We start from the raw sequence: 60,948 nt of genomic DNA, 5'->3' as shown, positions 1-60,948 counted from the left end.
CCTCTCTAGAAAACTCCAGGGAGGAAACAGGCCCAGAAAAGGCAAGGAGAAGCCTCCGTAGGGCCTCTCTAGGAAACTCCTGGGAGGAAACAGGGCCAGAAAAGGCAGGGAGAAGCCTCCATAGGGCCTCTCTAGAAAACTCCAGGGAGGAAACAGGCCCAGAAAAGGCAAGGAGAAGCCTCCGTAGGGCCTCTCTAGGAAACTCCTGGGAGGAAACAGGGCCAGAAAAGGCAAGGAGAAGCCTCCGTAGGGCCTCTCTAGGAAACTCCTGGGAGGAAACAGGGCCAGAAAAGGCAGGGAGAAGCCTCCATAGGGCCTCTCTAGGAATCTCCTAGGAGGATACAGGGCCTCCACCCTCCCTGTAGTTTCCCCAACCGCACACATTACAATGTTCCCTCGATTTTCGCGGGTCTGAACTTTGCGAATAGCCTATACCTCGGTTTTTCAAAAAATATTAATTAAAAAATACTTCACGGTTTTTTTCCTATACTATGGTTTTTCCCACCCGATGATGTCATACGTCATCGCCAAACTAATATTTTTTGCAAATAAATAACCAAAAAAATAATTATTGTTAATAAATAATTATGTTTATAAATATCAGGATCTCTAAGTGTCTTATTCAATGGTGATAATGGTGAGTAAATGGTTGTGAAGGGAATGGGAAATGGTAATTTAGAGCAGTGTTTCCCAACCTTGGCAACTTGAAGATATCTGGACTTCAACTCCCAGAATTCTCCAGCCAGCCTTCGCTGGCTAGGGAATTCTGGGAGTTGAAGTCCAGATATCTTCAAGTTGCCAAGGTTGGAAAACACTGATTTAGAGGTTTAAAGTGTTAAGGGAAGGCTTGTGATACTATTCATAGCCAAAAATGGTGTATTTACTTCCGCATCTCTACTTCGTGGAAATTCAACTTTTGCGGGCATTCGCATAACGCATCCCCTGCGAAAATCAAGGGGACACTGTATTTGCTTTTACATTGATTCCTATGGGAAAAATCGCTTCTTCTTACAAACTTTTCTACTTAAGAACCTGGTCACGGAACAAATTAAGTTTGTAAGTAGAGGGACCACTGTATGTTTTATTGCATGGTGGAGAAAAATATAAAAAATTATACACCCCACCCGTAAATAATAACAAACCCGGTCACTGTACAGCTCGCATTGCACCGTACAACATGAAAGCGAACCCGTAGCAAACTAATTCAGAACCCACTTTTTGTTTTACACCTTGGCAACCATCCCTAACCCTTGTGAATGGAGAAAACAGAGGTGATTATAACCCACAGCGATCTCTCTGCATGGGGTTTTGCACCTGTGACTTTATGCTCCAGTTTTCCCACCATCACAAAACGCTTCCTGGCTGGTCCTCTTTTGTCTCTATCCCTCTCCCAAGAAGAGCGTGCAGGAAGGAACTCAGAAAATTCTCTCTCTCTCTCTCTCTCTCTCTGTGTAGTGGGGGGGGTTTTGGTCGCTAGCCAGAGAACGTACAACATGCATATCAGGACATTAAAAGGAGGGGACTTGGACCTGAGGACCACATCAGCCGTGGACCTCCGTAGCAGACGGACCAAAGATGGAAAGCAGCTTTTGGAAGACCTGGCTGGCGGTTGGAGTTCTTTCAGCCTTTGGATGCTCCTCACTACCAAATAGCAAACCTTTGACCTATGAGAAGGCTGTGGACCTTGCAGTGGCCATCTACAATAGCAAAGCAGGAGAAGACTGTGTCTACCGGCTTCTGGAAGCTCTTGCTCAGCCTGAATGGGTAGGTATTCCTCAGTTCAAGTCCGCTGTGGGGTTGTTTAGAGCAGTGATGGTGAACCTATGGCACGGGTGCCACAGGTGGCACGCAGAGCAGTATCTGCTGGCACGCAAGCTGTTGCCCTAGCTCACCACCAATTTGCATGTGTATACCAGCCAAATGATTTTTTGGCTTTTGCAGAGGCTCTGGGAGGGCATTTTTGGCTTCCAGAGAGTCTCTGGGGGGATGGAGGAGGGAGTTTTTACCCTGCAACAGCTCTATGGAAGCCTTTGGAGCCTGGGGAGGTTGAAACATGAGTCTACTCAACCCGCCAGAAGTTGGAAACAGGCCATTTCTGGCCTCCAGAGGGCCCCCAGGCGATGGAGGAAAACTATTTTCGCCCTCCCAGACATTGAATTATGGGAGTGGGCGCTCACGCATGCTCGATAGTGCATGTGCACGCTCTTTTGGCACCCAAGAGAAAAGAGGTTTGCCATCACTGTTTAGAGTCTTTTGTAGAGAAGATCCATCCCTGATGGGCAGCAGTTCTGAGAATGACGGGGAGGTAGTGAGAAAAATCCATCCATCCTTTAGAACAGAATAGAGTAGAGTAGAGTAGAATAAATTGGGAATAGAATTGAATACAACTTCAGCAACAGAGTAATCAACACCTGGAATGCACTACCTGACTCTGGGGTTTCTACTCCTAACCCCAAAACTTTAACCTTGGACTATCTATAGTTGACCTCTCCCCCTTTCTAAGAGGTCTGTAAGGGGCGTGCATAAGCGCACCACTGTGTCCTATTGTCTTCTTTTGTTACTTTTTATCATTACTTATCTAATGTTTTATTTGTACAAATTACCACCCTATAATTGTTTGACAAATATATAAACACAAATAAATAAATAGGTAAGTAAGTAAGTAAATAAGTAAGTAAGTAAGTAAGTAAGTAAGTAAGTAAGTAAGTAAGTAAGTAAGTAAGTAGAGTGGAACAGAACAGAAGAGGACAGAATTCTTTATTGGCCAAGTGTGATTGGACACACAAGGAATTTGTCTTTGGTGCAGATGCTCTCAGTGTACATAAAAGAAAAAGAGATATTTGTCAAGAATCACGAGGTACAACAATTAGTGATTGTCATAGGGTAGAAATAAGCAATCAAAAAACCAATATGAATAAAAATCTTAAAAATACAAGCAGCAAGTTACAGTCATACAGTCATATGTGGGAAGAAATGGGTGATAGGAATGATGAGATAACTAGTAGAAATAGTAGTGTAGACTTAGTAAATAGTTTGACAATGTTGAGGGGATTATTTGTTTAGCAGAGTGATAGGAAAAACTGCTCTTGTGTCCAGTTGTCTTGGTGTGCAGTGCTCTGTAGCGACATTTTGAGGGTAGGAGTTGAAACAGTTTGTGTCCAGGATGCGAGGGGTCAGTAGATATTTTCACCGCCTTCTTTTTGACTCGTGCAGTCTACAGGTCCTCAAGGGAAGGCAAGTTGGCAGCCATTGTTTTTTTCTGCAGTTCTGATTCTCCTTGCATGGAGTTCTTCAAGAGCTTTCCTCTGTGGCCAGTAAGGACGATGGACATGGAGTCCAGACCTTGTGGAACCTCTCATGGATTCTGCTCTCTAGCCTCCTCTGCTGGCTACGTCGAGTCATTCAGAAAGCATCTCAATGTAAAGTGGGAGAAAGTGTAGGCGCCCTTCAAACTCACCCTCTGCTTGTTTCAGGATCCTGTTTCCGAAAACCATCAAGTGCTGAACTTCACCATCAGGGAGACCATGTGCCTGTTGGAAGATGTGGTTTTCTTTGACGGGTGTGATTTCAAAGAAAATGGGGTGAGTGATCGGTGCTAGTTGATCTATAATAACAATAATTAATATACTCGCACTTAACAACGAACTAAAGGGTCACCATCAGTGAACTGTTGGACAATATTACTCGGTTTGTAATGTAGATGGTTGAGTGGTTCAGGGTGGGGAATTTGTAGTGGGTGGGACATTTTATTCTATTTTTTATTCTATTTTATTCTATTTTTAAATTTTATGTATGGTGGGACTGGTCTCTGGGTGTCACACGACTTTCATTGCTAATGACAATTCATTGTTTTCACAATGGCAATAAATTTTTTATTGTTTGTTTGTTTGTTTGTTTATTTATTCGATTTTTATGCCGTTCTTCTCCATAGATTCAGGGCGGCTTACAACATGTTAGCAATAGCACTTTTTAAACAGAGCCAGCCTATGGCCCCCACAATCCAGGTCCTCATCTGACCCCCCCTCAAAAGGATGGAAGGCTGAGTCAACCTTGAGCCGGTGATGAGATTTGAACCGCTGACCTTCAGATCTACAGTCAGCTTCAGTGGCCTGCAGTACAGCACTCTACCTGCTGCACCACCCCAGCTCTATATTAATAATAATAATAATATTAATAATAATAATAATATTAATAATAATAATAATATTAATAATAATAATAATAATAATAATAATAATAATAATAATAATAATAATTTATTAGACTTGTATGCCGCCCCTCTCCGAAGACTCAGGGCAGCTCACAACAGCAATAAAACTGTACAATACAAATCTAATATTTAAAACTATAACTAAAAACCCACTGTCTTAAAAAACAATCAATACGATACAGTCACAACCACACATAACCCTTAATGGTCAGAGAAGGGGATACATTAATAACATGGTAGATACCACTGCCATAAAATGTATAAATATATAAATATTTAATATTTATAAATATAATAAACATAGTAAATATTTAAATATAAATAAATATTAATATAAATATTAATACCATTTTATAAGGCCTTGGTAAGGCCACCCTTGGAATACTGCATTCAGTTTTGGTTGCCACGATGTTGAGACTCTAGAAAGCGTGCAGAGAAGAGCAACAAAGAGGACTAGGGGACTGGAGGCTAAAACAAATGAAGAACGGTTGCAGGAACTGGACATGGCTAGTTTAATGAAAAGAAGGAGCAGGGGAGACAGAATAGCAGTCTTCCAGTATCTCAGGGGTTGCCACAAAGAAGATGGAGTCAACCTATTCTCAAAAGCACCTGATGGTAGGACAAAAAGCAACAGGTGGAAACTAAATAAGGAGAGAAGCAACTTAAAACTAAGGAAAAATTTCCTGACAGTTAGAACAATTAACCAGTGGAACAGTCTGCCACTAGAAGTCATAAATGCTCCAACACTGGAAGTTTCTAAGAAGATGTTGGATAACCAGTGAAGGGCTACCAAAATTTTTACTACCACACTGTGGCCGTGACTTATGTATTTTTTTTCAACATCTTTCAGTGCAAATTGTCTGCTCTGGGGTGGAGCTCTATTTTCGCTACCCCACTGTGTTGCCCCCCCCCCCCCCGTCCGGGCAGTAGCCCACCCCTGTGGATAGCCATCTCTCTGAAGTAGTGTAAGCCTAAGCAGGGGGTTGGACTAGAAGACCTCCAAGGTCCCTTGCAACTCTGTTATTGTTGTTATTATTATTAGATGGAGACAGGGCTAATGGGACCTCTGTAGGGCCTCCCTGTGGCAGAGCTGAAACTGGTTCTCCATCCCGACTGGTGAAGAAAGAGCCTGTTTCCCTCCCCCCCCTTGTCCTGAGGGACATTCTCGCTGGAAGCTTCCAGAAGCCCCAAAGTACAAAAAAACCCCACCCAATAGATAAATTGGAAATTTGAAAAATGTACTTCTGGTTTGCCCGTTGTGCTGTTTTTGGCACTCCGGAAGGTTCAGTGATGCTTCCTGAAGCCCTGGACTGCAAAAAACAGCACAACGGGCAAATCAGAACTGCATTTTCCAAACTTCTGGTTTGCCTGGGGCATTTTTTTGCACCTCGGGGCTTCTGGAAGCTTCCCTGAACTCTCTGATGTGCAAAAAACAACACAACAGGCAACCCGGAAGTGCATTTTCTGAACTACCGGTTTGTCTTTTGGGTGTGTTTTTGCACCCCGGGGCTTCGGGAAGCTTCCCTGAACCCTCCGATGTGCAAAAAACAACACAAAAGCAACCTGGAAGTGCGTTTTCTGAACTTTTTGGTTTGCCCATTCAGCCGTTTTTTTTCACATCCCAGGCTTCAATGAGGCCTGTGTGCATGCGTTGGGATGGGAGGGTTGTGCATATGCGTGGGGGGGGGGTTGTACATGGGAAACAGCTTGAATCTCGGTGGTGTTTTTTCTGCAGGATCCAGCCTGGCTTGGCTCTCCAGGTCCAGAGGTTTGGTCCTGGTGATGGATTGGATCCGGCAACATTATCTTGGGACAGGCAGATCTGCTTTCACCCACGACTTTCCCCCCTCTTCTGCAGGTGTCCAAGCAATGCGCTGGCTACTACTTCTTCGACGAGAGTCCCCCGGTGATTGTTCTCTCCTGTGGAGTTGTGGGCGAAATGAAGGAGGAGAGAAGAGGAGAAGTGGAGAAGGAGGAAGAGGGAGAGAAGGAGGGGTACCAGGCCAAGACCGAGGAGGAGGAGGAAGGGGATGAGAAGGAGGAGGGGGATAAGGTAAGAACTCTGGGTGATGGACCACCTGCAAGGCAAAAGAGACCCCATCTCAGCTGAGGTTGTACCTTGGCCACTTCTTTTAGAGAGGAGATTCCACAAGTGCAAAGTTGTGCACATCGGGGCAAAGAACGACCAACTGATGATCTTGGGATTTGGGTGGACACCTCAATGAAGATGTCAACCCAGTGCGGAGCAGCAGCAAAAAAAGCAAATTCCATGCTTGGCAGGATTAGGAAGGGAATCGAAAATAACTCAGTACGTGTTGTATTGCCTCTGTACAAATCGATGGTGAGACCATATTTGAAGTACTGTGTACAGTTCTGGTCACAGCACCTCAAGAAGGATATAATGGAACTGGAAAAGGTGCAAAAAAGGGCAACAAGAATGATCAAGGAAATGGAGCCCCTCCCTTATGAAACCAGGTTGCAATGCCTTGGTCTCTTCAGCCTTGAAAGAAGGCGTTTGAGGGGTGACTTGATTGAAGGGTATAAAATCATGCACAGGATAGAAAAGAGAGGAGGGAGGGACGGGAAGAAGGACTGTGGGGTCCTTGGTCCTCCCTGAGCTGGGTTCTTGCAGACGTTTCGTGACCCTACTAGGAAACATCATCAGTGCTAGAAGGATGATTTGAAGAGTGGAGGACAAGCAGGAGCGGAAAGAGGAGGAGGAAGATACCTTGGGAAGGATCCTTATTATTCTCCAACCTGGGTGGTCTTCTTGCAGGCGTTTCGTGACTCAACTAGGGAATGTCATCAGTGCTACAAGGGAAGGGACATTTGCGGAGACGAGGAAGGAGGAAGAGGAAGAGAAGGAGAAATAATAAGAGCAGGAGAAGGTTAGAAGGTGGTGTGATTGCTGGGGCCCCACCTCCAAATCTGGAAGGAGGCTCTATGCTGCAGGTTTTAGAGAGGAATTTCCACTTATAGCAGGTATCTTGGTTCCTCCTGAACCTATAACCTGCCCACTGCTGCGATATTAAACACAGACACTGTTGACTTAAGCATGATTAAGTCAAGTCTGGAAAGCCATAAAAATTTCTCTTCCTGTTTCCTTCAGGACTCTGTGGAGTTCTCTTAAGGTTAATTTTGAGAACTAAAACCCAGGTCTTTGTGGGAAGTCCCTTGAGGGAATAACTGGATTAAAGGTGCATTTTTTGAAGAGCGTGGGTGGGAAAGAGAGAGGCTGGTTGTTTTGCAAGATTGTCTCCTGTGTCCCAGAAATGGGCAGAATTTCCTTCTTCTAGAAGACCCCCAACCCTTTTCAAAAACTGCTATTTTTTGTCTGTGTTTCTCAAATCACATCAGCAATGTAGAAACACAGAAACATAGAAGATTCACAGTAGAAAAAGACCTCATGGTCCATCTAGTCTGCCCTTATACTATTTCCTGTATTTTATCTTACTGGGTCTATGTTTATCCCAGGCATGTTTAAATTCAGTTACTGTAGATTGACCAACCACGTCTGTTGGAAGTTTGTTCCAAGCATCTTCTACTACTCTTTCAGTAAAATACTATTTTCTCATGTTGCTTCTGATCTTTCCCCCAACTGACCTCAGATTGTGCCCCCTTGTTCTTGTGTTCACTTTCCTATTAAAAACACTTCCCTCCTGAACCTTATTTAACCCTTTGACATATTTAAATGTTTCGATCGTGTCCCCCCTTTCTCTTCTGTCCTCCAGACTATACAGATTGAGTTCATTAAGTCTTTCCTGACAAGTTTTATGCTTAAGACCTTCCACCATTCTTGTAGCCCATCTTTGGACCCATTCAATTTGATCCATATTTTTTTGAAGGTGAGGTCTCCAGAACTGAACACAGTATATTCCAAATATGGTCTCACCAGCACTCTATACAGCGGGATCACAATCTCCCTCTTCCTGCTTGTTATACCTCTAGCTATGCAGCCAAGCATTCTACTTGCTTTCCCTACCACCTGACTGCATGGTTCACGACCCCTAAATCCTTCTCTTCTGAAGTTTTTGCTAACACAGAACTGCCAATACAATGCTCAGATTGAGGATTCCTTTTCCCCAAGTGCATTATTTTACATTTTGAAACATTAAAAGCATGTTAAAAGCATCAAAACATTAAAAGCATCAAAAACATGACATGTTTCCATGGGGTGGGTGGGGGGTGGGGCGACCTGCAGTCATTGCTAGGGTTTGCGCAATCCAGATAGAACCAGGTAAATACCACCACTAGTGGTATTGGTGGTGATGTTGTCTATCCTCCACTTTTCTAGCTTACCCAGAAATTGGTTGTGGTTTACTTTATCAAATGCCTTACTGAAGTCTAAATATGCTATGTCCACAGCATTTTGCTGGTCTACTAATTTAGATACTTTGTCATAGAATGAACTAAGATTGGTTTGACATGATCTGTTTTTAACAAACTCATACTGGCTAATAGTTATAACTTTATTTGTTTCTAGAGGTTCACAGATCTATTCTTTGATTATTTTTTCCTCAGTATCTTCCCAGGAACTGATGTTAGGCCTGATTGGTCTGTTGTTCACCCCTCTTTTGAAGATGGGAAGCATATATGCTCTTTTCCAAAAATTCTGGGATTCTTGAAAGATATGGTACATAATTCCGATAAAGTCCACCTTTAGAACATTAGAACACCTCTAAAGTCTCTTCTAATTGTGTAATTCTATATTCTGTACAGATTGTCTTCAATTTACAACAGTTTATTATTATTATTATTATTATTATTATTATTATTATTATTATTATTATTTAGATTTGTATGCCGCCCTTCTCTTTTTTTAAAAAAGTATATTTTTATTGATTTTTTAACAAGGTTAATATACACTCAATATAAAACAGTGCATAGTGCAAAAAAAATGCCCACCACCCCGACACACACACATACCCCACCACCATATCGAGGGTGTTTCTTATATAATCCACTATAAGCCAAGAGCAAATTGTCTATTTACATATTATAGAGTGATTCCAATTTATTTCTTGTAGCTTGGTCTCGGATTCTACTCGTCATATATCTTCTTACTTTTTCCCACCGTCCCATCAGTTGTTTCAATTCAGTTTCATTATCCAAATTTATCCTTTTATCCATCATTTCAAATTGAATATGGTCCACCATGTACCTATACCAATTTTGCATTGTCCACTTTGTCGCATCCTTCCAACCCAAGACTATGACCGCCTGAGCGCTTTCTATTGCTGCTTGTTTTAGTCCTCTAAATTCTCCCATCGCATTGCTTTTAACTAATACTGCCATTTCCTTAGTAATTATCCATCGTGTATTTAACATTCTTTTTATGTCCTCTTGCACTTTTTGCCACAATTCCTGCACTATAGGGCATTCCCAAATCGTATGCATAAGCACCCCTTTATCTTGACAGCCATGCCAACAATTACCCCTAACCTTCTGTTGAAAGTGTGCAAGTTGAACGGGTGTGTAATACCACTTATGTAATATTTTCCTTCTCATTTCCCTAACTCTTGTATTCTTAGTTTTCCTTAAAAAAAAGTATGCCCCCCTTCTCAAAAGACCCGGGACTGTTCACAGTTAAAGAGGGCACTGGAAAATGTGACTCATGACCGTTTTTCAATTATAACTAGTAGCAGGTTGACGCCATCACAACGGTAGTGAAAATTGACCTGGGTGTGCAGCTCCATGTCTCTGGCGTGCGTGCATGTCTACGTGAGATTTTTGCTTCCACGCATGCGCAGGAAGAAAAATCTTGTGAGAGGACACGCGTGCGCATGAGATTTCAGCACCTTTTTTGCTTCTGCGCATGCGGAAATCAAGTTATTCATCTACCAAACGCAGCGATTCACTCATCCACGTTCACAAGGACAGCCGTGAAATGGGGACAAAGCTCACTTATCAAAATGTCTCGATTAACAGCAGAAATGTTGAGGTCGTTAAATCAAGGACTATTCTGCATCAGGGGTGGGTTCCAGTAGTGGCCCTCCGATGATGCAATTTTGGTGCAATAGCCCCGGTGTTGTCTGTCTTTCTTTCTTTCTTTCTTTCTTTCTTTCTTTCTTTCTTTCTTTCTTTCCTTCTTCCTTCCTTCCTTCCTTCCTTCATTTATTTATTTATTTATTGGATTTGTATGCCGCCCCTTTCCGCAGACTCGGGGCGGCTAACAACAACAATAAAACAGCATATAATAATAATCCAATACTAAAAAACCCTTTATTATAAAACCAAACATACGTACAGACATACCATTCATAAAATTGTAAAGGCCTAGGGGGAAAGAGTATCTCAATTCCCCCATGCCTGGTGGCAGAGGTGGGTTTTAAGCAGCTTACGAAAGGCAAGGAGGGTGGGGGCAATTCTAATCTCTGGGACGAGTTGGTTCCAGAGGGCCGGAGCCGCCACAGGGAAGGCTCTTCCCCTGGGTCCCGCCAAGCAACATTGTTTAGTTGATGGGACCCGGAGAAGACCCACTCTGTGGGACCTTACTGGTCGCTGGGATTCGTGCAGCAGAAGGTGGTCCCGGAGATAATCTGGTCCGGTGCCATGAAGGGCTTTATAGGTCACAACCAACACTTTGAATTGTGACCGGAAACTGATCGGCAACCAATGCAGAGTGTGGAGTGTTGGTGTGACATGGGCATACTTAGGGAAGCCCATGATTGCTCTTGCAGCTGCATTCTGCACGATATGAAGTTTCCGAACACTCTTCAAAGGTAGCCCCATGTAGAGAGTGTTACAGTAGTCGAGCATCGAGGTGATGAGGGCATGAGTGACTGTGAGCAATGACTCCCTGTCCAAATAGGGCCGCAACTGGTGCACCAGGCAAACTTGGGCAAACGCCCCCCTTGTCTTTGTTGGTCTGTGTGCACCGCAATCTTTTCCCCCCAATTTTTGACAATTTTTTGGCTCTCTGAGCATGCGCAGAAGCAAACTCGCACTAGGGAATGCGTGTGCGAAACACTGGTAGGAAAGATAAGAGGAACCTGCCCCTGTTTTGAATGTATCTTGCGTTTTGTCCTGACTGTTGGGGAACCATCCTTGACCAACGTTGGCCTTTCTCTTCCTGTCTAGGATCAGCCCAAACGGGCAAAGAGATTCCTCAAAGTTTTCAAAAAGCTCAAGAAAGGCTTTAAGAAGCTGTTGAAGAAAAAGAAGACCGTTGCTGGATACATCACGTCCTAAGAGAAGATTCAGAAAGATCCCGGCTCAGATCTCCGATGATTGGTGATCTCTCTCCAAATTTGCCCCTCTTCGACCTGCATTTGGGAACCGTGGAGAATGTCAATCAGAGACGAGTGTTGTGAAATGATTGCGTAAATTCAAAGCTGTAATAGAATTAAAGTCTGAATCGAGGTGGGAAAGGGAAAGATTGCAACATGCAGAAGAATATTTCCGTTTGGGAAATAGCGAAGAAGATAAATTGCAAAAAATGTTTTTAAGGCAGCTTTTCTCGAGAAAAAGGTTAAATAAATGCTGAAACAAGACAGAGTAAGGCTGTTTCTTGCAAAATAAGATGAGAAGTGGGTTTCTACAACACTTGTGGGAATTCCAACCTGATTTCCCTGGGTGAAATTTGGGGTTTCCAGTTTTCTCGTCCAACATATTCTTCTTTATCTCCCTTATGTTTATCTGTATTTTATTTCCTTCATTATATTTAATCTCAAGGTTCATTTTCCTTAGCCTTCCTCCTTTCCTTTTCTCCTCTTCTGTTTAAATTATGATTTTGATTCTCATTCTGATTTATTCTTTTTTTTAAAAAATGAAGTTTTATTTATAGACATATATACATATAATATACAAAACAAAGACACTTAAAAACATTGGGTGTTTGTGTAGCAAATTTGTATAGCAATTCTTGCTGTGCCCAAACTCTATTATGCACCTACTTTTACATATTTATTATAAGCCAGTTTTAAAACAATAATAATACTTTTCAGAACCAATCTTATATTTATTTTCCCATTAACCCATTTATCTCATTTTGATTTATTCTGATTTATTTTTAATTTTGCTTATTTTAACTTTAACAACTTTAGCTTTAAAACTTTAACATAACTTTAACTTTAAAACTTTAACATAACTTTAACTTTAAAACTTTACTTTAGTTTTTATTTATTTTTATTAAATGGATTATTTGGAGAATTCCCCCCCCCCCCCCTGTTTTCAAGCAGCCCTTGGCATCTCTCGCTGGATGAAATAAGGAGGAGAAAACAGCTAATTCACAAGTTGTTCTCGACCACAATTTCCATTGCTAAGTAAGACACCACTAAGTTTTGCCCTATTCGATGTCCTTTCTTGCCCTCGTTGTTAAATAAATCACTGCGATTGTTAGGTTAATTATACAGTTGTTAAGTGAATTTGGCTTCCTCTGTTAGGTCTCAAAAGGGGATTGTGGGACCCTGGACACTTCAACGGTCATAAATATGAATCAACTGCCAAACTCCTGAATTTTGATCATGTGTTCATAGGGATTCTGCCAATGGTCGTAAGTGTGAAAAATGGTCATAAGCCATTTTCTTTTGCAATGTCATAACTTAGAACAGCCACTAAATCAATGGTCATAAGTCAAGGACTGCCTGTGTTGACTTGTTTTATGTCCGAATGCAGAGGTGATGAAAAACAGCAAATTTTCTAAGGAAACATGAAACCACGAATCCCCAGCTACCATCCACAATATCTTACCTGTGGCCTTGCCCACGTCAAATATGATTGATGGATTGATTAATATGTTTTAGGATTATATTCCCACAAACCATTGTTGAATCTTAACCAACACCTGGATAGAGTTTCTCTTTGTGGTTTGTTCCGTTTAATCTTTTAATACGGCCACCTGTTTTGCCACTCTGCGCAAACATCCAGTTTACAAAACCAGCAATCATCACAATGCCAAGGATAACAACAGCCACAACGCAGAAGCTCTCAACTCACAACCTCCTTTTTTTTTACATTTAAAAAACAACAACTGGAAGACCATTTATGAACTTTGGGCCAATCACCAGGAGACGGTGAGTCCTAGTCCCGTTTTAGGCATGAAAGGCAGCTGGGTGACTACGGGCCAATCACCTGGAGACAGTGAGTTCTAGTCCCGCCTTAGGCATGAAAGGCAGCTGGGTGACTATGGGCCAATCACCAGGAGACGGTGAGTTCTAGTCCCGCCTTAGGCATGAAAGGCAGCTGGGTGACTTTGGGCCAATCACTAGGAGACGGTGAGTTCTAGTCCCGCCTTAGGCATGAAAGGCAGCTGGGTGACTACGGGCCAATCACCTGGAGACAGTGAGTTCTAGTCCCGCCTTAGGCATGAAAGGCAGCTGGGTGACTATGGGCCAATCACCAGGAGACGGTGAGTCCTAGTCCCGTCTTAGGCGTGAAAGGCAGCTGGGTGACTATGGGCCAATCACCTGGAGATGGTGAGTTCTAGTCCCGCCTTAGGCATGAAAGGCAGCTGGGTGACTTTGGGCCAATCACTAGGAGACGGTGAGTTCTAGTCCCGCCTCAGGCATGAAAGGCAGCTGGGTGACCCTGGGCCCGTCCTTCTTTCTCAGTCCAACTCACATCGCAGGCTGTAGTTTTGGGGAAAATAGGAAGAAGATGGAATATTAGCTGCCCTGGATGATTTATAAAAACAATAAAGGCAAACTATAAACGAGTGGAACAAAGAAATACATAACAAAACCAGGCGATATCGTGAGACACAGATTCAAGAGTTCCCCTTTTGGGTTTTGAGGCCCTCCTCAGAGTCATATAACTCAATGTTCCCCATTGTGCTTCTCACCTCACACCGGCTGAGTTCCCTCTTTTGGGAGGACTTTCCCCACAAAGTTCAGGTGACTCAGCGCGTCCTTCTCCTCTCTGGGGTTGGCCCCATCACAGCCGTCCTTCCAAGGGTCTTACGACAACCCACAACTTTTAGGCCTTGCACAACCAGTGTCCTTTCCACAACCCTTTGATGCCACACGTGACAATGCTTGATAGTGGGTAAACATCTCTCTTCTCTTTTTGGTGTAATTTTTTTAAAAAATTCTCCAACTTAAAAAACATACAAACGTATATCATCTATACTTAACAATATTATAAACAGTTAAAGAATCTATTATATTAAAATATTGAGAATTAATAAAACAACCTATTTCAATTTATCAAAAATTACTCCGTCTGACTAAGAAGAAAAACAATAACAATTATATATATATAAAAACTAGAATATATTTTCAACGGCTATTTTTAATCTTAAAAAACCCGTGACATATTACACAGTTTTATCAGTCCTGTTCTTATATCTTAAATTCTATTTAAATGTGTGTCACATACTGTAATTATCCAGTGTTACCTTCCTTTTCTTTTTGTCAACTGGATTCCTACAATCATTTTTTACATTTCTCCGAGTCTTATTTTTCTTTAATTTTCATTGTAAGTCTATTCATTTCTGCACGATCCATAATCTTCCTTAATATTTCTCTTTCTTTTGGATTTCTATTCAACTTCCAATTTTGTGTATATTCAATTCTGGCAAAAATATCTCTCTTCTATCTCTTTCTTTCTTTCCTTTCTTAGAAACATAGAAACATAGAAGACTGACGACAAAAAAAGACCTCCTGGTCCATCTAGTCTGCCCTTATACTATTTTCTGTATTTTATCTTAGGATGGATATATGTTTATCCCAGGCATGTTTAAATTCAGTTCCTGTTGATTTATCTACCATGTCTGCTGGAAGTTTGTTCCAAGGATCTACTACTCTTTCAGTAAAATAATATTTTCTCATGTTGCTTTTGATCTTCCCCCCAACTAACTTCAGATTGTGTCCCCTTGTTCTTGTGTTCACTTTCCTTTCTTTCTTTGTTTCTTTGTTTCTTTCTTTCTTTCTTTCCTTCCTTCTTTCTTTCCTTCTTTCTTTCCTTTGTTTCTTTCTTTCTTTCCATCCTTTATTTGTTTGTTTCTTTCTTTCTTTCCTTTCTTTTTTTTCTTTCTTTCCTTTCTTTTCTTTCTTTCTTTCTTTCCCTTTCTCTCTCACTGTCTCTTGATCTGTCTACCCACACTTTCTATCAACCATCATCACTCTGTTCCTCCCTTGTCTGTCTGTCCGTCCGTCCATCCATCCACCCATCCACCCATCCATCCATCACAGACACTCTTTGACCTTGAACAGTTCACTTAGTGACTCATCGAAAGTTAAGGCACTGAAAAAGTGACTTAGCACCGTTTTTCGCACTTAACGACCGTTGGCAGAATCCCCGTAGTCATGTCATCAAAATTCATAGGTTTGCTCACTGATCCATATTTATGATGATGGCTGTGTCCTCCTTTCTGACCTCCTGATAAGCCAAAGTCAAGATTGTCTTTACAACCCTGTGACTGACTAAGCAACAGCAGCAATGGCCAGAACAAGAATGGTTGAAAAATTTATTTATTTATTTATTCGATTTTTATGCCGCTTTTTTCCTTAGACTCAGGTCGGCTCACAACATGTTAGCAATAGCACTTTTTAACAGAGCCAGCCTATGGCCCCCACAATCCAGGTTCTCATTTGACCCACCTTGGAAGGATGGAAGGCCGGGTCAACCTTGAGCCGGTGGTGAGATTTGAACCGTTGACCTGCAGATCTACAGTAAGCTTTAGCGGTCTTCTAGTCCAACCACCTGCTTAAAAGGACAACCTATACCAGCGATGGCGAATCGAGGGCAAACAGAGTGTGCGTGTGCTATCGTTCATGCGCAAGTGCCCACACCCATAATTCAATGCCTGGGGAGGGCAAGAACAGCTCCCCCGTCCCCCGGAGGCCCTCTGGAGGCTGGAAATGGCCTGTTCCCCAACTCCTGGTGGGCCCAGTAGGCTTGTGTTTCCCCCTCCCCAGGCTCCAAAGGCTTCCCTGGAGCCGAGGAATGGTAAAAATGTCCTCCAACATCCCCCAGGAGGCTCTCTGGAAGCCAAAATCGCCCTCCCAGAGCCTCTGTGCAAGCCACAAATCAGCTGGCTGGCACACACATGCACGATGGAGCTGAGCTAAGACAACGCTCACGTGCCAGCAGATATGGCTCCACATGCCACCTGTGGCACCTGTGCCTTAGGTTCACCATCACCGACTTATACTATTCTGGACAGATGTTTGTGAAATTGTTAGGAACATGGAATCATGGCGATTGGAGTGGCACCTTGGAGATCATCTAATCTAACCTCCAGTTGAAGCAGGAGACTTGATAACATTATGGGCAAACGGCTGTCCAATGTTTTCTTTTTTAAAAAACAAAAAACCAGGGAGATCTTATAGCAGTGATGGCGAACCTATGGCATGGATGCCACAGGTGGCATGCGGACCCCTATCTGAGGGCACTCGAGGCTTTGCCCTGTGTCAACTCCACCATGCATGTGCATGCTGACCAGCTGATTTTCGGCCTTCTGGAGGGCAGCAGGAGGCTGTTTTCACCCATCGGGCTGTTTTTCACCCTCCCCAGGCTTCAGGAAAGCCTCTAGAGCAGTGATGGCGAACCTATGACATGGTTGCCACACGGAGCCATATCTGCCGGCACGAGCTGTTGCCCTAGCTGAGCTCCAATGTGCATGATTTTTGGCTCACGCAGAGGCCCTGGAAGGGTGTTTTTGGCTTCCAGAGAGCCTCCGAGGGGACGGGGGAGGGCATTTTTACCCTCTTTCAGCTCCAGGGAAGCCTTTGGAGCCTGGGGAGGGCTAAACACAAGCCTAATGGGCCCACCAGAAGTTGGGAAAAAGGCCGTTTTCAGCCTCCAGAGGGGGTCTGGAGGTGGGGGAAGCTGTTTTCGCCCTCCCCAGGCATTGAATTATGGAGGTGGGCACTCGCGCATGAACAATAGTGTGCACACATTCTTTTTCAGCACGAGAGGAAAAAAAGGTTCGCCATCACTGCTCTAGACGCTGTGGATGGAAAAAAACCAACCCAACAGGCCAACCGGACGTTCGGAAATGCGGGGGCAATGTGGGGAAATTCTGTGCGCATGTACAAGGGGAAGCCATTGCATTATGGGTGTGGGCATGTGCCATCGCAACATCGTACATGTGCGCACCCTTTTGGCACCCGAGCCAAAAAACTTCGCCATCACTGCCTTATAGCAATGATTCTTCAGTCCTATTTTTGAAAACCTGCAACGATGGAGGTTTCGCTCAAAATTTCAGGCCCGCAAAAATCTTAAACTTGCCAATTTATTTATTTATTTTTGGTTGGTTGGTTGGTTGGTTGGTCGGTCGGTCGGTCGGTCGGTCGGTCTGTCTGTCTGTCTGTCTGTCTATCTATTTATCTATCTAATTAACTAATCAATTAGTTTCAGGCCTGCAAAAATCTTAAACTTGCCAATTTTATTTACAGTATTTATCTATTTATCTATCTATTTATCTATCTTTTTATCTATCTATCTATCTATCTATCTATCTCTTATCTATCTATCTATCTATCTAATTAATTTCAGGCCCGCAAAAATCTTAAACTTGCCAATTTATTTATTTATTTTTGGTTGGTTGGTTGATCTATCTATCTATCTATCTATCTATCTATCTATCTATCTATCTATCTAATTAACTAATTAATTAGTTTCAGGCCTGCAAAAATCTTAAACTTGCCAATTTTATTTATTTATCTATTTACCTATCTATTTATCTATCTTTTTATCTATCTATCTATCTATCTATCTATCTATCTATCTATCTATCTTATCTATCTATCTATCTATCTATCTATCTATCTATCTATCTATCTATCTAATTAACTAATTAATTAGTTTCAGGCCTGCAAAAATCTTAAACTTGCCAATTTTATTTATTTATCTATTTACCTATCTATTTATCTATCTTTTTATCTATCTATCTATCTATCTATCTATCTATCATCTATCTATCTATCTATCTATCTATCTATCTATCTATCTATCTATCTAATTAATTTCAGACCTGCAAAAATCTTAAACTTGCCAATTTTTTTATCTATCTATCTATCTATCTATCTATCTATCTATCTATCTATCTATCTATCTATCATCATCTATCTATCTATCTATCTATCTATCTATCTATCTATCTATCTATCTATCTATCTATCTATCTATCTATATTTCCTTCAGGCCTCTTTCTCTGTCTCGCTATCTAGGCCTCAAGCCTCTCTACTTTTTCCCTCAGCCCCCCCCCCCCCCGTCTCTGGCCTCTCTCTCTTTCTCTCTCTCTCCCTCCCTACCTACCTATCTAGGCCTCAAGCCTCTCTACTTTTTCCCTCAGCCCCCCCCCCGTCTCTGGCCTCTCTCTCTTTCTTTCTCTCTATCTATTTATTTGATTTCTATGCTGCCCTTCTCGATGTGACTCAGGGTAGCGTGCAACATTAAATATAACAATACACACTAACTATAAAAATTATGAAAATATACTAAAAAAATATTTTAAAAGACCCTACGTGCACTCACGCACATTCATTCAATGTGGGAAAGTACCTACAGACATTAGAGTCTCCCGAGGATTAATTTAATTTTAATTTTAATTTATTAAATTTACAGGCTGCCTAATTCCTTGCAGACTACTTGCATCACCGAGGAGAGCTTTCTTTCTTTCCTTCTTCTCTTTCTCCTTCTCTCCCCCCTCCACAGAACAGCAGATTTGGAAAGGACCCCAGGAGGTCTTCTAGACCAGTGATTTTCAACCTTTTTTGAGCCACGGCACATTTTTTTACATTTTAAAATCCTGGGGCACACCACCAACCAAAATGACACAAAATGACACCCTAAGACACTTTCCTCTCTTTTTCCATCCCTGTCTCCTCCCCACCCTTGTGTGTGTGTGTGTCCAAAAACAGGTGAGGGCTGAGTTTTTCCCCTCTCTTATTCTTTGGGTGCTTTTTATCATATGCTTTAAATCAAGAGTCACTTCCCTCTCTATTTTGTTTCTCTCTCTTTCCTCTCATTCTCTGTCTCAATCATTTTCTCATTTCTCTTTTTTTCCTCCCCTTTTTGCTCATTTATCTCTCTCTCTCTCTCTTGCTTTCTCTCTCTCTCTCTCTCTTGCTTTCTTTCTCTCTGACACTTGCTTTCTCTCTCTTTCTCTCTTTTCTTTCTCTCTTGCTTTCTCTCTCTCTCTCTCTTTCTTTCTCTCTCTTTCTCTCTCACTCTCTCCCTCATTCAGCAAAAAGTTGCAAGACTGGAACCTGAGCTTCCTTTTTCGCGGCACACCTGACCATGTCTCGCGGCACACTAGTGTGCCACGGCACACTGGTTGAAAAACACTGTTCTAGACCAACCCCCTGTTTAAACAGGAGACCCTCCTCCCCTTATCTTTCTTGGCCATTCAAAGGGCACATTCAGATCGGTTGGCCTCCAACTGCTGCACCTCCCCACGGCTCCCCCCCCCCCCCCCGTTGAGGAAATGCCAAGATTGAGAAAAAATGTGGTCTGGAAACTTGCCATAAAAACATTTAGGGCAGTAAATAATTTTTCAAACGTTTGCTGAGAAGGTGACACCTTCTCAGCAAAAAAAGGAGTGTCTTGTTTTAAGGAAGGACCTTGGAGAATTGTGTGTGTGTGGGGGAAAACCCCTGGTCACCGCCCCATAAGGCGATGATCTGCCCATCAGGGCAGACATAGATATACAGTATATATATATAAGGAGGCCTCCTGGTTCCAGCATCGGACATCAGTTGTGGAGCTCCATCGCGAAAGAAGCCAGGATGGAAGGCTCCCTCTGGAAGACCCTGCTGGTAGTTGGAGCTCTTGCCATCGGTAGTAGCTCCTCGCTGTCACACAAAAACCTGACCTACGATGAGGCCTTGAACCTGGCCGTGACCACCTACAACAACAAATCTGGAGAAGGCTCCGTCTACCGTCTGCTGGAAGCGGCTCCATCACCTGAGTGGGTATGTACCGCACCCTCCAGTTCGGGTAGCGTAGAGTAGACCCGTCCTTTGTGGGAAGCTGCTCTGGGTGGCAAGAGAGATCCACTCAGCCTAGTGATGGGGCACCCACAACTTCTGGTGGCAAGGGGTTCCACTGATGGTTCTCACTGTCAGGAAGTTTCTCCTCAGTTCTAGGTCCCTTCTCTCCTTGACTCAGTGTCCTTTCCCTCCTTAAAAGCCTCCTACTGATGGAGCAACCAAAACTTCTAGTGGCAAGGAGTTCCACTGATGGTTCTCACTGTCAGGAAGTTTATCCTCCGTTCTAGGTCCCTTCTCTCCTTGGCTAGGGTGCCCTTTCCCTCCTTAAAAACCTCCTAGTGATGTAATACCCACAACATCTGGTGGCAAGGAGTTCCACTGATGGTTCTCACTGTCAGGAAGTTTATCCTCAGTTCCAAGTTGCTTCTCTCCTCAATTAGTTTCCATCCGTTGCTTCTTGCCCGGCCTTCTGGTGCTTTGGAGAATAGGTTGACAACCCCCCACCCTTTGCCTTAGTTGTAGTTGTACTGCTGCAGTTCAGCAGTTCAAATCTCACCACCAGCTCAAAGTCAACTCAGCCTTCCATCCTTCTAAGGTCTGAGGTAAAATGAGGACGCAGATGGTTGGGGGCAAGAGGCTGATTCTGTGAACCGCTTGGAGAGGGCTGTAAAAGCACTACGAAGCGGTATATAAGTCTAAATGCTAAATGTTATTGTTATTAGTAGGAGCCCCTCAAATATTGGAAGACTGCTATCATGCCACGTCCTAGTCCTTCTTTTTACTAGAGTTGATTTCTCCTGTTTAGATTCTTTGTAGAGTAGGCCAAGAATCTCCAACCTTGGCTATTTTAAGACTTGTGGACTTCAACTCCCAGAATTCCTCAGTCAGCCATGAATGATAGACTTGGAAGAGTCCAGAAGGGTCATCTAAGACAGGGGTCTCCAACCTTGAGAAAAAGACTTATGGACTTCAACTCCCAGAGTTCCTCAGCCACCAAAACTGCCTGAGGGATTCTGGGAGCTGAAGTCCACACGTCTTAAACATTGCCAAGACTGGAGACCCCTGGAGTAAATCTCTTCCCTCGTGGGAAGCTTAGGTGAAAAGGTGGAATCATCAGTTCCACCACGAAGATCTTCAAGATCCTTCAAGTAGGATCAACCAGGGTGGTGGTCATGGGACTCAGGACTTCTAGAACCTGCATGGCCTCTCCTCTGGTGGCTCCACATCATTCCAAGGGAAGGTGGGAGGGAGGCCAGGGGGTCTTCAGAGTAACCACCTGCTTGCCCGTGCATCTTGCTTCAGGATCCCAGCTCTGAAAGCAACCAAGAACTGGACTTCTATATGAAGAAGACGGTGTGCCGAGTGGGGGACGGACGTCGCTCGGAGGAATGCAGCTTCCAAGAAGACGGGGTGAGTGGATGGATGCCTGTCAAGATGGGGGGCTGGAAGGGGGTTTTAGAGGGAGACGGCAGGGCCCTTCGTGGGGCTCCCAGGCAGAGAGGAAGCTGTTTAGTTTAGTTTAGTTTAATCAGATTTGTATGCCGCCCCTCTCCGCAGACTCGGGGCGGCTCACAGCAACAGCAATACAAGACAAATCCAATATTAAATTAATTTTAAGAACACCACAAGTTAAAAACCAATCATACACACTAGCATACCATACAAAAATTTTATAAGCCTAGGGGGAAGGAACATGTCAATTCCCCCATGCCTGACGACAGAGGTGGGTTTTAAGGAGCTTACGAAAGGCTAGGAGGGTGGGGGCAACTCTGATATCTGGGGGGAGTTGGTTCCAAAGGGTCGGGGCCGCCACAGAGAAGGCTCTTCCCCTGGGTCCCGCCAAACGACATTGTTTAGTTGACGGGACCCGGAGAAGGCCAACTCTGTGGGACCTAACTGGTCGCTGGGATTCGTGCGGCAGAAGGCGGTCCCGGAGATATTCTGGTCCGGTGCCATGAAGGGCTTTATAGGTCATAACAAACACTTTGAATTGTGACCGGAAACTGATCGGCAACCAATGCAGACTGGAGTTCCCCTTTGGCCTATCTAATGCTTTCCTGGTAGGAGACGGTTGGAGCGAAGTGATGGAAGAATCTGTGATTGTGATCTTTGTGATATGAAATCTGGGGGCTATCATGGTCATTACTGGGCTGTCTTCTCCTCCACAGGAGGTCCTGGAATGCAAAAGCTACTTTTTCTTTCGGGAGGCACCCTCGATAGTTGTTATCACCTGTGAAACTGTGAAGGAAAAGGAGGAGGATGAAGACGATGACGAAGATGACGATGACGACGATGACGACGATGAGAAGGAAGAGGAAAACAAGGAAGACGAGAAGGTAAGAAGATGCCATGAGGGTTGGGGGTCTCCTGGGAGGAGCTCCAAACCTAGAAAGAGGGTTGACAGGGGGGAGGAGACCCCACCTCGCTTGAGGCCATCCACAGGGCAGGTGTTTTGGAAGAGGACAAGGTTCCACTTGTATGGTGTCTACCAAGCTTTGGTTCTACCTGAACCAGCAACTAGCCCAGTCTTCAGATACACTGGGGAGAGAGTAAAGTCATTTCTAGAAACAATAGAATATAGGAAGGAAGGAAGGAAGGAAGGAAGGAAGGAAGGAAGGAAGGAAGGAAGGAAGGAAGGAAGGAAGGAAGGAAAGGATTATGGGATCCTTGGAGCTTGGTGGTTTTCTTGTAGATGTCTTATGACCCAACTAGGTAGCATCATCAGAGCTGGAAGGGAAGAGTTTGTGGAGAGTAAGAGGAAGAGGAGGAGGGAGGGAGGAAGGAAAGGTAAGGAAGAGAGGGAAGGAGAGAAGGAAGGAAGGAAGGAAGGAAAAAAGAAAGAAAGGATGGGTGAGAGGGAGGAAGGAAGGAGGGAGGGAGGGAGGAGGGAAGGAAGGAAAGAAGGAAGGAGGGAAGGAAGGAAGGAAAGGAAGGAAGGAAAGGAAGGAAGGAAGGAAGGAAGGAGGCGAAGGAGGAAGGGGTTTATGGAGGCTTTATGGAGAGAAGGGGAGAAAGAGCAAGAAAAGGACTTTGGAGTCATTGGTGCTCGGAGCCTTTCTTGCAGACATTTCACAACCCAACTAGGTTACATCATCAGTCCATTTCTGGTTGCAATTTTCGAAACGCTGTTTTCCAATTTCCAGCAACACCTTGGAAAGCCAAAATTTTCTTTTTATTTGTTTATTTATAAAACAGGAAGAAAAAGAGGAATAGGAAACTAGGGGAAGGGGAAAAAGAGAGGGGGAAGGAAAGTGTGAAGGGGAAATGACGCAATTGCACCCTTTGCAAAGGTCCAGCCTGATCCCGGAAGCAGAAAGAGGAAGGGGCTGATGCCCCCACCCCACCCAGGGCTACCCACTGGGGACTCAGCCCTGACCCCGGTCCTTCTCTTCCTCTCTAGGATCATCCCAGGAGAGTCAAGAGATTCAAGAAATTTTTAAAGAAGGTGAAGAAGAGCGCAAAGAAGCGCCTCAGGAAATTCTTCAAGAAACCGAGGGGTATCGGGGTCTCCACCCGCTTCTAAGAGGGGATTCGGAAGGACGTGCGGCCCCCATGCTACAATCCAAGGAAAACCGGCAGAGAAAAATAATGTTCCCGTCTGTCCAATGCTTCCCCCAAAAGATGCCCCAGCATTAAATAAATGAATGAATAAATAAATAAATATATACATACTCATATATATGGCTTTTTCTTACGTCTATGTTTAAAAGACAAACAGAATAAAGTTGAAAGGGACCCTGGAGGTCTTCTAGTCCAACGATTTAATTTTATTAAAAAATAAGTAAATTAGGAGGAACATAGTCCTAGGAAGGAAGGAAGGAGGGAAGGAGGGAAGGAGGGAGGGAGGGAAGGAAGGGAGGGAGGGAAGAAAGGAAGGAAGGAGGGAAGGAGGGAAGGAGGGAGGGAGGGAGGGAAGGGAGGGAGGGAAGAAAGGAAGGAAGGAGGGAGGGAGGGAAGGAAGGAGGGAGGGAAGGAGGGAGGGAGGGAGGGGAGGAAAAAGGGAAGGGAGGAAATTGTGACATTGCATTGAAGAGAGTCACACATGGGAATCAGCACATACACAACTCTGTTCCCCAACCATCCCACACCAAGGACTAGCCCCACCATCACAAAAGTCTCAGTATACCCAGGGGTGGGCTGCTGCCCAGACAGGGGGCAACGCAGTGGGGTAGTGAAAATGGAGCTCCATCCAAGAGCACCCAATTTGCATTGAAAGATGTTGAAAGAAAATGCAGGGCGTCCTGCATAAGCCTCACCCACAGTGTGGTAGTAAAAAGTTTAGTAGCCCTTCACTGAGTATGCCTCATTTCCTTTGTAGCTGACCCAAAGAACAAATCCCTTTGATTGGGGCATATTTTCCCCAGGAAACACAGTCATTCAACCCTTCCTTCCTTTCTTCTTTCCTTCTTTCTTTCCACTTTTACTCTTTCCTTCTTTCCTTCCCCCTTTTCTCTTACCTTTCTACCTTTCCTGTCTTTCTCTCCTTCCTTCCTTTTCCCTTTTACTCTTTCCTTCTTCATTCCTTCCCCCTTTTCTCTTGCCTTTCAATTTTCCTATCTTTCTCCTTCCTTTGTTCCTTCTTCCTTTTATTCTTTCCTTCTTTCATTCCTTCCCCCTTTTACCTTTCTACTTTTCCTATCTTTCTCTCCTTCCTTCGTTCCTTCTCCCTTTTACTCTTTCCTTGTTTCATCCCTTCCCCCCTTCCCCTTACCTTTCTACTTTTCCTGTCTTTCTCTCCTTCTTTCTTTCTGTTGTGTTTGTTTAAAAATATTCGCAGAAAATCTGCGATTGGTTAAGACGCGGCTATTCAGAAAATAGCCGCGAAAGTTAAATGTGTGTCAGTTGGTAAAAGCCCGCGTTAAAAAAAGAGTATAAAAGGGCAACGGGTTAGCCGTTGCCCTCATTCCGGCAATTCTACCGTTCCAGTGTTTGTATTCTCTCTTGCCATGAATAAACAAGTTTGATTTAAGACTACCGGAGTCCAGACTTTTCAGTGGCGACGAAGAGGTCGAACTCCCGCTAACGCAGCCATGAACTCGGCCATGGCTCCACCGCCGCCCGTATTCAACTCCGAGACGGAAGCTTGGACCTCGTATATGTCCAAATTTACATTTTTCTTGAAAGCGAGCAATCTACATGACGCCGATGACGAGAGGAAGAAAGCTATATTCCTCGCTTATTGCGGCACAGAAGTCTACAGCCTAGCCTCTACACTCGTTGACCCAGACACCCTGGAAACCGTCGCATGGTCAACTCTACAAGCAAAACTTGCCGCCCATTATCAGCCGACGACTCCTGTCCGCGTATACCGCCATCAATTTGCTCAGATGAGGCAAGCGGACGGAGAATCCACCAACGATTTTATAACTCGCCTACGCGCACTCCTCCCGAAGTGCAAATACAAGGATCCAGAGGAACAGCTCATGGACCGCCTTATTTTCGGTCTAACCAATATCACGCTCCAGAAGAAATACTTAGTTGATGAGGATGCCTCTCTCCAAGACATTCTTAAGGCAGCAAAAGCCTCCGAGGTATCTGAAACATCTGTTGCCGAAATTAAACGCGCAACCTCAACCGTTCATCACATTCCTGATGAATCACCTTGGCACGCCTGCCCTTCTGATGAAAAACACTCAGAATCCGCTACTCCAGACGACACCTGTCTCCAAATCCGAAGAGCCTCCGACCACGACGCCAGAGAAGCCTCCCGTGCAGACAGATGTGCCGGCTGCAACGGAAACCACCCTCGTTTTCGCTGCCATTTCAAGGACGCCTTCTGCCGCCGTTGCCAGCGCCGCGGCCACATCGCCGAAGTCTGCCGCGCCGCCAACCCAACTCCAGCAACTCAACAAAACCAACGACCCTATTTTTCACCGAGGAATCGACGACCACCGTTTTCGCGCAACGTTTCCCGCCCGGCTGACAACTCGCCCTCTTCTAACCAACGAGGTAACTCCCCTTCTTCCGTAAACTGCAATTCTCCCGCTGCGGAAAACAAGCTATTTGTTTCCCTTTTCCTCAACGGCCACCCCTGCCAAATGGAATTAGACACCGGGTCCAGACATTCCATAATGCCTTGGGAAAAACTTAAATTATATTTACCTCGTGTAAAACAAACTGACTTGCAACCGTGGGAACCGGGTTTGAGTGATTTTCAGGGCCATTCAATTCCAGTGTTAGGATGCTTAAATGTTCCTATTGCGTTTAAAAAATTTCAAGGGTTTTTACCTCTATTAGTGGTTGACGGTCCTAAACACTCATTACTGGGACTTCGATGGTTACAACCTTTAGGTATTGAAATTTCAGGGGTTAACAATGTATGTGACTCTTTTGACCCAAATGATTTATTGAAAGAATTTCCCGAAGTTTTCTCTAGCGCTCTGGGTAAATATACAGGCAGCCCCATTTCGTTTAATTTGGACCCAAATATTTCGCCCATCCGATTAAAGCCCCGCAGAATCCCCATTCCACTTTTGCCTAAAGTGGATGAACAATTGGACAAATTAATAGCTCAGGGCATTTTAGTTCCCACTGACCACGCTAAATGGGAAACTCCTATTGTAACGCCCGTTAAACCGGATGGCTCTATTAGAATTTGCGCAGATTATAAAGCCACGATTAATAAAGCACTACAGCATAATGCCTATCCAATCCCAGTAGTGCAACAACTCTTGCACACCTTAGGAAATGGGTCCATCTTCGCGAAGTTGGACCTGGCACAGGCATATCAACAGCTCACCGTAGATCAAGACACCTCTGAAGCCCAGACAATCGTAACTCATAGAGGTGCCTTTAAATGCACCCGGCTCCAGTTTGGAGTCTCTACCGCCCCAGGTATCTTTCAGGGTTTGATGGAACGCATTTTAAATAATATTCCTGGGGTCGTTCCATATTTCGACGACGTATTAATATCTGCCACATCCAAATCTGAGTTATGGGACAGAATCAGGCGCGTTTTAACCAAATTTAAAGAAACAGGACTCCATTTGAAAGCAGACAAATGTTCTTGGGCTGTGCCCAAAGTTGAATTCTTGGGGTTTACAATAGATCGTTTTGGGATTCACCCTACAAATGACAAAGTTGATGCCATAAGAAATGCCCCCACCCCTTCAGATAAGACAGACTTACAAGCATTCCTAGGACTCCTTAACTTTTATTCCGTCTTTCTTAAACAGAAAGCGACGGTGGCAGAACCACTTCATAACCTCCTAAAGAAAGACTCTGCCTGGACGTGGGGACCAAAAGAACAAGCCGCTTTCCAAGCAGTAAAAAATTTACTTTCCTCCAATAGTGTCCTAGTGCAATATAATGTAGCTATGCCCTTATCCCTAACCTGCGACGCTTCACCGTTCGGCATAGGAGCCGTCCTCAGCCATAACTTTCCGGACGGCACAGAAGCCCCAATAGCCTATTATTCTAAAACTCTTTCGGCAGCTGAAAGGAATTACTCCCAGCTCGACAAGGAGGCGTTAGCCCTTGTCGCTGGAGTTAAACGTTTTCATTATTACCTTTGTGGTCGGCCCTTTACGTTAATCACCGACCATAAACCGCTTTTAGGCATTTTGGCGGGAAACAAACAAACTCCCGCCTTTCTTTCTCCTCGCATGACTCGCTGGACTATTTTTCTCGCCGCTTACAATTATACATTAATCCACAGGGGGGGGAAAGACATAGGAAATGCTGATGCATTAAGCAGGTGCCCCCAAACAGAATTAGTCAATGATCCAGCCCCTGCCTCAAGCGTTTTATTAATTGAATCTAGTAAACAAACGTTATTAACAGCAACAGAAATAGCCAATCAGACACAAGCAGACCCAATTTTGAAATATATTAAACAATGGATACTAAAGGGATGGCCAATTGAACAACAACCGAACCAATTTCAACCCTTTAAGAATAGACAGTTTGAATTAAATGTGTTAAAAGATTGTATATTGTGGGGAGACAGGGTTGTTATTCCAAAAGCCTTACAGAAGCAAGCATTGCAGTTATTGCATATAGGTCACCCAGGAATAGTCAAAATGAAAACTATTGCCAGAAGTCATTTATGGTGGCCAGGGTTGGACAAGGACATAGAGTCATGGGTGGGTGGTTGTATACCCTGCCAGAGAACAAGACCCAACCCACCAAAAGTTACACCATCAGAGTGGCCAACACCAAGAGGGCCCTGGTCTAGAATACATATTGACTTTGCAGGACCAATCAGGGGCCAATCCTTTTTACTGGTTGTGGATGCATACTCCAAGTGGCTGGAAATTGAACTCATGGCATCCACAACTACTAGTGCAACTATAAAGGCATTAAGGAAAATGTTTGCCACACATGGTATTCCAGACATTTTGGTATCTGACAACGGGCCTCAGTTAACAGCCCGTCAAATGGAACTATTTCTTGCAGACCAGGGCATAAAACATGTGCTCACTCCACCTCATTTTGCCCAAGCTAATGGGCAAGCAGAACGAATGGTTAGAACCACAAAGGAAGCATTAAACAAAGCACCACTAGGAGATTGGCAACAACAAATTGATGAATTTTTAACCATTCAGCATATTACGCCGTCAGCGTCAACAAACAAAAGCCCGGCAGAACTTTTAATGGGTAGAAACCTTCGTTCTAAATTAGACAGAATTCACCCACATTACCAGAATGACCAAAAAGAAATAAAAATGCAAAGTGAAAGACAGTTTAACATCGGGGATTTAATTTATGCCAAAGACTATGATTCAAACGATAAATGGAAAGATGGCACAGTATTGGATAAAACAGGTTTAAAAACATACGTTGTAATATTAACAGATGGGCGCAGTTGGCATCGGCATGTCGACCAACTACGCAAAAGAATGAAGACTAACCCAGACATTTTACCTACTGTAGACAAACCAATAGAGGACTTACCAGAACCACCTCGAGACTCCAGCGATGGCTGCCTGTTGCCCCTGGCGGCCGGCGAAGATCAAAATGCATCATCGCAACCAGGCCCGTCAGAGACTAGCCTTAGCGGAGCAACGGAGCCAGCCGTCCAGGCAAGCAGCTCCCAGCAAAATGAACTGCGCAGGTCCCAGAGATCTGTGAAACCACCAATCCGCTTGCAGGACTATGTGACGTGGATTAACACGTAATCATGGTCTCAGCCGAAGAGGGAGGGGTGTTGTGTTTGTTTAAAAATATTCGCAGAAAATCTGCGATTGGTTAAGACGCGGCTATTCAGAAAATAGCCGCGAAAGTTAAATGTGTGTCAGTTGGTAAAAGCCCGCGTTAAAAAAAGAGTATAAAAGGGCAACGGGTTAGCCGTTGCCCTCATTCCGGCAATTCTACCGTTCCAGTGTTTGTATTCTCTCTTGCCATGAATAAACAAGTTTGATTTAAGACTACCGGAGTCCAGACTTTTCAAAAACCATCCCAATTTCTCGTGCGGCCCCATGGCAAAATCAATTGCCCACCCCTGCTCTGGAAGCAGCTGGTTGAAGCCACATGAGGAGACATGGACAAAACAAGATGGCGGAAGGCTTCCTCGATCTGACCACATTTTTTCTCCTCTGTAGGTGATCAGACAATGCACAGCCACCTTCTTCCTTGGGGAGAAGCCCCCAAAGGCCGTTCTCACCTGTGACCTCATGGAGGGAATAGAAGAGGAGAAGGAAGAAGAGGTGAAGGAGGAGGTAAGAAGGTGGCATGGTGACTTCTAGTGATGAACTCCAAACCTTGATTGGATTAGATTCCTAGAGTTGGAAGGGATCGTGTAGGTCTTCTTGTCCAACCCCCTGCTTAGGCAGGAAATCCTACACCATTTCAGACAAATGGAAGTCTAATCTCCCCTTGAAAGTCTCAAGTCTTAGAAGAGTGGTTGGACAATTGGCCCGGTAAAAGAGATTCCACCGGAGGGGGACAAACACTAAGAGGAGAGAAATAACCACCCAATGGGGGATGGGGATACTCCGGACATGGTGTTCCTCTCAGGGCAATTGAGTCATGATCTGAATTTAAAGGGCTTAGGTACCTTGTCTTTGTCACGGTCAAATCGTTTATCTGCTGTGGCTTGATTCTAAGGCTCCAATCCTCCCCCGCAGGGAGGCGGAAACGATTAGGTGGTTCCGCCCCAGGCGCCTGATGGACCCAGAGGGCTTTCAGAGGGTGCTTGGGGTTTGGCCAGATTTGCTTGTGCACAGTTCGGCAGAGTCTCTTGCTGCGGCCAGGAATACGGCAATGGCTCTAGACCGGATTGCACCTTTGCGACCTCTCTGTGGCAGTAGACCCTGGAGGTCTCCTTGGTTCACTGAGGACCTCAGGGGGATGAAGCACCAGAAGAGATGTCTGGAGAAGCGTTGGAGGAGAGAAGTAAATCCAAATCTGACCGGACACTTGTAAACGTCCATATTAAGACTTACATAGTGGCGCTCAAGGCGACAAGATGCACGTATCATGTTGCCTTGACTGCATCTGTGGAATCTCGCCCAGCCGCCCTGTTTAGTGTGATTCGCTCCCTTCTTAACCAAGGGGGTGGTTGATGACCCCTTGCAGGGTAGTGCTGAGGATTTTAATAAGTTTTTCGCAGATAAAATCGCTCAGGTCCGAATTGATCTTGCCTCCAATTGGGATGCAGTGTCAGGCACATATCTTAGTCCACCTGTTTGGAGCAAGTTTGACCTGGTGACACCTGATGAAGTGGACAAGGCCATTGGAGCTGTGAGTTCCGCCACCTGCTTATTGGACTCGTGTCCTTCCTGGCTGGTTTCGGCCAGCAGGGAGGTGACACGGAGCTGGGTCCAGGAGATTGTCAAGGCTTCTTTGGGGAGGGGGTCCTTCCCTGCTCCATACAAGAAGGCACTTGTGCGCCCCCTCCTCAAGATGCCTTCCCTGGACCCAGCCATATTTAATAACCATCGTCCTACCTCCAACCTTCCCTTTATGGGGAAGGTTGTTGAGAAGGTGGTATCGCTCCAGCTCCAGCGGTCCTTGGAAGAAGCCGATTATCTAGGCCTTCGACCGTCAGGATTCAGATCCAGCTACAGCATGGAAACAGCTGTGATCATGCTGATGGATGATCTCTGGTGGGCCCGGGATAAGGGTTTATCCTCTATGCTGGTGCTCTTTGACGTCTCAGCAGCTTTCAATACCATCAAGCATGGTATCCTTGTGTGCTGGCTGGAGGGGTTGGGAGTGGAAAGCACTGTTTTACCGTGGTTCTCCTCCTATCTTTCCAGTCAGTCATAGTCGTATTGGCAGGGGGTCAGAGGTCGACCTCTAGGTCTCTCCCTTGTGGGGTTCCTCAGGGGTTGGTCCCCTTGCTGTTTATGGTGCATAAGCGCACCATTGTTCCTACCATCCCTGTCCTATTGTCTACTTTTTATCATTACTTATCTAATGTTTAATATGTACAAATTATCACCCTATAATTGTTTGACAAATAAATAAATAAGTAAGTAAGTAAATAAATGAATAAATGAATGAATAAACTAATAAACGAATGAACAAATGAACAAATGAACAAATGAACAAATGAACAAATAAATAAATAAATAAATAAATAAATAAATAAATAAATAAATAAATAAATAAATAAAATCTACATGAAACCGCTGGGTGAGATCATCCGAGGACATAAGGCGAGTAACCATTAGTATGCTGATGATACTCAGCTATGCATCTCCACCCCGTGTCCATTCAGTGAAGCAGTGGACGTAATGTGCTGGTGTCTGGGGGCTGTTAGGGTCTGGATGGGTGCTAACAGGCTCAGACTCAACCCCAACAAGACGGATTGGCTGTGGGTTCTGCCCCCCAGGGGCACCTCCATCTCTTTGTCTGTTACTCGGCGGTGGGTGGGTGAAACTTTGACTCCCTGAGAGAGGATCTACAACTTAGGCATCCTCTTCGATCCACAGCTGACTTTGGAACATCACCTTTCAGCTGTGGTCAGTGGGGCATTTGCCCAGGTTTCGCCTGCTGCACCAGTTTTCAGGGAAGTTGCTTCTCTCCTCGATTTAGTTTCCCACCCTTGCTTCTTGTCCAGCTCTCAGTTGCTTTTTAGAATAGCTTGACCACTCTTTTCTTCATGTGGCAACCGCTTTCTGACAGTTTTCTAAAAAAAATAAAAATCCCATTTTTAATTTGCATATCTTCAATCAAGTTCCTTTTGCTTTTTTAAAAAAAAATATAATTTATTAATTTATTGAAAAAGGGACAGGAAAGGGGGGTACAAATTCAAAGGGGGAGAGTATAAGGAGTTTGAGAGTAGAAATTACACATATCCATTATATTCTATAATATATATACCTTGTTGTATACCAGTTCATATTGTTACAATAGTTCTATTCATGTTTCATTCTCGATTTACAATTTCAATAAGCAAATATATAGTTTATTATCTATACCTTATGTTGCTTAATATTGGTCAGTTCAAAACATTGGAATATAATTAGTCTTATTGTATTCCATAATTTTTCCTTTGGTACATATTATGGTTGAGAGTGAGGTTAGTAAGGAATTGTGATTTTTAGAGAGTACAGTGGTACCTCATGATACGAACTTAATTGGTTCCAGGAGGAGGTTCATAAGGTGAAATGTTCGTAAGACGAAACAATGTTTCCCATAGGAATCAATGTAAAAGCAAATAATGCGGGCAAATCCTTCAGGAAAATCCCAAACTTTAGAAGGGAGGTGAACAGAGGGCAGGGAGGAGCAGCTAAAGGGGGCGGGTTGAAGAAGCAAGGCTAGGCTAAAGGGTGAGTGGGAAGGAAGAAAGGAGAGGGGGGCGCCCCTCCCTTTTCTTTCTTCAAAAGACACCCTTTCAGTGCCTGCAAGCATGCCGTTCTCCTACTTTTGTTAATGCAAAGTCATTCCCCCTCCAAGCCGCCCCTCCCTTTTCTTTCTTCTAAAGACACCCTTTCAGTGCCTGCAAGCACGCTGTTCTCCTACTATTGTTAATGCAAAGTCTTTCCCCCTCCAAGCCGCCCCTCCCTTTTCTTTCTTCTAAAGACACCCTTTCAGTGCCTGCAAGCACGCTGTTCTCCTACTATTGTTAATGCAAAGTCTTTCCCCCTCCAAGCCGCTCCTCCCTTTTCTTTCTTCTAAAGACACCCTTTCAGTGCCTGCAAGCACGCTGTTCTCCTACTATTGTTAATGCAAAGTCTTTCCCCCTCCAAGCCGCTCCTCCCTTTTCTTTCTTCTAAAGACACCCTTTCAGTGCCTGCAAGCACGCTGTTCTCCTACTATTGTTAATGCAAAGTCTTTCCCACTCCAAGCCGCCCCTCCCTTTTCTTTCTTCTAAAGACACCCTTTCAGTGCCTGCAAGCATGCCGTTCTCCTACTATTGTTAATGCAAAGTCATTCCCCCTCCAAGCCGCCCCTCCCTTTTCTTTCTTCTAAAGACACCCTTTCAGTGCCTGCAAGCATGCTGTTCTCCTACTATTGTTAATGCAAAGTCTTTCCCACTCCAAGCCGCCCCTCCCTTTTCTTTCTTCTAAAGACACCCTTTCAGTGCCTGCAAGCACGCTGTTCTCCTACTATTGTTAATGCAAAGTCTTTCCCCCTCCAAGCCGCTCCTCCCTTTTCTTTCTTCAAAAGACAGCCTTTCGATGCCTCTGCAAGCATGCTGTTCTCCTACTATTGTTAATGCAAAGTCTTTCCCACTCCAAGCCGCCCCTCCCTTTTCTTTCTTCTAAAGACACCCTTTCAGTGCCTGCAAGCACGCTGTTCTCCTACTTTTGTTAATGCAAAGTCTTTCCCCCTCCAAGCCGCCCCTCCCTTTTCTTTCTTCAAAAAAGGGGGGGAAAAGAAACCCCTTCATCCCAGCAGCAGCAGCTTGGGTTCGTAAGGTGAAAATAGTTCGGAAGAAGAGGCAAAAAAATCTTAAACACCGGGTTCGTATCTTGAAAAGTTAGTTAGAAGAGGCGTTCGAAAGATGAGGTACCATTGTACTTAAGAGGGTGGGGATTGAGTAAGGAGAGGGAAGTGTAATGGACGGGGAAGGGGGTTACCTGCACCAATAGCAGGCATTAAGTTCCTTTTGCTTTTAACTCCTAAAACCACCTCCAAACGTCCACACAGCAGCCCCAAAATGGGTAGAATCTCCTTCTTCAATTTGCAAAAGATATAAAACAGGGTCCATTCATGGTCCAGAAAGGCCACAACTGCACGCTTTGCCCAGGTCCAGATCTGACCACAGAGCAGCAGCGCAGAAGCTGGGAAGAGGGAGGGGTTGGGTTGTAGCCTGTGGGAGAACCAGGGATGACCAGATACCACCTTTTCCTGCTCTCTAGGATGATTCCGATCGTTCTAAATTAGGAAAGAAGATAAAGAAAGGTTTCAAGAAGTTCGGGAAAGGCCTGAAGAAAGTCGTCAAGAAGGTTGGGAAAGTCGTGAAGAAAGTCGTGAATGTAGTCAAGAAGGTCATAGGTGGCCTGAAAGGAGCTGATAAAAAGGATACTCAAGGATGAATCCTATGATGAAGAAGGACCTGACTTTTGATGTCTTGAGATCTGGGGCTCGGGGGGCTTGGGGTTGGTGATTTGCTCAGGAAATGATATTGATTCTTCAGTTGTCTGACTTGCATTGGATCCGGTCTTTCTATATTTTTATGCCAATTCAGATTTGAAATAGAATTTGAACTCTGTACGCAGGTAGAAAGTCAAACATTGCAGCGAAAGAGGGGTTGGGAGAAAAGGGTTGAATGAAATGGTGCAAATATTTGTAACGTGGCTTTTTTTAAAAATGAAAATAAATGGTGAAATGGGAACGAGTTAGTCTTTGCTTTGTAAACTGCGGCTCTTTTTGCGTAACAAGTTATTTTTGTTCAAAAAGCTACAATACACAAGGGATAACTTGTAAAAAAAAAAATCCAGCAAAAGTTTATGAAACAAGTCAGAAGCCAACTAGTCACAAACCCAAACTCAAAAAGTGCAATAAACAGCCCAGATGTGCTTAAGGAAAGGAGCAGCTGGATGGAGGAGATGTTAAGGCACCAAACCTCCCAGCACTGCCCGTTATGTCCATCCCTTCCGAGTTGTCGAAGCGTGGAACTCATTACCTGACTCCGTAGTGTCAACCCCTAACCCCCAACATTTTTCCTTTAGACTCTCCACGATTGACCTCTCCAGGTTCCTTAGAGGTCAGTAAGGGGCGTGCATAAGTGCATCAGTGTGCCTTCCGTCCCCTGTCCAATTGTCTCTCCTTATCTCATTTATCTTTTCTTCCTTTCGAATTTGTTCACCTATACTTTTATATCTTTTTTTCTATTTGTTTCTTTAGTTATATTACTACATATCTATTCTCTTCAATGTGTATTATGTATTGGAATAAATAAATAAATAAATAAATAAAAATAAACTCAATTTGGGTCCTTCCTAGTCTCCCCTTCAAAAAATAGGAGAGCAAAGTGACCAAATCCCCCTTTTGTTGGTGGTCAAATCAGCTGCTTGTCAGCAGGAAAGAAATTAATTCTCTCCATTCATCACACAATGATGGGGAAGGCTGATGGCTTCAAAGAAATTATTACAGAGACAGGTTAAAGGATTATATTTATTCATTTGTTTTGTTTTGTCAAGTACATATTGTTGGTATACAAAGATAGAACATAGAAACATAGAAGTCTGACGGCAGAAAAAGACCTCATGGTCCATCTGGTCTGCCCTTATACTATTTTTGTTTTTTATCTTAGGATGGATCTATGTTTATCCCAGGCATGTTTACATTCAGTTCCTGTGGATTTACCAACCACGTCTGCTGGAAGTTTGTTGCAAGGATCTACTACTCTTTCAGTGAAATAATATTTTCTCATGTTTATATTTATATAAACATCTCAATATTTATATACATGATACTAGTGAAAGAGAAACCGTAGGACAGGGGACGGAAGGCACTCTGGTGCACTTAAACACGCCCCTTACTGACCTCTTAGGAATCGGAAGAGGTCAACAGTCTAAGGGTAAAGTTTTGGGGTTCAGGTGGTGATACTACAGAGTCTGGTAGTGAGTTCCATGCATCAGCTACTCGACAACTAAAGTCGTATTTCCTGCAGTCAAGTTTAGAACATTTTACCTTACGTTTGTATCTGTTGTGTGCTCGTGTGTTGTTGTGGTTTTGTGAGCTCTGGTTAATACTGTGAGACTACTGGAGCAGAAGCAACATAGGAATAGGTTAACAACTCTTGAAGCCTTTGTGGCGATGTTGTTAAAGGGTTAAATAAGGTCCAGGAGGGAAGTGTTTTTAATAGGAAAGTGAACACAAGAACAAGGGGACACAATCTGAGGATGGTTGGAGAGAAAGATCAGAAGCAACATGAGAAAATAGTATTTTATTGAAAGAGTAGTAGATCCTTGGAACAAACTTCCAGCAGACGTTGTTGGTAAATCCACAGTAACTGAATTTAAACATGCCTGGGATAAACATATATCCATTGTAAGATAAAATACAGGAAATAGTATAAGGGCAGACTAGATGAACCATGCGGCCTTTTTCTGCCGTCAGTCTTCTATGTTTCTATGTTTCTAATCAATTTAGTCATTATCCAGAACTGAACTTTTATAGCAATTAAAGAATATTGAGCTACTTCCCTAATCTGTTATCATACCGAACCTTGTGGGTTCAGTCCAAACCCTTAAAATGTGACTGTGCTCCTCAACAAATAATGCTGTCTATCATTTGTCCTTTTTAGTGGCTATTCAAATAATGGGACTTCATCCACTGAAAAAGAGTCCAAGCACCTATTTGAAAACTTATCTTGGTCGATAAGCCACTCCCACCCAGTCACATGACCTTTAAGCCACCCACCCCGGTCACATAATTGTCAAGCCACTCCCACCCGCTCATATAGGTGGCAGGCCACTCCTACCCGGTCATGTGACCATCAAGCCACACCCACACAATAAGCCATGCCCACCTTGTGACAGTAAAATTTTTGGCAGCCCATCACTGCATGTAATCCTTCAACATGTCTGTAATAATTTCACGTAATTTCATGTAATAATTGCACGTAATCCTTCAACATGTCTGTAATAATTTCACGTAATTTCATGTAATAATTGCACGTAATCCTTCAACATGTCTGTAATAATTTCACACAGCCTTCTCTGTGTGATGAATGCAGAGATTTCATTTATTTTCTTGCTGACAAGCAGCTGGTTTTGTCAAAAAACAAAATGGTAATTTGGTCACCTTGCTCTCCTATTTTTTTAAAAGCCATTGATGAATATATATTTTTTTACAAGTTATTCCTTGAATTGTGGATTTTAGCTTTTTGAATAAAAGAAAATGGTTACACAAAAAGAGCCGTAGTTTGCAAAGAAAAGACGAACTCAGTCCCATTTCAGCATTTATTTTCTTTTCTTTTTTTTAAAAAAGCTGTGTTACAAATGTTTACACCATTTCATTCAACGCTATTCTCCCAACTTCCTCTTTTTCTGCAATGTTGGACTTTCTCCCTGGGTACAGAATTCAAATTCTATTTCAAATCTGAATTTGCATAGAAACATAGAAAGCCCGGATTCAATCCAAGTCGGAGAACTGAAGAATCACCATCGTTTCCTGAGAAAATCATTTTTCCCCCCAGATCTCCAGACATCTGAAGAAGTCAGGTCCCCCTTCTTCATCATATGATTATTCCTATAATGACCTTTTTAACTATTTGAATTCCTTTCTTCAGGCCTTTCCCGATCTTCTTGAGGCCTTTCCTGAGGGCTTTCCTGATCTTCTTCCTTAATTTCCTGGAGCGTTCCGGCTGATCCTAAAGAGCAGGAAAAGGGTGGTATCTGGTCATCCCTGGTTCTCCAACAGGCTACAACCCAACCCCTCCCTCTTCCCGCTTCTGCACTGCTGCTCTGTGGTGAGATCTGCACCCGGGCAAAGTGTCCAGTTCATAGTTCCCTCTAAGCTGAGCAGTGAGCAATCGCTCACTTAAAAAACATCATCAACTCAGAGTTTTCCAAACCTGCCCAGAAGCCGAGAGGGAAAGAGTGAGAGGGAAGGAGAGAGAGAGGAAGAGAGAGAAACAGATAGAAAAAAGAGAGGAAGGAAAAGAGAAAGAAAAAGAATGGGAGTAAGGAAGAGAGAAAGAAAATCAAAATCTAGTTTGAAACTAGCTCAACTATATAAGTGGCATTTTGATATTGATAGAGTTGCCCTATTATGAGCTCACTGTTATAGACACACAGTACAGTATTTTATTTTGAAATTCTCTCAGGCAAAACAGGGTGGGTTTTTTATTTGTTTGTTTGTTTGTTTGTTTGTTTGTTTGTTTATTATTTCTGTGCCGCCCAGTCCAGAAGGGACTGCCGCTCAAACACTATACTTTTCCGCCCCCCCCAAAAAAAAATTAGAGGGAACACTGGTCCAGTTGCAGCCTTTCTGGACCATGAACGGATCCTGTTTTATATCCTTTGCAAATTGAAGAAGGGATGCTGCGTGGACACTTGGAGGTGTTTTTAAAAGCAAAAGAGACATTCATTAGGGACTTGATTTGACATATGCAAATTAAAAGTGGGATTTATTTTACATCTTTTAAAAAAGAAAACTGCCGAAAAGGGGTTGGCACACGAAGAAGTGGGGGGCGGGGTCAAGCTATTCTCCAAAGCACCTGACGGCAAGACCAGAAACCATCAAGGAGAGAAGAAACTTAGAACTAAGGAGAAATTTCCTGACAAGGTGAACAAGTAACTAGTGGAATGACTTGCAACCAAAAATTGTGGGGGCTCCATCACTTTTCTTTTTAAAGAAGTGACTGGACAGGCACATAGGGGTTGCCACGGTGAGGAGGGGGTCTCTTTATTCCCCAGGGCACCAGAGGGCCGGACGAGGAACAATGGTTGGAAGCTGACCAAGGAGAGATTCAACCTGGAAATAAGGAAGAACTTCCTGACGGTCAGAGCGATCAACCAATGGAACTGCCTGCCAGGGGAGGTGGTGAACTCCCCAACTCTGGACACCTTCAAGAGGAGATTGGACTTCCATTTGGCTGGGGTGCTGTAGGGTTTCCTGCTCAGGCAGGGGGTTGGACTCGATGACCTAACGGTCCCTTTCAACTCTATTAATAAATAAATATTTGAAAGGGAATCCCGGTTGAGCAGAGGGCTGGACTACAGGGTCTCTCCGGTCCCTTCCTGCTGTATTGTGATTGATTGATTGAGAAAATTTGAGAGCTGCAAAAAAATGAGATTCTCTCCCTTCCAGGTCTGGGAGATGTGGCAGATGTGACTTTAGCCAAACCCATAAACTCCCCAAAACCTTGGGACTTGAAGGGCAGCAAGGAAGAAAACTCTTGGATGTAATCTTGCAAATCAGTTTCCACCCCTCTAGCAACTTGGACTAGGTGGTTATTTCTCTCCTCTGTGCTTGTCCCTCCCGTGGAACCTCTTTTTCCTGGTCAATTGTCCAACTGCTCTTCTAGGGCTTCAGATTTTCCAGGGGAGATTGGACTGACATTTGAAGCAGGGGTTTGGAATAGACGACCTACAAGGTCCCATCCAATTCTAGGAATCTAAACTATTATTATTATTATTATTATTATTATTATTATTATTATTATTAATTAGATTTGTATGCCGCTTCTCTCCAAAGACTCGGAGCGGCTAACAACAAGAAAAAAGTACAAATCCAATAGTTAAAAACAATTTAAAACCCCTTAATATAAAAAACAGTCCTACCTCTCAGACAAACCATACATAAAATGAAAACAGCCCAGGGGAATCCATTTCCCCATGCCTAATCAATGTTTGGACCAGGGCATGGGGTGAGGTATCATCAGTACGCGGATGATACCCAGTTGTACATCTCCACCCCATGTCCAGTCAACGAAGCAGTGGAAGTGATGTGCCGGTGCCTGGAGGCTGTTGGGGTCTGGATGGGTGTCAACTCATCCCTGATAAGATGGAGTGGCTGTGGGTTCTGCCTCCCAAGGACAATTCCATCTGTCCGTCCATCACCCTGGGGGGGGAATCACTGACACACTCAGAGAGGGTCCGCAAATTGGGCGTCCTCCTCGATCCACAGCTCACATTAGAGAACCATGTTTCAGCTGTGGCGAGAGGGGCGTTTGCCCAGGTTCACCTGGTGCACCAGTTGCGGCCCTATCTGGACCGGGACTCACTGCTCACAGTCACTCATGCCCTCATCACCTCAAGGTTCAACTACTATAATGCTCTCTACATGGGGCTACCTTTGAAAAGTGTTCGGAAACTTCAGATCGTGCAGAATGCAGCTGCGAGAGCAATCATGGGCTTTCCCAAATATGCCCATGTTACACCAACACTCCGCAGTCTGCATTGGTTGCCGATCAGTTTCCAGTCACAATTCAAAGTGATGGTTATGACCTATAAAGCCCTTCATGGCATCGGACCAGAATATCTCCAGGACCGCCTTCTGCCGCACGAATCCCAGCAAACAGTTAGATCCCACAGAATTCTCCGGGTCCCTTCGACTAAACAATGTTGTTTGGCGGGACCCAGGGGAAGAGCCTTCTCTGTGGCAGCCCTGGCCCTCTGGAACCAACTCCCCCCAGAGATCAGAACTGCCCCCACCCTCTTTGCCTTTTGTAAACTTCTTAAAACCCACCTCTGTCGTCAGGCATGGGGGAATTGAGATCTTCCTTTCCCCCAGGCCTATACAGGTTATGCATGGTATGTTTGTGTGTATGTTTGGTTTTTAATAAGGGTTTCTTAATTATTTTAAATATTAGATTTGTCATATGCTGTTTTATTATTGCCGTTACCCGCCCCGAGTCTACGGAGTGGGGCGGCATACAAATCAAATAAATAAACAAACAAACAAATAAATAAATAATTAATAATAAATAAACAAATAATAAACAAATAAACGAATGAACGAATGAATGAATCAATAAATCAATAAATCAATAAATAAATAAGAAATCTCAGACACCATGCCACTTTCTTACCTCCTCTTCCTCCCCCTTCTCGTCTTCCTCCTCCTTCTCCTCCACCTCCTCCACCTCTTCCTTCTCTTCCTCCTCTTCTATTCCCTCCACAGCCTCACAGTTGAGAACAGCCATTGGTGGCTTCTCCCCCAGGAAGAAGGTGGCTGCGCATTGTCTGACCACCTGCAGAAGAGAAGAAACGTGGTGAGAACGAAGAACCCTCCCGCCATCTTGTTTTGCTCCAATCCTGATCGAAGAAGCCCTCCGCTATCTTTTCTGTCTCCTCATGTGGCTTCAACTAGGTGGCCATTCCAGAGCAATGCAGGATAAGCTAAGCTGCTTCAGCCTCTGTGGATATTTTAGGACAACAGGAGACAACTGCGGAAAGGTTCAACTGTTGGGTTGGTGGAGCTGGGCCAAGACCCCCTCCATGGTGCTTTTCCAAGAGGCCCTTTGGAAGAAGGCCAAATTTTGGACTCTGATTTATTTCTCATATGTCAATTGGAGGTCTGACATCTTTCTTCAACCCAATCATAAGTGGGGATGGAGAACCAGTTTCAGCTCTGCTGGGAAAGTCCTACAGAGGTCCCATTGGCCCTGTCTCCATCTACAACGGATCACCAAATCCGTCACTGACACCCGTCACTCACCCCGCCTTCCTTGAAGTCGCACTTATCCAAGGAACCTTCTTCTTCCGCTGTACAGACCGTCTCTTTGAGGGAGAACTTCAACTCTTGGGTACCTTCAGAATTGGGATCCTGGAAGAAGACATGGCCAAGCGCAGGAGTTACCTTGAAGTCTCCCCAATACACCTAAAACTCCCATTCTAGGCTGGCATCATTTTTTGATGGAGCTGCCTAAACGTGGCTACCCGCTTCCCAGGTTCGACTCTACGTAGAGTCAAGCCCACTCTGGGCTTGGGGTGAAGAGTACTTACCCAATCAGGCTGAGGAACGGCCTCGAGAAGACGGTAGAGGTGATCTTCCTTGGCTTTGCTGTTGTACATGACCACTCCTTGTTCCACAGCCTCCTCATAGCTCATCGGTGCCTGTGTGGGTGCACAGCCTCCAGAGTCTGAGAGAGCCCAAACCAGCAGCAAGATCTTCCACAAGCAGCCTTCCATCTTTGGTTCTTCTGCTATGAAGGTCCACAGCAGATCTGGTTCCTTGGACCAGGAGTCCTCCTTTTATGCCCCTGCTTGCTGGCTGGAGCCACAGGGGTTTTTTCCCCCACCACCGAATTCTCCAAGGTCCTTCCTTCAAAACATGTTTTTTTCCTTGAGAGAGGGACAGATCAAGTCAGGACTTCAAGCGTTATTTATTGTCCTCAATGTTCTTCTGGCATCTCTCCAGACCAGGGTTCAACAACCTTGGCGATTCCCCATCTTTGCTGGCTGAGCAAGTTATAGGTGTTGAAGTCCAGCCATACCAAAGTAGGGAAATTATGTTACTTCAGGTCAGATAATTCTTCAGGTCAGACTAAATCCTTTCTGAGCTCTTAACACCTCCAACTCATTACATTTCCTATCTTCAGCTCTGGAAAGGGAAATCTGAGTTGGTTTTCATGAGTAAGCTCTAATTCAATTCCTATTATTCCTGTTATCCATTTCTTTATCAATTTCCAGAAACCCTTTGGCTTTGGGACAGTTCCACCATTGGTGAAAGAAGGTACCTAACTCTACTTCCAACTCTAACAATAAATAAATAAAATTTAAAAAAATACTTTGCTGAGTTGCTTTTCATGAGTGAAATGGGAAGATGGCTCACTGTCCCTCAGGTTGGCTCATCAGAGTCTTCCCAATAGGTCCTCCCCTCCTTTCACTGAGCAGAGGGACCTCCTTCCAAACAAGCTCCCAGAATCTTCTCTCTGAAGAGTGCGAAGCTCAATGCCTGTGATCCTGAGAGAATCAAGGTCACCAGAAGTGTTATTGCCTCTTTATAAGGCCTTACAAAGGCCACACCTGGGATGCTGTGTCCAACATTGGTCACCAGGATGTAAAAAAAAGGATGTTGAGACTCTAGAAAGAGTGCAGAGAAGAACAACAAAGATGATTAGGGGAGTGGAGGTTAAAACATATGAAGAATGTTTATATTTATTTTTATTCATTTATTTATTCATTTATTTATTTATTTATTTATTTATCCAATACACAATGAGGGTTTTAGTGGGTATTTATCAATATACACAGAGTAAAATACATGATGAAGGTTATAGAGGAGATACTCATAATAAAATACAATATCTAAGAAAGAATAGAAAAGAAGGTATAGTAATAGAACATATCAATGAAAGAATAGAAGAAGAGATATAGGGATAGAAGAGAAGATATATGGGATATAGGAGAGACAATAGGACAGGGGTCAGAAGACACTCTAGTGCACTTATGTACGCTCCTTACTGACCTCTTAGGAATCTGGAGAGGTCAACCGTGGACAGTCTAAGGGTAAAATGTTGGGGGTTAGGGGATGATACTACAGAGTGCAGTAATGAGTTCCACGCTTCAACAACTCTATTAGTAAAGTCGTATTTTTTACAGTCAAGTTTGGAGCGGTTAATATTAAGTTTAAATCTGTTGTGTGCTCTTGTGTTGTTGTGGTTGAAGCTGAAGCAGTCGTTGACAGGCAGGACATTGCAGCATATAATCTTCTGGGCAATACTTAGATCATGTTTAAGGCGTCTTAGTTCTAAACTTTCTAGGCCCAGGATTGAAAGTCTAGTCTCGTAGGGTATTCTGTTTCGAGTGGAGGAGTGAAGGGCTCTTCTGGTGAAGTATCTTTGGACATTTTCAAGGGTGTTGATGTCTGAGATGCGATATGGGTTCCAAACAGATGAGCTGTATTCGAGGATGGGTCTGGTGAAAGTTTTGTAGGCTCTGGACCTGGACATGGTAAGGACATGGACATGGTTAATTTAATGAAAAGAAGGACCAGGGGAGACATCATAGCAGTGTTCCAGTATCTCAGGGGTTGCCCCAAAGAAGAGGAAGTCAAGCAATTCTCCAAAGCACCTGAGGGTAGAACAAGAAGCAATGGGTGGAAATTCAAGAGCACTCAATTGTGCTCTTCTCTGAACTCTTTCTAGAGTCTCAACATCCTTTTTTTATACATCGCAGCGACCAATGTTGCAGCAAAGTAGAATTAGGTACCTTCTTTCCTCAATGGTGGAACTGTCCCAAAGCTAAAGGGTTTCTGGAAAATGATACAAAAATGGATAATGGGAATAATAGGAATGGAATTAGAGTTTACTCCAGAACAGTTTTTATTAGGAATTAGTAAGAAACTATACAACAAAAGAACTCAATATTTAATAATCCATACAATAACTGCAGCTCGGACCCGTTATGCAGTGTTGGAAAAACAATATAGTACCACCAGTAAACACAGTCATAGATAAAATATATAGATGTATGGAAATTGATAGGCTGACGATGGATATCAAAGGATTAGAATAGAATAGAATAGAATAGTATAGAATAGAATATAATTATTTATTGACCAAGTGTGATTGTACACACAAGGAATTTGTCTTAGTGCATATGCTCCCAGTGTACATGAAAGAAAAAGATACATTTGTTAAGAATCATGTGGTACAGCACTTAATGATTGTCATAGGGGTCAAATAAGCAATATAAACAATTCAGAATATTATGATACTTGGAATGGATGGTATAGTTGGATGGAAAACAAATTTAACAATATGTGATGCAATGTGAAAGAATATATAAATAGAATTGTATAAATATAAATAATACATGTTAATATACTGTAAATGTAAATAATAATAGTAGATTATGGAATGGATGCAATATAAGAGATTGATATTGATCTGTATAAAATAATTGTGATTTTTTTAAAATGAAAAATTGAATAAATAAAGCTTTTTTTAAAAAAAGAAAACCAACTCTGATGTTCCTTTTCAAAGCTGAAGATAGGAAATGTCATGAGTTGGAGGTGTTAAAAGCTAAGACAGGATTTAAGCTGACATGAAGAACTTTACTCAGTAAGATAATTTCTCTACTTTGGCACGGCTGGACTTCAACTCCTATAATTCCTCAGGCAGCGGAAGTTACTGAGGTTGTTGAACCTTGATTGAAGAACATTGGGGACAATCAATAAGTCTTGAAGTCGTGACTTGATCTGCCCCCTCTCTCAAGGAAAAAAACATGTTTTGAAGGAAGGACCTTGGAGAATTCAGTGGTGGGGAAAACCCCCCTGTGGCTCCAGCCAGCAAGCAGGGGCATAAAAGGAGGACTCCTGCTCCAGGGAACCAGATCTGCTGTGGACCTTCATAGCAGAAGAATCAAGGATGGAAGGCTGCTTGTGGAAGATCTTGCTGCTGGTTTGGGCTCTCTCAGACTCTGGAGGCTGCGCACCATCACAGGCACCGCTGAGCTATGAGGAGGCTGTGGAACAAGGAGTGGCCATGTACAACAGCGATGCCAAGGAAGGTCCCCTCTACCGTCTTCTGGAGGCTGTTCCTAAGCCTGACTGGGTAAGTACTCTTCACTCCAGGGTCCCAGAGTGGGCTTGACTCTGCGTAGACCCTGGGAAGCGGTGGTGGATCCAACTGGAAGCAGGGGATCCACCCCTCCTGTTCTCCCGGCGTGGAGAGCTTCAACAGCCTCCATCTATGGTCAGTCAGGATGAGGGCCCTTGAATGCAGAACATCTGGCGCCTGCATGGACTCTTCTTGGTAGTCACGTTCAGGCGGCTCCATCAAGAGTCCCAGCTGCTGTGGCCTAGAGGTGGAGCTCTTGCCTCACAATCAGAAGGTTGTAAGTTTGATCCCAGGTAGAGGCAGATATAGGATCTCCTGCTTGGGCAGGGGGTTGGACTAGATGACCTGCAAGGTCCCTTCCAATTCTGTTATTCTGTTAAAAGGGGGAGGGGTCAGTGTGGGAGGGGGTTGGGGCTTCAAAGTAACTCATCCGCTTGGCCATGTCTTCTTCCAGGATCCCAATTCTGAAGGTACCCAAGAGTTGAAGTTCACCATCAAAGAGACGGTCTGTGCAGCAGCAGAAGAAGGTTCCTTGGATAAGTGCAACTTCAAGGAAGGCGGGGTGAGTGACGGGTATCAGTGACGGATTTGGTGATCCGTTGTAGATGGAGACAGGGCCAATGGGAACTCTATAGGACCTTCCCAGCAGAGCTAAAACTGGTTCTCCATCTCCACCCAGAATTGGGTTGAAGAAAGATGTCAGAGCCCCAATTGGCATCCGAGAAATAAATCAGAGTCCAAGCCTTGACCTTCTTCCAAGTTCCAATTTATTGACAGATGGTTACGAACTGTCGTCAACCCGATAGTAACTTTTCCTACAGTTCTCCAACCAGGTTAGTCTTCATCCCTCGTCCCCACACCCAAAGGTTCATCACCTGGGCCACTCTCGTTGCCTTCCCCATACTTCCAGCTGGCGCTGAACAAGGAATGACCTTTGTTGAATCATCTGGAAAGAATTTCTTGTGGCTAGTAATCTTTCCCCCTCATGCATCCACCCCTCCCCAGTTCCCAAAGTCTTTTTCTACTTGTGGCAGGCCAAAGTCTCCAACTCGAAATGATGGATTTGGCCTGGCAGAAGAGCATATTTAAGGTTGTCCTGATGGACTCTCTTGCTCCAGGTTCTCTAAATCAACCCTTAAATCAACCCCCATGGACGGATAAAGAACCTGACCCTTGAGCCTTTCAGGAGTTGCTTCCTCTTGGTCCAAATGGTGCATGGAGAGGCTGAACCAGTCAACTCTTAGCCCAGATGTCCAGGGAGATCCTCCAGGTTGTCCCACCTAGGGTGTTTTTCAAGACTGCACTGCCTTGTTTCTCCTCCAAGAATTACAAGCATACAAATCCAATCAATAAAAACTTAAATAAATAAAATAAATTTTGCTTCTCCTCCCAGAAACTCCTTCAGGGCTGAAGCTTCTTTCATTCTGTTGTGAACAGAGGAAATTTCCTCAACAACTTCAAGGAAAATCAAGAAAGTCCAGGGGCCTCTTGGAAAAGCACCTTGGAGGGGTCTTGGCCCAGCTCCATTAACCCAACCCTTGAACCTTTCCGCAGTTGTCTCCTGTGGTCCTAAAATATCCACAGAGGCCGATGCAGCTTAGCTTGTCCAACGTTGCTCTGGAAGGACCCAGTCGAAGCCACACGAGGAGACATGGACAAAAGAAGATGGTGGAGGGCTTCTCACCACGTTTCTTCTCTTCCGCAGGTGGTGAGGGAATGCACAGCCACCTTCCTTGGGGAGAAGCCACCAATGGCTGTTCTCGCCTGTGACACCGTGGAGGGAGCAGAAGAGGAGGAGGAGGAGGAAGAACAGGTGGAGGCGAAGGAGGAGGAGGAGGTAAGAAGGTGGCATGGTGACTTCCACTGATGAGCTCCAAAGCTTGGTTAGATTAGATTCCTAGAATTGGATGGGACGTTGCAGGTCATCTAGGCGTGAAACCCTACAACACTGTAGACAAATGGCAGTCCAATCTCCCATGGAAAGTCTCAAGTCTTAGAAGAGTGGTTGAACAATTGGCCAGGTATAAGAGGTTCCACAAGAGGGACAAGGAGAGAAATAACCACCCAGTCCAAGTTGCAAGAGGGGTGGAATGAGAGAGGAAAAATGAACTGATTTGCAAGATTACGCCCAATAATTTTCTTCATTGCTGTACTTCCAGTTCCTGAAGTTTCAGGGAGTTTAGGGTTTTGGCTAAAGTCACATATGCCACATCCCACAGCCCTGAAAAGGAGAGAATCTCATTTTCTCAAACCTTCTCAATCGATCAATCAGAATAGAGCTGGAAGGGACCGGAGAGACCCTGTAGTCCAGCCCCCTGCTCAAGCAGGATTCCCTTTCTAATATGTGCCTGTCCAGTCACTTCTTTAAAAAAAAAAAATGATGAAGCCCCCACAATTTTTGGTTGCAAGTCATTCCACTAGTTACTTGTTCACCTTGCCAGGAAATTTCTCCTTAGTTCTAAGTTTCTTCTTTCCTTGATTTAGTTTCCACCCATTTCTTCTTGTCCTGCCCTCAGGTGCTTCAGAGAATAGCTTGACCCCCCCCTCCCCTCTTCTTCGTGTGGCAACCCCCTTTCAGCAGTTATGTAAAATAAAATTAAAATCCCATTTTTAAATAATATGTTTATTGAATATATACATTAAAAACAGGGTACAGAAAAGTAAAGGGAATATATATAATGTACATTCTAGCAATTATAATTTACTTATATAGTACCCGTAAGTGGGGAAGGGGAAAAGAAGAAGGGGAGGGGGATTGGGGAAGAAGGGGAAGAGATACGAGAGGAGGAAGGAGAGAAAATTAGAGCAAAAAAGAGTAGTAAGAAGAGTGTGGAGGGCCAGTGTTAGAGCTGGGGGTGCAATGTTTAGCGGACTGTGGTTTAAACACATAGGTGGTGTGGATTTCCCTAAAGTTTTATCCATATGTATTTGACGTTAGTTGCTAGTGCCAACATGTATCAGTGGTTTAAGGGTTTGTTCATTCAGTTTCTTTGTAGTTCAAAATTTGTGTCGATCGATGTTTACGGTTTGTCGTTTCAATTTGATATTATGATTTGTGTTGTAGATTGCTGGTTTTATACATTGTTTTCGTTGGATATTTTTCTCGATGAATAATTTTTAAGTAATTTCTTTTTTTAAAACCAATGGTACCATTTATTTATTCATTTATTCATTCATTCATTCATTCATTCATTCATTCATTTATTTATTGGATTTGTATGCCGCCTCTCTCCGCAGACTCGGGTCGGCTAACAACAGCAATAAAACAGTATATAACAAAATCCAATACTAAAAACAGTTAAAAACCCATTATATAAAAACCAATCATACATACAGACATATCATGCATAAAATTTTAAAGGTCTAAGGGGAAAGAGTATCTCAATTCCCCCATGCCTGGCGGCAGAGGTGGGTTTTAAGCAGTTTACAAAAGGCAGGGAGGGTGGGGGCAATTCTAATCTCTGGGGGGAGTTGGTTCCAGAGGGCCGGGGCCACCACAGAGAAGGCTCCTCCTCTGGGTCCCACCAAGCGACATTGTTTGGTTGACGGGACCCGGAGAAGACCCACTCTGTGGGACCTAACTGGTCGCTGGGATTCGTGCAGCAGAAGGCGGTCCCCCATTTGTCCCAGGCCTTGTAGAAATCTGTCTCATCCCTATTTTGCAGTTCCATTGTTAACCTGGACACTTCTGCATATTTTTAATTTTAATTCGCATATTTTAAATCTAGTTCTTTTTGCTTTTAAACTCCTAAAATCACCTACAAACATTCCTGCAGCAGCTGCAAAGTGGCCAGAATCTCCATCTTTAATTTGCAAAGGATATAAAACAGGATCCGTTCATGGTCCAGAAAGGCTACAACTGGACGCTTTGCCCTGGTCCAGATCTGACCCCAGAGCAGCAGTGCGGAAGCGGGAAGAGGGAGGGGTTGGGTTTCAGCCCGTTGGAGAACCAGGGATGACCAGATACCACTCTTTCCCTATTCTCTAGGATCAGCCGGAACGCTTTAAGAAATTAAGAAAGAAGATCAGGAAGATCAGGAGGAGAATCATAAAGATATGCACTAAGTATAGATGTCAAATATTTGTTACAAGGTCTTTAGGCTGAATCATACGATGAAGAAGGAGGACCTGACTTCAGATGTCTTGAGATCTTGGGGGGGGGGGGAGAAATGATTTTCTCAGGAAGTGACGGTGATTCTTCAGTTCTCCGACTTGGATTGAATCTGGACTTTCTATATTTTTATGCAAATTTGAATTTGAAATAGAACTTGAACTCTGTACCCAGGTAGAAAGTCCAACATTGCAGCAAAAGAGGAGTTGGGAGAAAAAAGGGTTGGATGAAATGGTGTAAATATTTGTAGCACAGCTTTTAAAAAAAATGAAAATAAATGCTAAAATGACTTAATCTTTTCTTTGCAAACTACGGCTCTTTTTGTGTAACAAATTTATTCAAAAAGCTATGTGTCCAATTACACTTGGCCAATAAAGAATTCTATTCTTTTCTATTCAATTTTTTTATATTCACAAAGCTAAAATCCACAATCCAAGGAATAACTTGTAAAAAAAAAAACCCAACAAAGGGTTTTGAAACAGGTCAGAAGCCAACTGGTCACAAAACCAGAAATTGGAAAGCTTGGAAAAATGCAATAACCACCTAGTAACCACTTAAGAAAACAAGAAGTTGGAGGGAGATGGTGTCCAGACACCAAACCTCCCTGGATGACCTCTTACTGAGAATGGTGGGCCTCCAGCCCTTCCTCTATTCCTTCCCAAAACTCAATTTGGGTCGTTCCTAGTCTAAGGTGACCAGACGTCCTGCTTTCAGCGGGACAGTCACGCTTTTTAGCAATTTGTCCCATGTCCCGCGGCACTTTTTAAAAGTCGCAATTTCTTGAAACAAGCTGCCAGCTGTAGATTGCTGGATCTTCGCATCGGCCAATTTTGGGCAGCATGGAAGCTCAGCTTCCTTCTTCGCGGCTTCCAAGCACAGGGCGAAGTTTCCTTCAGCCCGTACGGCATGGGCGAAGCGTTGGACTTGTCCAACCCCTTCTGTCCCTAGACTCAGCTTCTCTCGCCAGCAAGCTCCACCCCATCACCTGTGGCCGCCGTCCACTGGCCTTGCGACATTTTGCTCTCCCGCAGCCGTCAATTAGCCCCTCCGGCGCCCCTTTCCTCCGGGGTCCCACCAGACGACATTGTTTAGTCGATGGGACCCGGAGAAGACCCACTCTGTGGGACCTAACTGGTCGCTGGGATTCGTGCGGCAGAAGGCGGTCCCTGAGATAATCTGGTCCGGTGTCATGAAGGGCTTTATAGGTCATAACCAACACTTTGAATTGTGACTGGAAACCGATCGGCAACCAATGCAGACTGCGGAGTGTTGGTGTTACATGGGCATATTTGGGGAAGCCCATGATTGCAGCTTCATTCTGCACAATCTGAAGTTTCCGAACACTCTTCAAAGGTAGCCCCATGTAGAGAGCATTACAGTAGTCGAATCTCGAGGTGATGAGGGCATGAGTGACTGAGCAGTGACTCCTGGTCCAGATAGGGTTGCAACTGGTGCACCAGGCGGACCTGGGCAAACGCCCCCCCTCGCCACAGCTGAAAGATGGTTCTCTAATGTAAGCTGTGGATTGAGGAGGACGCCTAAGTTGCGGACCCTCTCTGAGGTAATGGACAGACAGATGGAATTGTCCTTCTTGGGAGGCAAGACCCACAGCCACTCCGTCTTATCAGGGTTGAGTTTGAGTCTGTTGACACCCATCCAGACCCTAATAGCATCCAAGCACCAGCACATCACTTCCACTGCTTCGTTGACTGGACATGGGGTGGAGATATACAGCTGGGTATCATCTGCATACTGATGATACCTCACCCCATGCCCCTGGATGTAGATATTAAATAGTAGGGGGAGAGGACCGATCCCTGAGGCACCCCACAAGGGAGAAGCCTAGAGGTCGACCTCTGACCCCCCACTAACACCGACTGCGACTGACCGGAGAGGTAGGAGGAGAACCACTGAAGGACAGTGCCTCCCACTCCCAACCCCTCCAGCCGGCGCAGAAGGATACCATGGTCGATGGATTGGGTTGAAGAAAGATGTCAGAGCTCCAATTGGCCGCTGAGAGGTCGAGAAGCACCAGGACAGAGGATAAACCCCTGTCCCGGGTCCGCCAGAGATCATCCATCAGCGCGACCAAAGCAGTTTCCATGCTGTAGCCGGGCCTGAATCCTGACTGCTGAGGGCCTAGATAATCGGATATAGAAATAGAAAGGGAGGGAGGAATAGAGAGAGAGAAAAAGCAAGAGGGAGGGAAGGAGGGGAAGAGAAAGAGAGACAGGGATGAATGAAGAGAGACAGAAAGAGAGAGGAAGGAAGGAAGAGAGAAAGAAAGAGGGAGGGAGATAGAGAGAAAAAGGAAGAGAATTTTTTTTTTACTCCATAAATACCAAATTTTTAATCAAGAACCTCCCTCCCGCCCCCAGGCAATGGTGTCCCTCTTTACCAATGTTAAAATCTAGTCACTTCATCCTAGTCTCCCCTTCAAAAAATAAGAGAGCAAAGTGACCAAATCCCCCTTTTGTTGGTGGCAAAATCAGCTGCTTCTCAGCAGGAAAAAAAATGAAGTCTCTCCATCCATCACACCTTGATGGGAATTGGGAAAGGCTGCTGGCTTCAAAGAAATTATTAGACAGGTTAAAGGATTACATGGAGTCCTTTGTTTTTGAGTTCCTGATTTGGACAGGATTTTATCTTTTTATTGCGTTACTGCCTGGCAGACTCAGGCAGGTGGGGATGATAAATATTTTCTTGTTAATTTATACCTCTCACACATAAACCATCTCTGATGGACTCTCGTTATTTTTATAACCCAGGAAATGGACATTTTATTGATGAGTCAATGGGTGAACCCTCATTAGAGTATTGAAATAAACAAATCAACACTCCCCAAATAAAATTATCCAAACAGACCTTCACACTTCCTCCTTTTTTATAACTTAAAAAAACAGGACAAAATTTCGAAGATCGCAGGCAAAAGAGGTTTGTTTCTTTGTGGGTTGTTTAATTGAGATTGTTTCTACGGCCACCCATCACACAACCAGATTAATGCAGGTGTTCCTTGAGTGATGAATCCTCACAATGGAGTCGAACGTTTATGTTGCTAAGTGAGAGTTTGCCTCATTTTTATGACTTTTCCTGCCCCATTTGTTAAGCGAATCACTGCAGTTGGTAAATCAGGAACATGTTCCTTAAGTGAATGTGGTTTCCCTTTGATTTTGCTTGTCAGAAGGAAGGAAGGAAGGAAGGAAGGAAGGAAAGAAGGAAGGAAAGTGAAAAGTCTGGACTCCGGTAGTCTTAAATCAAACTTGTTTATTCATGGCAAGAGAGAATACAAACACTGGAACGGTAGAATTGCCGGAATGAGGGCAACGGCTAACCCGTTGCCCTTTTATACTCTTTTTTTAACGCGGGCTTTTACCAACTGACACACATTTAACTTTCGCGGCTATTTTCTGAATAGCCGCGTCTTAACCAATCGCAGATTTTCTGCGAATATTTTTAAACAAACACAACACCCCTCCCTCTTCGGCTGAGACCATGATTACGTGTTAATCCACGTCACATAGTCCTGCAAGCGGATTGGTGGTTTCACAGATCTCTGGGACCTGCGCAGTTCATTTTGCTGGGAGCTGCTTGCCTGGACGGCTGGCTCCGTTGCTCCGCTAAGGCTAGTCTCTGACGGGCCTGGTTGCGATGATGCATTTTGATCTTCGCCGGCCGCCAGGGGCAACAGGCAGCCATCGCTGGAGTCTCGAGGTGGTTCTGGTAAGTCCTCTATTGGTTTGTCTACAGTAGGTAAAATGTCTGGGTTAGTCTTCATTCTTTTGCGTAGTTGGTCGACATGCCGATGCCAACTGCGCCCATCTGTTAATATTACAACGTATGTTTTTAAACCTGTTTTATCCAATACTGTGCCATCTTTCCATTTATCGTTTGAATCATAGTCTTTGGCATAAATTAAATCCCCGATGTTAAACTGTCTTTCACTTTGCATTTTTATTTCTTTTTGGTCATTCTGGTAATGTGGGTGAATTCTGTCTAATTTAGAACGAAGGTTTCTACCCATTAAAAGTTCTGCCGGGCTTTTGTTTGTTGACGCTGACGGCGTAATATGCTGAATGGTTAAAAATTCATCAATTTGTTGTTGCCAATCTCCTAGTGGTGCTTTGTTTAATGCTTCCTTTGTGGTTCTAACCATTCGTTCTGCTTGCCCATTAGCTTGGGCAAAATGAGGTGGAGTGAGCACATGTTTTATGCCCTGGTCTGCAAGAAATAGTTCCATTTGACGGGCTGTTAACTGAGGCCCGTTGTCAGATACCAAAATGTCTGGAATACCATGTGTGGCAAACATTTTCCTTAATGCCTTTATAGTTGCACTAGTAGTTGTGGATGCCATGAGTTCAATTTCCAGCCACTTGGAGTATGCATCCACAACCAGTAAAAAGGATTGGCCCCTGATTGGTCCTGCAAAGTCAATATGTATTCTAGACCAGGGCCCTCTTGGTGTTGGCCACTCTGATGGTGTAACTTTTGGTGGGTTGGGTCTTGTTCTCTGGCAGGGTATACAACCACCCACCCATGACTCTATGTCCTTGTCCAACCCTGGCCACCATAAATGACTTCTGGCAATAGTTTTCATTTTGACTATTCCTGGGTGACCTATATGCAATAACTGCAATGCTTGCTTCTGTAAGGCTTTTGGAATAACAACCCTGTCTCCCCACAATATACAATCTTTTAACACATTTAATTCAAACTGTCTATTCTTAAAGGGTTGAAATTGGTTCGGTTGTTGTTCAATTGGCCATCCCTTTAGTATCCATTGTTTAATATATTTCAAAATTGGGTCTGCTTGTGTCTGATTGGCTATTTCTGTTGCTGTTAATAACGTTTGTTTACTAGATTCAATTAATAAAACGCTTGAGGCAGGGGCTGGATCATTGACTAATTCTGTTTGGGGGCACCTGCTTAATGCATCAGCATTTCCTATGTCTTTCCCCCCCCTGTGGATTAATGTATAATTGTAAGCGGCGAGAAAAATAGTCCAGCGAGTCATGCGAGGAGAAAGAAAGGCGGGAGTTTGTTTGTTTCCCGCCAAAATGCCTAAAAGCGGTTTATGGTCGGTGATTAACGTAAAGGGCCGACCACAAAGGTAATAATGAAAACGTTTAACTCCAGCGACAAGGGCTAACGCCTCCTTGTCGAGCTGGGAGTAATTCCTTTCAGCTGCCGAAAGAGTTTTAGAATAATAGGCTATTGGGGCTTCTGTGCCGTCCGGAAAGTTATGGCTGAGGACGGCTCCTATGCCGAACGGTGAAGCGTCGCAGGTTAGGGATAAGGGCATAGCTACATTATATTGCACTAGGACACTATTGGAGGAAAGTAAATTTTTTACTGCTTGGAAAGCGGCTTGTTCTTTTGGTCCCCACGTCCAGGCAGAGTCTTTCTTTAGGAGGTTATGAAGTGGTTCTGCCACCGTCGCTTTCTGTTTAAGAAAGACGGAATAAAAGTTAAGGAGTCCTAGGAATGCTTGTAAGTCTGTCTTATCTGAAGGGGTGGGGGCATTTCTTATGGCATCAACTTTGTCATTTGTAGGGTGAATCCCAAAACGATCTATTGTAAACCCCAAGAATTCAACTTTGGGCACAGCCCAAGAACATTTGTCTGCTTTCAAATGGAGTCCTGTTTCTTTAAATTTGGTTAAAACGCGCCTGATTCTGTCCCATAACTCAGATTTGGATGTGGCAGATATTAATACGTCGTCGAAATATGGAACGACCCCAGGAATATTATTTAAAATGCGTTCCATCAAACCCTGAAAGATACCTGGGGCGGTAGAGACTCCAAACTGGAGCCGGGTGCATTTAAAGGCACCTCTATGAGTTACGATTGTCTGGGCTTCAGAGGTGTCTTGATCTACGGTGAGCTGTTGATATGCCTGTGCCAGGTCCAACTTCGCGAAGATGGACCCATTTCCTAAGGTGTGCAAGAGTTGTTGCACTACTGGGATTGGATAGGCATTATGCTGTAGTGCTTTATTAATCGTGGCTTTATAATCTGCGCAAATTCTAATAGAGCCATCCGGTTTAACGGGCGTTACAATAGGAGTTTCCCATTTAGCGTGGTCAGTGGGAACTAAAATGCCCTGAGCTATTAATTTGTCCAATTGTTCATCCACTTTAGGCAAAAGTGGAATGGGGATTCTGCGGGGCTTTAATCGGATGGGCGAAATATTTGGGTCCAAATTAAACGAAATGGGGCTGCCTGTATATTTACCCAGAGCGCTAGAGAAAACTTCGGGAAATTCTTTCAATAAATCATTTGGGTCAAAAGAGTCACATACATTGTTAACCCCTGAAATTTCAATACCTAAAGGTTGTAACCATCGAAGTCCCAGTAATGAGTGTTTAGGACCGTCAACCACTAATAGAGGTAAAAACCCTTGAAATTTTTTAAACGCAATAGGAACATTTAAGCATCCTAACACTGGAATTGAATGGCCCTGAAAATCACTCAAACCCGGTTCCCACGGTTGCAAGTCAGTTTGTTTTACACGAGGTAAATATAATTTAAGTTTTTCCCAAGGCATTATGGAATGTCTGGACCCGGTGTCTAATTCCATTTGGCAGGGGTGGCCGTTGAGGAAAAGGGAAACAAATAGCTTGTTTTCCGCAGCGGGAGAATTGCAGTTTACGGAAGAAGGGGAGTTACCTCGTTGGTTAGAAGAGGGCGAGTTGTCAGCCGGGCGGGAAACGTTGCGCGAAAACGGTGGTCGTCGATTCCTCGGTGAAAAATAGGGTCGTTGGTTTTGTTGAGTTGCTGGAGTTGGGTTGGCGGCGCGGCAGACTTCGGCGATGTGGCCGCGGCGCTGGCAACGGCGGCAGAAGGCGTCCTTGAAATGGCAGCGAAAACGAGGGTGGTTTCCGTTGCAGCCGGCACATCTGTCTGCACGGGAGGCTTCTCTGGCGTCGTGGTCGGAGGCTCTTCGGATTTGGAGACAGGTGTCGTCTGGAGTAGCGGATTCTGAGTGTTTTTCATCAGAAGGGCAGGCGTGCCAAGGTGATTCATCAGGAATGTGATGAACGGTTGAGGTTGCGCGTTTAATTTCGGCAACAGATGTTTCAGATACCTCGGAGGCTTTTGCTGCCTTAAGAATGTCTTGGAGAGAGGCATCCTCATCAACTAAGTATTTCTTCTGGAGCGTGATATTGGTTAGACCGAAAATAAGGCGGTCCATGAGCTGTTCCTCTGGATCCTTGTATTTGCACTTCGGGAGGAGTGCGCGTAGGCGAGTTATAAAATCGTTGGTGGATTCTCCGTCCGCTTGCCTCATCTGAGCAAATTGATGGCGGTATACGCGGACAGGAGTCGTCGGCTGATAATGGGCGGCAAGTTTTGCTTGTAGAGTTGACCATGCGACGGTTTCCAGGGTGTCTGGGTCAACGAGTGTAGAGGCTAGGCTGTAGACTTCTGTGCCGCAATAAGCGAGGAATATAGCTTTCTTCCTCTCGTCATCGGCGTCATGTAGATTGCTCGCTTTCAAGAAAAATGTAAATTTGGACATATACGAGGTCCAAGCTTCCGTCTCGGAGTTGAATACGGGCGGCGGTGGAGCCATGGCCGAGTTCATGGCTGCGTTAGCGGGAGTTCGACCTCTTCGTCGCCACTGAAAAGTCTGGACTCCGGTAGTCTTAAATCAAACTTGTTTATTCATGGCAAGAGAGAATACAAACACTGGAACGGTAGAATTGCCGGAATAAGGGCAACGGCTAACCCGTTGCCCTTTTATACTCTTTTTAACGCGGGCTTTTACCAACTGACACACATTTAACTTTCGCGGCTATTTTCTGAATAGCCGCGTCTTAACCAATCGCAGATTTTCTGCGAATATTTTTAAACAAACACAACAGTTTTAGAGGGCCGGACCCTGGCCTGACCTAAACAGCCAGACCCACTCTACAGAGCCCTAATGGTTTGCTTTACAGCAACACGGTGCAGCACAGTCATTGCGCTGAAGTGTTTGTGTGGTTTCTGTGCTCAGCCACTCTCGGTAGGAGGTCGGGTCCGCTCCAGTGCGAGGATGAAAGAGCTCACCGCATCTGCCGGGACTCCTCCGGTTCCTGCTTTCCTCGTGGTTCATCAGGAAAGCAGGAACCGGAGGAGTCCCGACAGATGCAGTGAGCTCTTTCATCCTCGCACTGGAGCAGAGCCCGACCTCCGCGGACTGGTCACAGATAGGCGTTGGGCTGGTCACAGACAACGGGCAGGCCGGATGCAGGCCGTGGGCCACCCCTTGCCCAGATCTGTTCCCAAGCAACGTTGGACAAGCTAACCTGCTTCAGCCTCCGTGGATATTTTAGGACCACAGGAGACAACTGCGGAAAGGTTCAAGTTTTGGGTTGATGGAGCTGGGCCAAGACCCCTATAAGGTGCGTTTCCAAGAGGCCCCTGGACTTTCTTGATTTTCCTCAAAATTGTTTCACTTCTCACCCAGGAAGCTTCCTCCATTCACAACAGAATGGAAGAAGCTTCAGCACTGAAGGAATTTCTTGAATGAGAAGCAAAAACTTTGGAGGAAAAACAAGGCAGTCCAGTCTTGAGAAACACCCTGGATGGGAAAATCAATAGATGCAATTTACATTGACTTCTGTAAAGCCTTCGACTCAGTGGTTCATGGCAACTACTTCTAAAACTCAAATCCTATGGCATCTTAGGATCCCTCCATAGTTGGATAAGCTGCTTTTTCTTTCTTTTTTTAATTGAATTTTAAAAACAAAAACAAAACAACAAAGACGTTGAACTTTAAATAAATTTGTACAGACATAATAGATGTCGACTAAGTGAAAAACAAAACAAAACAAAGCGGAAAAGAAAAAAACCCCAAACATAAATAAAACATATATTTGAGATATTTACACTCCCTTCTCATTCAGTATTTCGATTAAAGATATGTACATTTTATTTTGTTTTTGTTAACGTATTGCTTTGCATATTTACACACTTGCGTAGTTTTCTACAAACTTGGATTCTAATTGTTTGGACTGTCTTTCTGTATAGTTTATTTTCTTTTATCCTTTCTTCCTTTCTTTCAAACAATTATAAAAGTTTTATAGTAGCCTGAATCCTTCTCCTTTCTAGTTTTATTGATAGCATATCCAGCTCTGCACAATACATCACCTTTGTAATTACACTTCTTCTGGTATTTTTTCACTTTTCCAATGCTGGGCAAATATGATCCTTGCCGCTGTCAAAATATGGATAATCAAATACTGGACTTCTTTTTTATACTTCTTATTTAAAATAACCAATAAAAATAATTCAGGTTTTTTTCTCAACTTCTTCTTCTACAAGATGGTTTTCCAAGAGACCCTTGGACTTTCTCGATTTTCCTCCAAGTTGTTTCACTTCTCACCCAGGAAGCTTCCCCCATTCACAACGGAATGGAAGAAGTTTAAGCCCTGATGGAGTGAGGAGCAAAAATCTTGGAGGAAAAACAAGGCAGTGCAGTCTTGAAAATCAACCTGGGTGGGACAACCTGGAGGATCTGCCTGGACATCTGGGCTGAGAGTTGACTGGTTCAGCCTCTCCATGCACCGTTTGGGGCAAGAGGAGGCGACTCCTGGAAGGTTCAAGGGTCAGGTCCTTTCCCCATCCATGGAGGTTGACCTAAGGGTTGACTTGGAGAACCTGTGGGGACGAGGGATGAAGCTTAACCTGGGTGGAGAACTGCAAGAAAAATTAGTATAGGGTTGACTACAGTTTGTGGCCAACATGACTCTGTTAACAAATTGGAACTTGGAAGAATGCCAAGGTTTGGACTCTGATTTATTTCTCATATGCCAATTGGAGCTCTGGCATCTTTCTTCAACCCAATCACGAGTGGGGATGGAGAACCAGGTTCAGCTCTGTCAGGAAGATCCTACAGTGGTCCCGTTGGCCCTGTCTCCATCTACAACAGATCACCAAATCCGTCCCTGGCACCCATCACTCACCCCGCCTTCCTTGAAGTCGCACTTATCCAAGGAACCTTCTTCTTCCGCTGCACAGACCGTCTCTTTGAGGGTGAACTTCAACTCTTGGGTTCCTTCAGAATTGGGATCCTGAAAGAAGACGTGGCCAAGTGGATGAGTTACTTTGAAGTCTCCCCAATACACCTAAAACTCCCATTCTAGGCTGGCATTAGTTCTGGATGAGTCTTGACGGAGCCGCCTAAACGTGGCTACCTGCTTCCCAGGGTCAACCCTACACTCCCTGGAGTGAAGAGTACTTACCCAATCGGGTTGAGGAACAGCCTCCAGAAGACGGTAGAGGGGCTCTTCCTTGGCATCGCTGTTGTACAAGGCCACTCCTTGTTCCACAGCCTCCTCATAGCTCAGCGGTGCCTGTGATGGTGCACAGCCTCCAGAGTCTGAGAGAGCCCAAACCAGCAGCAAGATCTTCCACAAGCAGCCTTCCATCTTTGGTTCTTCTGCTATGAAGGTCCACAGCAGATCTGGTTCCTTGGACCAGGAGTCCTCCTTTTATGCCCCTGCTTGCTGGCTGGAGCCACAGGGGGTTTCCCACACACATCAAATTCTCCAAGGTCCTTCCTTCAAAACAAGAGCTGGGGGGCAGATTAAAACGGGAATTCGATTTATTTATTGTCCTTAATGTTCCTCAGATCAAGGTTCAATGACTTTGGCAATTCTGCAGAAATTTATATCATGTATTTGTTTAATTAATTATATTTCTCTGCCACCAAACTCAAAAATAAACGTGGATGAACATTTCAATTTAAAATAATTGAATTGATTATAGGAGTTGAAGTCCAGCCATGCCAAAAGTAGAGAAATTGTCTTACTGTGTAAAGTTCTCCAAATCAATCTAAATCCTGTCATAGCTCTTAAAACCTCCAACTCAATACACTTCCTATCTTCAGCTCGGAAAAGGAATACCTGAGTTGGTTTTCTTGTTTAAAAAAATCTTTATTTATTCATTTTTTCATTTTAAAAAAATCACAATAATTTTATGTGGATCAATAAAGCTTCTAGAGTTGTTAACCTGATCCTTCACAGCTTCTGCTCAGGCAATCTCACACTACTCACAAGAGCCTACAAAACTTTTGCCAGACCCATCCTAGACTACTGCTCATCTGTCTGGAACCCATACCACATCTCAGACATCAACTCCCTTGAAAATGTCCAAAGATATTTCACCAGAAGAGCCCTTCACTCCTCCACTCGAAACAGAAGACCCTACAAAAATAGACTAACAATCCTGGGCCTAGAAAGTCTAGAACTACGGCGCCTAAAACACGATTTGAGTATTGCCCACAAGATCATATGCTGCAACGTCCTACCGGTCAATGACTACTTCAGCTTCAACCGCAACAACACAAGAGCACGCAACAGATTCAAACTTAACATGAACCGCTCTAAACTTGACTGTAAAAAATATG

General features: G+C 44.1%; 4 protein-coding genes across 4 annotated transcripts; 3 read left to right on the top strand and 1 right to left on the bottom strand.

The window, feature by feature from the left end:
- Positions 1 to 1,518: 1,518 nt before the first annotated feature.
- LOC139154825 (cathelicidin-related peptide Oh-Cath-like) lies at positions 1,519 to 11,401 on the top strand. The gene is made up of 4 exons (XM_070729826.1): positions 1,519 to 1,764; positions 3,474 to 3,581; positions 6,069 to 6,263; positions 11,291 to 11,401. Exons 1-4 carry the CDS (start codon positions 1,576 to 1,578, stop codon positions 11,399 to 11,401), a joined length of 603 nt encoding a protein of 200 aa, XP_070585927.1. The 5' UTR covers positions 1,519 to 1,575.
- Positions 11,402 to 19,767: 8,366 nt separating this feature from the next.
- On the top strand, positions 19,768 to 23,765 carry LOC139154821 (cathelicidin-related peptide Oh-Cath-like). Its single transcript, XM_070729822.1, has 4 exons — positions 19,768 to 20,070; positions 21,391 to 21,498; positions 22,257 to 22,424; positions 23,489 to 23,765. Exons 1-4 carry the CDS (start codon positions 19,885 to 19,887, stop codon positions 23,609 to 23,611), a joined length of 585 nt encoding a protein of 194 aa, XP_070585923.1. The 5' UTR covers positions 19,768 to 19,884; the 3' UTR covers positions 23,612 to 23,765.
- A 13,904-nt stretch (positions 23,766 to 37,669) lies between these two features.
- On the bottom strand, positions 37,670 to 42,128 carry LOC139153220 (cathelicidin-related peptide-like). The gene is made up of 4 exons (XM_070726868.1): positions 41,886 to 42,128; positions 41,599 to 41,706; positions 40,970 to 41,131; positions 37,670 to 37,804 (listed from the first exon to the last, which is right to left on the bottom strand). The coding sequence occupies exons 1-4, from the start codon at positions 42,069 to 42,071 to the stop codon at positions 37,670 to 37,672; spliced, it is 591 nt and encodes a 196-aa protein (XP_070582969.1). The 5' UTR covers positions 42,072 to 42,128.
- A 3,125-nt stretch (positions 42,129 to 45,253) lies between these two features.
- LOC139175933 (cathelicidin-related peptide Oh-Cath-like) lies at positions 45,254 to 49,787 on the top strand. The gene is made up of 4 exons (XM_070767328.1): positions 45,254 to 45,439; positions 45,900 to 46,007; positions 47,151 to 47,264; positions 49,434 to 49,787. Exons 1-4 carry the CDS (start codon positions 45,254 to 45,256, stop codon positions 49,548 to 49,550), a joined length of 525 nt encoding a protein of 174 aa, XP_070623429.1. The 3' UTR covers positions 49,551 to 49,787.
- Positions 49,788 to 60,948: the final 11,161 nt, after the last annotated feature.

This window comes from Erythrolamprus reginae, chromosome Z (genome assembly GCF_031021105.1).
Source record: "Erythrolamprus reginae isolate rEryReg1 chromosome Z, rEryReg1.hap1, whole genome shotgun sequence".
In the NCBI taxonomy this organism is placed as follows: domain Eukaryota; kingdom Metazoa; phylum Chordata; class Lepidosauria; order Squamata; family Dipsadidae; genus Erythrolamprus; species Erythrolamprus reginae.
The sequence above is the reverse complement of the archived record's forward strand: the minus strand, read 5'-3'. Positions and strand labels throughout refer to the sequence as shown.

Excerpts from the sequence above, each read along its gene's own strand:
- LOC139154825 (XM_070729826.1), top strand. The coding sequence starts at position 1,576 with ATGGAAAGCAGCTTTTGGAAGACCTGGCTGGCGGTTGGAGTTCTTTCA. Across the intron at positions 1,765-3,473 it reads CTCTTGCTCAGCCTGAATGG|GATCCTGTTTCCGAAAACCA; the intron begins GTAGGTATTCCT and ends TGCTTGTTTCAG. Across the intron at positions 3,582-6,068 it reads GTGATTTCAAAGAAAATGGG|GTGTCCAAGCAATGCGCTGG; the intron begins GTGAGTGATCGG and ends CCTCTTCTGCAG.
- LOC139154821 (XM_070729822.1), top strand. The coding sequence starts at position 19,885 with ATGGAAGGCTCCCTCTGGAAGACCCTGCTGGTAGTTGGAGCTCTTGCC. Across the intron at positions 20,071-21,390 it reads CGGCTCCATCACCTGAGTGG|GATCCCAGCTCTGAAAGCAA; the intron begins GTATGTACCGCA and ends ATCTTGCTTCAG. Across the intron at positions 22,425-23,488 it reads AAAACAAGGAAGACGAGAAG|GATCATCCCAGGAGAGTCAA; the intron begins GTAAGAAGATGC and ends CTTCCTCTCTAG.
- LOC139153220 (XM_070726868.1), bottom strand. The coding sequence starts at position 42,071 with ATGGAAGGCTGCTTGTGGAAGATCTTGCTGCTGGTTTGGGCTCTCTCA. Across the intron at positions 41,707-41,885 it reads CCGTTCCTCAGCCTGATTGG|GATCCCAATTCTGAAGGTAC; the intron begins GTAAGTACTCTT and ends GTCTTCTTCCAG. Across the intron at positions 37,805-40,969 it reads AGAAGGGGGAGGAAGAGGAG|GATCAGCCGGAACGCTCCAG; the intron begins GTAAGAAAGTGG and ends CCTGCTCTTTAG.
- LOC139175933 (XM_070767328.1), top strand. The coding sequence starts at position 45,254 with ATGGAAGGCTGCTTGTGGAAGATCTTGCTGCTGGTTTGGGCTCTCTCA. Across the intron at positions 46,008-47,150 it reads GCAACTTCAAGGAAGGCGGG|GTGGTGAGGGAATGCACAGC; the intron begins GTGAGTGACGGG and ends TCTCTTCCGCAG. Across the intron at positions 47,265-49,433 it reads AGGAGGAAGAACAGGTGGAG|GATCAGCCGGAACGCTTTAA; the intron begins GCGAAGGAGGAG and ends CCTATTCTCTAG.